Source organism: Ammospiza nelsoni, chromosome 28 (genome assembly GCF_027579445.1).
Source record: "Ammospiza nelsoni isolate bAmmNel1 chromosome 28, bAmmNel1.pri, whole genome shotgun sequence".
Lineage (NCBI taxonomy): Eukaryota > Metazoa > Chordata > Aves > Passeriformes > Passerellidae > Ammospiza > Ammospiza nelsoni.
Window position 1 is genome coordinate 11,044 of NC_080660.1, and position 72,089 is coordinate 83,132.

The window sequence follows — 72,089 nt, forward strand, 5'->3', positions numbered from 1 at the left end:
CTAACCCTAACCCTAACCCTAACCCTAACCCTAACCCTAACCCTAACCCTAACCCTAACCCTAACCCTAACCCTAACCCTAACCCTAACCCTAACCCTAACCCTAACCCTAACCCTAACCCTAACCCTAACCCTAACCCTAACCCTAACCCTAACCCTAACCCTAACCCTAACCCTAACCCTAACCCTAACCCTAACCCTAACCCTAACCCTAACCCTAACCCTAACCCTAACCCTAACCCTAACCCTAACCCTAACCCTAACCCTAACCCTAACCCTAACCCTAACCCTAACCCTAACCCTAACCCTAACCCTAACCCTAACCCTAACCCTAACCCTAACCCTAACCCTAACCCTAACCCTAACCCTAACCCTAACCCTAACCCTAACCCTAACCCTAACCCTAACCCTAACCCTAACCCTAACCCTAACCCTAACCCTAACCCTAACCCTAACCCTAACCCTAACCCTAACCCTAACCCTAACCCTAACCCTAACCCTAACCCTAACCCTAACCCTAACCCTAACCCTAACCCTAACCCTAACCCTAACCCTAACCCTAACCCTAACCCTAACCCTAACCCTAACCCTAACCCTAACCCTAACCCTAACCCTAACCCTAACCCTAACCCTAACCCTAACCCTAACCCTAACCCTAACCCTAACCCTAACCCTAACCCTAACCCTAACCCTAACCCTAACCCTAACCCTAACCCTAACCCTAACCCTAACCCTAACCCTAACCCTAACCCTAACCCTAACCCTAACCCTAACCCTAACCCTAACCCTAACCCTAACCCTAACCCTAACCCTAACCCTAACCCTAACCCTAACCCTAACCCTAACCCTAACCCTAACCCTAACCCTAACCCTAACCCTAACCCTAACCCTAACCCTAACCCTAACCCTAACCCTAACCCTAACCCTAACCCTAACCCTAACCCTAACCCTAACCCTAACCCTAACCCTAACCCTAACCCTAACCCTAACCCTAACCCTAACCCTAACCCTAACCCTAACCCTAACCCTAACCCTAACCCTAACCCTAACCCTAACCCTAACCCTAACCCTAACCCTAACCCTAACCCTAACCCTAACCCTAACCCTAACCCTAACCCTAACCCTAACCCTAACCCTAACCCTAACCCTAACCCTAACCCTAACCCTAACCCTAACCCTAACCCTAACCCTAACCCTAACCCTAACCCTAACCCTAACCCTAACCCTAACCCTAACCCTAACCCTAACCCTAACCCTAACCCTAACCCTAACCCTAACCCTAACCCTAACCCTAACCCTAACCCTAACCCTAACCCTAACCCTAACCCTAACCCTAACCCTAACCCTAACCCTAACCCTAACCCTAACCCTAACCCTAACCCTAACCCTAACCCTAACCCTAACCCTAACCCTAACCCTAACCCTAACCCTAACCCTAACCCTAACCCTAACCCTAACCCTAACCCTAACCCTAACCCTAACCCTAACCCTAACCCTAACCCTAACCCTAACCCTAACCCTAACCCTAACCCTAACCCTAACCCTAACCCTAACCCTAACCCTAACCCTAACCCTAACCCTAACCCTAACCCTAACCCTAACCCTAACCCTAACCCTAACCCTAACCCTAACCCTAACCCTAACCCTAACCCTAACCCTAACCCTAACCCTAACCCTAACCCGGTACCCTAACCCGGTACCCTAACCCGGTACCCTAACCCGGTACCCTAACCCTAACCCTAACCCGGTACCCTAACCCGGTACCCTAACCCGGTACCCTAACCCGGTACCCCAACCCTAACCCTAACCCTAACCTGGTACCCCAACCCTTACCCGGTACCCCAACCCTAGTACTCCTGAAGAAAATGAGTACTCTTGAAAAATGAGTACTCCAGAAAAACAAGTACTTTGGAAAAAATGAGTACTCTGGAAAAAAACATACTCCTTAAAATATGAGTACTCTGGAGAAAAAGGTACTCCTGAAAAAATGGTACTCTGTGGAAAGAAATACTCCTGACAAAATGATACTCTGGAAAAAATGGTACTCAGGTGAAAAAGGTACTCCTGAAAACCCTAGTACTTAGGGTTAGGGGCTAGGGTTAGGGATTGGGCCTAGGGTTAGGGTTAGGGCTCGGGGTTTGGGCTAGGGTTAGGGTAGGGGATTGGGGATGAGATGTTGGGGTGCTGATTAGGGTTAGGGCAGGGAAAAGGGGACGGGGGTGGCAACAGCTGGGGGAGGACTAATTAGGGTTAGGTCAGGGAACAGGGGATGGGGGTGGAAACAGCTGGGCGAGCACTAATTAGGGTTAGGTCAGGGAATGGGGGATGGGGATGGAGCTAATTATTAGTGGGTGGCGTCCGAATCCTGGTTAAATTAACCCTAATTGTTAAAATTAATCGCTAAAACTAACCCGATCCAAGATGGCGGCCCCCACGCGGTCACGTGATGGTTTTATAAGATGGCGGCGTCCATACTGTCACGTGGTTTCCGGCAACAACATGGCCGCGCGCAGAGGTAACTTCCGGCAACAACATGGCGGCGCGCAGAGGTTACTTCCGGCAACAACATGGCGGCGCGCAGAGGTTACTTCCGGCAACAACATGGCGGCGCGCAGAGGTTACTTCCGGCAACAACATGGCGGCGCGCAGAGGTTACTTCCGGCAACAACATGGCGGCGCGCAGAGGTTACTTCCGGCAACAACATGGCGGCGCGCAGAGGTTACTTCCGGCAACAACATGGCGGCGTTCGGGGCTGGCTTCCGGTAACAACAAGATGGCGGCGCCCAGGAGAGCACGTGGTACGGGAGCAATATGGCGGCGCCCATGGGAATGACGTCACTTCCGGTAAAAATGGCGGCGGCCGGGACAGATTTTTTTACGGGTTTTGGGGGGGTTTTTGGGGGTTGCCGAGGGTCCAGATTGTTGCGGGATGCTATTCCGGTTCGCGTGTGGCGGGCGGCGTGGCGGGGGGCGGCTTCTGGGACGTGGGGTGGGGGTCGGGGTTTCGATCGGGCAGTGGGATGGACGGCTATGCTCCGGGGGGGTCCTTCCGGGGCTGTGTCGCTCTCGTGACGTCACGTGGTAGCGTTGTGCATGCGGTGCGGTGCTGTGGACGGCAGGGGGCGCAGTAACGGGGTGGTGTAATTGCACTACGAGGAGTGGGACAGCAGGGGGCGCTGTTGCTTCAGCGATGGGGTGGACAACACGGGGTGGGTGCTTGGGTACTGGGGGATGGCAGCTAGGGGTGGGTGCTTGCCGATGGGGGTGGCAGCAGCTGGGTGAGTGCTTGGGGATGGTGTGCAGGGGTGGTGGGGGCGCAGCTAGGGGCGGGGGGACAATTGCCGGGTGGGTGCTTGGGGACGGGGGGGAGGTGGCAGCTGGGTGGGGGGGACTAAGTAGGGGGTGGGGCAGTGCCTCGGGGTGGGTGTTAGGGTACTGGGGGTAGGTGTGTCAGCCTTGATTGGTGACAGCTGGGGGTACTAATTAGGAGTGGGTGTGGTTCCTATATACTGTATATAAAAAGAAGAAAAACTATATGTCTGGTGCAGCAGTAGAAAATTTCAGGCTCCCGGGGAGTAAATGCTTTGTTTTATAATTTTGTTTTTTTGCTTTACTCCCAGGGAGCCTGAAAGTTTCTACTGCTGCTTTTTTTAAACTAAAGCTAGAAAGGAAAACAAAGTTAGAAATTAGAGAGAGGAGAAAGAGAGAAAAAAGAAAAAGAAGAGACAGAAAAAAAAAGAGATAAGAGAGACAGAAGAAAAAAGTCAGAGAGAACACAGAAAAGAAAGAGAAAAAAATAGACAGAGAAAAGGAAAAAGAGAAAAGAGAGAGAGAGAAAACAAAGGAGATGGAGATAGAGAAAAAGAAAGGAGAGAAGAGAGAGAAAAGAAAGAGAGAAAATAGAGAAGAGAGACACAGAAAAGAAGACAGAGAGAGACAGAAAGACAAAAAGACAGAGAGACAGAAGAAAAGACAGAAAAAAAGAACTCAGAGAAAAAAAAGAAGTCAGAGAGACAGGAGAAGAAAACAGAGAGAGAAACCAAGACAGACAGAAAAGAAAAGGAGGGTGGAAAAACTGAAGAATACGAGTTAAAAGGGGAAAAAAAGTGGTTAGGATAACAGGAAAGTAAGGAGCAAAAGGAAGAAACACAGAGGAAAGAAATTACAAAACCACACCAAAAAAAGACAGGAGCCGTGGGGGGAGGGGGGGGTTTAGGGAAGGGCAGGGTGTATCTTTATTAGGGGTGATTCAACTTTATTACATGAAACCAGCAAAAGACATACCAACAGTGTATACAAATGCAAGCACACATACAATCCATAGACACAACGATAAAATCTAATTCACATACAAAGCAATACAAAGCAATACAAAGCAATACAAAGCAATACAAAGCAATACAAAGCAATACAAAGCAATACAAAGCAATACAAAGCAATACAAAGCAATACAAAGCAATACAAAGCAATACAAAGCAATACAAAGCAATACAAAGCAATACAAAGCAATACAAAGCAATACAAAGCAATACAAAGCAATACAAAGCAATACAAAGCAATACAAAGCAATACAAAGCAATACAAAGCAATACAAAGCAATACAAAGCAATACAAAGCAATACAAAGCAATACAAAGCAATACAAAGCAATACAAAGCAATACAAAGCAATACAAAGCAATACAAAGCAATACAAAGCAATACAAAGCAATACAAAGCAATACAAAGCAATACAAAGCAATACAAAGCAATACAAAGCAATACAAAGCAATACAAAGCAATACAAAGCAATACAAAGCAATACAAAGCAATACAAAGCAATACAAAGCAATACAAAGCAATACAAAGCAATACAAAGCAATACAAAGCAATACAAAGCAATACAAAGCAATACAAAGCAATACAAAGCAATACAAAGCAATACAAAGCAATACAAAGCAATACAAAGCAATACAAAGCAATACAAAGCAATACAAAGCAATACAAAGCAATACAAAGCAATACAAAGCAATACAAAGCAATACAAAAAGACTGATAACCTTTTGCTATTTACATTACATGTTAATTTATGCTTACATGAAACCCAAAACAACAAAACCACAGAAAAAACAAACAAACACTCACCTACCACAGACACTCCCTTCAAACAGCACACAAACCCACCAGCCCTCGCACCAAAACTACTAAATTAAACCCCAAAAATCATAGGTCCTCGGGAACGTGGTTCCCGGGAGGCCCCAAAAAATCCTCCTGCCTGACAAAAACCCCGGTCCCTGGCCATTCCGTGCCCAAACTTTGGCGATGAACGTCGCCTCGCAGACCGACCGGGACCGAGGAAAAAAAAACCCAGCCGGGGGGAAAAAAAAAAAACCCCCCGGCTGGGGATTTTTTATTCTAAATTTAAAAATGAGGTGAAAAACCTGAAAAGCAAACAGCATACAAGGTTACAACCCTACAGCCCTTCAACACACGCAGAAACCCACACTGACTCTCACCTCAACCGCTCTGCTAACCCTCACCACACATCCACGCCGCTCCTCGAGAACGTGGTTCCCGGGAGCCCCCAAAAAAATCCTCCTGCCTGACCAAAACCCCGGTCCCTGGCCGTTCCGTGCCCAAACTTTGGCGATGAACGTCGCCTCGCGGACCGACCGGGACCGAGGAAAAAAAAACCCAGCCGGGGGGAAAAAAAAAAAACCCCCCGGCTGGGGATTTTTTATTCTAAATTTAAAAATGAGGTGAAAAACCTGAAAAGCAAACAGCATACAACGTTACAACCCTACAGCCCTTCTTACAACCCTACAGCCCTTCGACACACGCACAAAACCCACACTGACTCTCGCCTCAACCGCTCTGCTAACCCTCACCACACATCCACGCCGCTCCTCGGGAACGTGGTTCCCGGGAGCCCCCAAAAAAATCCTCCTGCCTGACCAAAACCCCGGTCCCTGGCCGTTCCGTGCCCAAACTTTGGCGACGAACGTCGCCTCGCGGACCGACCGGGACCGAGGAAAAAAAAACCCAGCCGGGGGGGAAAAAAAAAAACCCCCCGGCTGGGGATTTTTTATTCTAAATTTAAAAATGAGTTGAAAAACCTGAAAAGCAAACAGCATACAACGTTACAACCCTACAGCCCTTCGACACACGCACAAAACCCACACTGACTCTCACCTCAACCGCTCTGCTAACCCTCAGCACACATTCACGCCGCTCCTCGGGAACGTGGTTCCCGGGAGCCTCCAAAAAATCCTCCTGCCTGACGAAAACCCCGGTCCCTGGCCGTTCCGTGCCCAAACTTTGGCGATGAACGTCGCCTCGCGGACCGACCGGGACCGAGGAAAAAAAAACCCAGCCGGGGGGAAAAAAAAAAAAAACCCCCCCGGGGATTTTTTATTCTAAATTTAAAAATGAGTTGAAAAACCTGAAAAGCAAACAGCATACAACGTTACAACCCTACAGCCCTTCGACACACACACAAACCCACACGGACTCTCACCTCAACCGCTCTGCTAACCCTCAGCACACATTCACGCCGCTCCTCGGGAACGTGGTTCCCGGGAGCCTCCAAAAAATCCTCCTGCCTGACGAAAACCCCGGTCCCTGGCCGTTCCGTGCCCAAACTTTGGCGATGAACGTCGCCTCGCGGACCGACCGGGACCGAGGAAAAAAAAACCCAGCCGGGGGGAAAAAAAAAAAAACCCCCCGGCTGGGGATTTTTTATTCTAAATTTAAAAATGAGTTGAAAAACCTGAAAAGCAAAAGTCACACACACAAGGTTAAATCCACTCACCCTGTGCTCACACACAGAGAGACAAGCAGACACAGACAAACACAGCCATGTGCTCTCACACATGCTCACACACTCTTCCCACTTACACGCTCGCTGCAGCCCTTACCTGCGACGCTGAAGAACGTGCTTCGACACATTTTCTGGCTGCCCCTCCCTGACATCAAATGGTAGATTAGGGAAATCGGTAGCCTCAGGGACCTGTGAGACAACAAAAAGTGGTCAACAAGTGCCAATCTGACAGCCAGGAATTGTCCCCGCTCTGAACCAGTAAGTCTTCTACCCAAAATCCCACAAAACACAGATCAACAGGAAAATTTCTATAACTGTTCCACCTAACTGTGACTAGCTGCCAGGGCAGGGCAGCTCCGACCATAAGTGCTACAACATAGGTACACACCATATAAGCCAATGCATACAGTGCAAGTACAGACAATATAAGGCAATGCACTTACATACATTTTAAGCACATACAGTATAAGCCAACACAGGTACATGCAACGTAACTACATACAGTATAAGCCAACACAGGTACATGCAACGTAACTACATACAGTATAAGCCAACATAGGTACATACAGTATAAGTACATACAGTATAAGCCAACATAGGTACATACAGTATAAGTACATACAGTATAAGCCAACATAGGTACATACAGTATAAGCCAACATAGGTACATACAGTATAGGTACATTCAGTATAAGCCAACATAGGTACATACAGTATAGGTACATTCAGTATAAGCCAACATAGGTACATACAGTATAGGTACATACAGTATAAGCCAACATAGGTACATACAGTATAGGTACATACAGTATAAGCCAACATAGGTACATACAGTATAAGTACATACAGTATAAGGCAACACAGGTACATACAGTATAAGCCAACACAGGTACATGCAACATAACTACATACAGTATAAGCCAACACAAGTACATACAATATAAGCCAACACAAGTACATACAACATAAGCACATACAATATAAGCCAACACAGGTACACGCAATATAGGTAGATAGATACAATATAAAACAGGACTTAAGATAACTCTGCAAGATGAATTCCTGAGACCTATACCCTTTCTCAAGATGGAACCTATAGAACTACTGCAGTCACGTGAGGAGGGTATAAGACACCGCTCTACAAGTCCAAGAAAATGTCATGGAGAAAAAAGGCACTACCAAAGCTGGTAGTGACAAGGAAGACTGATGAGAACATCTGTAATCCTACCTGGCTCAAAGAGTAAAAATGTAAACAGGGCAGAATAAGGAAGATCCAGAAAGGAACATGAGTCGAATATAGGCAATATGGCACAGAACAGTGCCGACAAAGCGTCGAGATGTAAGAAAGGCCTTATGACGTGAAAGACAATGGACACAGACTACGTAACACAGACACGGACGACCTAACGGACGCAGATGACCTAACACAAAGACAAGTGGGAACTTTCCCCTTAGGGATCTGAGACTGCAAACGCAAGGTGAGCCACAGGCTGATGATGCCAAAGGAAAGGAAGCCCTATGATGATGGCACGTGATGATGAAATGTAGCTCGCAAAAAGAAGTTAGTGTCAAAGCGGTTAGGAAGACGCTCGAGACGCTCAGCAAGCCTAGAGAAGGAAGCGGATGGCTGGATGACCGTGGCGATAGCTCCGTACCCGAAGGCGAGCCCCTCGGGGGAAAGAGCCGTGACTATGCTGACTCGAGGAAGGCTGACGACGCAAAGTTCACAAGAACGTGGAGATGGGTCGGAACTGCCCTGCCCGGCAAAGGCTCTGGTGAGGCTGAGGACAAACCCTCTCTCTTTAATTCCAGAGAGCCCGGCCCGCTACAGACCTCTCCGCTAAGCTGACATGAAACTGCCCCCTGTGATAGTAAAGGCTTTTCCCATTCTCCCAACCCCTGGCCCCGACACTTAGCTTTTGGAAGATGAGCGGACAAAATGCATCCTCGGTCGGACGTGGACGTTGAGATGTTCTCAATGTGTGTGCTTCGGTGCTGCCGCTTCCAAGCTGTGGCTACGAGCCTCCTCAGGGTACCTAAGACGCAACAGAAAACGTGACTATTGCCCTCAAAACCGGTAATCCCCTGGACTCCTCCACACCCCTGCCCCAGCTCACCTCAAAACTTGATTTGACTCCGGAGGCTGCCCAGAAGATACCTGCAAAAAGAAAATGTACCCGCTTAGCATGCTGCTGCATAACGCTCCCCTATGAGTCAGCCTGCCTAAACACCGACTCACCTGCCCTCCTCTGTTCCTTGGTCATGCTTAGGGCAGCGACAGCACCTGCAAAGAAACAAAGCAAAAAAGCATGCTGAGATACTGTGAAAACACAACCTCCCTACTGGGACAAGTATGCCACACCGATACCTTAAGCTTGCACCCACCTGGCATGAGCATGCTCGGCCAGGATAGATCACAAGTGGACCACCTAAAATAACAAAAAAAAAAAAAAAAAAAGAGGACAGTTAGAGCTGCACCAGAACACCAGAAACTGAGACCTCAGCAATAAAACTGCTTGTGCACGCTACGCAATGCTCACCTTGCCCACTGGCCTGGACTGCAGCTCTCTGCCTTGACTTCCTAAAAGGAAAGGCAACAGAGCTGTGACAGCCATCATTTATGCTTCCTCTACCAAGGAAAACAGTGACTGACCTGCTTGGGGGAATCCCCTCACCCGGGATGGGGGGCTCTGCCCTGGATTTTATCCTTCTGCATCTGAAAGAGAGTTAGGACAAAAGTCAAAGGGCTGCAGGATAACTTATGGGCTCCAGTCATCTCGTGCCCATCTACAAATCCCATCTAGGGTCCAACTACACCCCACATTACCAATTACAAGCCCCCGAGATGCCTCCGATTGCGCCAGGCTATGGGGCGGGGCAGGGCAGAGCAGCTCCGGCACAAATCTGTGCAGACACCCGTGACACGGGACAGGACGTGACAAACAACGGGGACAAAACACACACAGAAACCTCTAGGCAAGGAAAATGGCTGCAAGGACTGAGAGGATGCAAAATGAGATGACCAAGGTGAGACTGATGGTGAGCTGATCAGGCTCAGAGATCCCTGGAAAAAGAAGATGCTAAACTCAATGATTCAGTCCAAGAACTGCAAAGATGAATGCCCAGGAGCCCTAGAGTCACAATGCTCCACCTGAGCTCACATTCTCACAAGTCCTAATCAGCCATAATGGAACCTTACAGGGTGCAGTTGTCCAGACAGCTGACAACAAGACCTGAAAAGACATCTGACGGGATGCCTGATGCCTGTCTGGGCTCCCGGGTCAAGAGTTCCGTGGCACGGGTGCCAGGGCAAAGAACGCTCAGATCACGGATGCTAGGAAAGGTTTCTGAGAGGCCCCTCAGAGGGCTAAGATAACAGACATGACATATCCACATAACACACAACACACAAAAGACAAGTGACACGAGACACACCGGGACTGCTCTGCCCTGCTGCCCGGCTCAGCACCGTAACCAAAACTGAGACTTTGCTTTTATGAAGCCTAAGGGGCCACATCTTGCCTACCCTCATCTCCAGAGCCAATTCAAACCCCCCACCCTGGGAGTCTGACCTAGCACCCCACTTTCATCCCCTCTGTGGTTCATAGCCCTCTACTTATCTCTCAGACATCTGGTGATGCTGGTCCGTATCGGGTGCGAAGGAAGGCCGCCTCACCGGCTGGGGAGTTCCTGCTGCCACCGGGCTGTTGTCTCTCAGACAGCTAGATTAAAGAAAACCAAACATCGGTGCCTGATCTTGGCACCGCATCGGCCAAAACCCACAAGCCTGCTACTCACCGTTCTCCTAACAATGGCCGATCTCCTGGAGTCACACACGTCAGCCATGCTCAGACACCGATGCCAGCATCACAGAGTACACCTGCATGAAGAGGACAGGAGATGATGTGGGATTGCTGAAAACTGAGTGGACCCTCGCTCCTCATCCCTACTTGCCCGACTCGCCGCAATTCCTCGGCGGTTCCCGACAGTTACCCGGAAGACAGGGCTGACGAGGGCAGCGAAACCGGTCCGTCTTCTGGTGGGGGATGGCAGCTTGATGTGCTCAGAGTGGCTTGACTAAGACACAAAAACCAGAATGGAGACTTAGACTTGCCCCAGGAACTGAGACCTCAGCAACAATGAAGGCTACTGGCCACTGCTCACCTTGCCTTCTTGAACTTGACTGCTGAGATCCAGCTATGCTTCCTAAAAATAAAGACAAAGAACAGACCTGTAACAGGGTCACACTTGCCACACACCCTGCACAGACAAATGGTGACTGACCTGATTTCGGGAACCCCCTCACACACGATAGGGTGCGCAGCCATGGATGCAATGCACCTGCACCTGAAAGAAAGTAAGAACATAGGTCAAACACCAGCAGTATAACTCAAAAGCTGCAAAAACCTTCTATCAACCTAGGAATATCATCTAGAGTCCAACTACACCCAACATTACAAATTCCAAGTCCCCAGGATTGGTCCTATTCCACCAGGCTAGGCAACAGGGCAGAGCAGCTCCGCTACCAATGTGTGCGGACACCCGTGACACAGGACAGACGGGACAGGACAAACAATGGGCACAACACACGGACAGAAATCTCTTGGCAAGGAAAATGGCTGCAAGGACTGAGAGACTGCAAAAGGAGATGACCGAGCTGACAGCAATGGTGAGCTGATGAGACTCAGAGAGCCCTGGAAGAAGAAGATGCAAACTGAATGACTTATTCCAAGAACAGCACAGATGGATGCCTAAGAATCCTACAGTCAGAATCCTCTACCTAACCTCATATAATCACAAGTCCTAATCCACCACAATGGATCCAGGTGGGGCACAGCTGTCCGCACAGCTCAGAACAAGACCTAAAAAGACATCAGATGGGATGCTTCCAAAGAGGGAAGAGAGTCTGATGCCTGTCTGAGCTCCCAGATCAGAAGTTCTATGGCCTGCGTGCCAGACCAGGGAATGCAGAGATCACAGATGCAAAGAATGATGCCAGGGTTTCTGACAGGACCCTCAAAGGGCTAAGGTACAAGACATGAGATACACAAACAACACACGAGGCACAACAGAAAAGTGACCCGAGACACACCGGGACTGCTCTGCCGTGCACACCTCAGCACCGTGATCAAAAGTGAGTTGGCTTTTATGGGGCCTAAGGGGCCACTTCATGAACACCCCCCACCTCCAAAGCGGACTCAAAAATCCCTCCCGGTCATTCCCAAACCGGCACCCTGCTTTCATCCCCTCTGCGGGTCACATCCCTCTACTTATCTGAGACATCGGGGTATGCTGGTCCCTGTCAGGTGCAATAAAAAGCCACCTCGTTGGCTGGGAAGGTCCTGCTGGCACCGGGCTGGTGTCTCTCAGACATGTATTAAAGAAAACAAAACGTCACTGCCTGACCGTGGCACCCCATTGCCCAAAACCCCACCAGTCTGCTACTCACCGTGCTCCTAGGAATGCCCGGCGGCTCAGGCTACGCACTTCGCGCACGCTCAGAGACCGAGGCCATAGTCACAGGGGACACCTGGATTAAGAGAGAATAACGTGATTTGGCACAGCTGAAACCTGAGCGAACCCTCGCTCCTCCTCCCTACTTCCACCGCTCACCAAAACATCTCGGCAGTTGCCGAAGGCCACGCAGATAGCGCCATTAAATAGAGGAGTTCAGGGCTTCATCACCGGGTCCCGTAACACATGCGCAGGACTCGCATCTGCAGGAAACCCAGTGCATCGGCCGGATGGCGACAGGGGCTTGGCATGCTCCGAGTAGATTGCCTAAAGCACACCAATGAGAACGGAAACTTAGAACTGCATCAACAATTGAGAGCTGAACAATAACAACTACTTCCCTCTACTGCTCACCTTGACTGCTGGTATCCAGATTGACTTCCTAAAAAGAAAAACAAAGAACAGAGCTGTAACAGAGTCATCGGAACACTTCCGCTGCAGAGACAAATGATGCCTCACCTGCTTGTGGGAATCCCCTCACCCTGGATGGGGCCCTCAGGCACTGATTTAATCCATCTGAATCTGAAAAAAGTTAGGACAAGAGTCAAACTGCTGCAGGATAACTGATGAGCTCCAGACATCCTGTGTCCATCTACAAATCCCATCTAGGATCAAACTACACCCCACATTACACATCCCAAGCCCTCAGGACTTGTCCTATCGCACCAGGCTATGCAACAGGGCAGAGCAGCTCCGGCCCAAATGTGTGCTGACACCCGTGACACGGCACAGACAGGACGTGACAAACAAAGGGTACAACCCACAGACAAAAATCTCTTGGCAAGGAAAATGGCTGCAAGGACTGAGAAAATGCAAAAGGAGATGACTGACTTGAAACTGAAGGTCAGCTGCTGATACTCAGAGAACCCTGGAAGAAGAAGCAGCTAACTCAATGATTTATTGCAAGAACAGCAAAGAGGGATGCCTAGAAATCTTATGGTCAGAATCCTCTACCTAACCTCATATTATTACAAGTCCTAATCCACCACAATGGATCCAGGTGGGGCATAGCTGTCCATACAGCTCAGAACAAGACCTAAAAAGAGACCACATGGAATGCTTCCAAAGAGAGAAGAGAGTCTGATGCCTGTCTGAGCTCCCCAGTCAGAAGTTCTATGGCCTGCGTGCCAGCCCAAGGAATGCACAGATCACAGACGCTACCAATGATGCCAAGGCTTCCGACAGGCCTGCCTAAAGTAAAAGACATGGCATACAAAAACAACACATAATGCACAACAGACAAGTGACCCGAGACACACCGAGACTGCTCTGCCCTGCGCACTTCAGCACTGTGACCAAATGTGAGACTTGGCTTTCATGGGGCCAAAGAAGCCGTTTAATGAACGCCCCACACCTCCAAACTGGACTCAAAAACCCCTCCCGGTAATTCCCAAACCAGCACCCCACTGTCATCCCCTCCCCAGGTCGCAGCCCTCTACTTATCTCTCAGACATCAGGGGATGCTGGTCCCTGTCAGGTGCAAAGAAAGGCCACCTCGTCAGCGGGGAAGGTCCTGCTGGCACCGCGCTGGTGTCTCTCAGACACCTATAATTAAGAGAACCAAACATCAGTGCCTGATCTTAGCACCGCATGGGCGAAGAACTATGTGGGCCAGATACCTGCCAGGCAGCTACTTGCCCTCTCCTGAGTGTGCCTGGCTCCTTCAGGCTCCAGCTTCATCCCAATTCCCAGGCGGTGGCCTTCATTAGTGGTGGCACCTGGCTTAGAGAAAGGCAAAGTTAAACGGCATTGCTGTGAGTGCAGTGGAGGACCTTGTATGCTGTAAGACATGGGAACGCCTATGTTAGGCTTCTCAGAAGCCTTGTGTGGGGGGGGCCCTCAAATAAACACCCTTTCTCACCCTGCTGCCTGCAAACCCGCTCCCAAGAAATCCTAAACTGGATACCTGCTCTCTCTCCCTCTCCCAGTCACAATCCTCAACTCACCTGAGGCCTCAATCTCAAACATCATCCTTGACACTGGGCAGATCCCTCTTGTGACACGATGAATCTCCTGAAAAATCATTATACCTAAGAGCTGAGCACTACCAACTACTTCTCTCCGCTGCTCACCTTGGCTGCTGGTATCCAGATTGACTTCCTAAAAAGAAAGACAAAACACAGAGCTGTAACAGAGTCACCATACACACTTCTGCTGCAGAGACAAATGGGGCCTTACCTCCTTGGGGGAATCCCCTCACCTGGGATGGGGCCCTCTGGCACAGATTTAAGCCATCTGAACCTGAAAAAAAAAAATTAGGACCAGAGTCAAAAAGTTGCATGATAACTGAAGAGCTCCAGAGATCCTATGCCCATCTACAGATTCCATCTAGAGTCCAGGTACACCCCACATTACACATACCAAGTCTCCAAGACTTCTACTATCGTACCAGGCCATGCGGCAGGGCAGAGCGGCCCCATCCCAAAAGTGTGCAGACACCCGTGACACAGGACAGACGAGACGTGACAAACAAAGGACACAAGACACAGACAGAAATCTCTTAGCAAGGAAAACAGCTGCAAGGACTGAGAGAATGCAAAACAAGATGATGGAGCTGAAACCGATGGTGAGCTGATGAGGCTCAGAGAACCCTGGAGGAAGAGGATGCTAAACTGAATTCTTTCTTCCAAGAACTGCAAAGATGGATGCCTAGGAATCCTACAATCAGAAGCCTCTACCTAACTTCGTATTATTACAAAGTCCTAATCCACCATAATGGATCCTGGTGGGGCATAGCTGTCCATACAGCTGAGAACAAGACCTGAAAAGACAACTGACTGGATGCTTCCAAACAGAGAACTTTTGACTGGGGAGCTCAGACAGGCATCAGAATTGCATCTATGGCCTGGGTGCCAGGCCAAGGAATGCAGAGATGACAGATGCTACCAATGATGCCAGGGTTTCTGACAGGACCCTCAAAGGGCTAAGGAAAAAGACATGAGATACACAAGCAACACATAATGCACAATAGACAAGTGACACGATACACACCGGGACTGCTCTGCCCTCCTGCACACCTCAGCACTGTGATCAAAAGTGAGACTTGGCTTTTACGGGGCCTAAGGGGCCACTTCATGGACACCCCCAGCTCCAAGGGGACTCCAAAACCCCTCCCGGTAATTCCCAAACCAGCACTCTGCTTTCATCCCCCCTGTGGGTCATGGCCCTCTACTTATCTCTCAGACATCAGGGGATGCTGGTCTCAGGTGCAAAGAAAGGCCACCTCGTCAGCTGGGAAGGTCCTGCTGTGACCGCGCTGGTGTCTCTCAGACAGCTGTATTATAGAGAAAACTAAACATCAGTGCCTGATCTTGGCACCACATCACCCAAAACCCCACCAGTGTGCTACTCACAGTGCTCCTAAGAAGGCCCGGCACCTCCTACTCCTAACCCTGACCCTCGGCCAGGGATGCAAGGCATCTGCACCTGAAAGAAAGTTAGAACATATGTCAAACACCTCCAGGACAACTCGCAAGCTGCAAACACCTTATGCCAACCTAGGAATAGCATCTACAGCCCAAGTACACCCCACATTACAAATTCCAACTTCCCAGGCTTGTCCTACTGCAGCATGCCACGCGGCAGGGCAGAACAGCTCCGGCACAAATATGTGCAGACACCTGTGACACAGAACGTGACAAACAGGGGGACGTGAAACACGACACATCATGCTTGTGGTGAGGGGATTGAGGGGGGAAGGCAAAAGGGACCCCAAAGACACACTAGGGAACGCGGCACACCGGACAACGTGACACAGACCGGAGCTGTTCTGCACTGCCCGCCTAAAAGCTGCCATCAAAAGTAAAGCCTCTCCCTTTAGCTATCCTAAGAGGCCCTTGCAGAAGATTGCTTTTCCATCTGGTAATTTTTAAATCTGGCCTAAGAACTCCCAACCTGCTACTCTCTCATCATCCCATCTCCAAGCTATAGCCCCCAACTTATCTTTTGTTTGATTGGTGATGGGGATCCACATTGCACCTGAAATGAGTCTGCCTTGGACGGGCCTCGTGGTGGCCTGTTAGCTTCTGGGTCAGCTACAATGAAAAAAACCAAAACCAAAGTATGAGTCCAGAGTTATGTGGGCCAAATCCCACCAAGGCAGCTACTTGCCCTCTCCTGAGTGTGCCTGGCTCCTTCAGGCTCCAGCTTCACCCTGATTACAAGGCTGTGGCCTTTATTAGGAGTGGCACCTGGGTTAGAGAAAGGCAAAATTGAATAGCATTCCTATGAGCGCAGTAGATAACCTTGTGTGCTGTAGGACATGGGAATACCTCTGCTAGGCTTCTGAGAAGCCTTAGGGGGGGTCCTCAAATAAACATCCTTTTCCACCCTGCTACCTTCAAACTCCCCCCACCCACAATAATTCCTAACTGTATACCTGCTCACCCTCCCTCTCCTAATCACAACCCTCAACTCACCTGAAGCCTCTGTCTCAAACATCATCCTTGACACTGGGCAGATCCCTCTTGTGACATGACGAATCTGCTGAAAAAAGCATGGTACTTGACACAACCAGGAATCTCTGGAAGCTGCACTCCTTCTAAAAAAAAATACAAAACAAAACCATACCTAAACCAGAAATTACAAATGCACTTTACCACCCCTAAACACAAAACCCAAAATCGTGAACCTAAATGCGCCTTCTATTCCACGCTGTTTACTTCACAGAATCTTCAAAGCTTCAGTTCTTTAGATGCCCAGAAACACCCGCTGAAAAGAAGCTGAGATAAGCTGAAAGAGCCTCTTCACTGAAATGAGAGGAGAGCTCTTACCCCAGCACATCCCAGAGAGGGAATGAAGCCCCTCAGCCAAGGCTGGGGTTAATATACCCCTGATTGTGCCCGCCTCTCGTTCCCATGGCGCCTGGGAAAAGGGAGGGGGCGACTCCCACCGGGTATAAAAGCCCTCAGAGCAGCTGCCGCTGTTTCGCCCCTCAGACTTGAATTGAAGGGGAGTGAAGGGCTTGTTATAGAAAAAAACTCTTCAGAAAAATAACAGCGCTTTCTTTTTTACAACAACTACTTGGAGCACAAGTGAGGAAAACTGGTAAGAAATAAAACTTTCTGTTTAGGCAGCATAACTAGATAAATTGGGTAATTGGCTGTTAACTTACGTAACTATTCCTTAGTAACTACGTAACTAGTGGCTACCAAGTAGTACTTCCCATGTGATTAAACTGGGTGGAGAAGAATACTAATGATATGAATAGTCTAAGTCTCCTTGGGACCTCCAATTTTGGCCATCTACCTTATAAGTAAAAATAAGAAAGATAAAAGCCTCCCAGGCAGTGTTAGGGTTAAGTGCATGCCAGGCTCATCCTTCTCTGAGATACTTGGTCCTACAGCACAGAAAGAAGTGCCCTGAAATGTAGTTTGAAACCCTTAAAATGCTGAAAAAGGCAGAGCTTCCTTCAAGTGACCTCCTTAAAAAGAGGAAATGGGGCAGTTATCTCTACTGAAGGTAATGCAATAACAAATACCTAGTTTCTGCTATTTAATTTGCTCTCCTTAAGTATTGGGAAAAGAGGGCTTTCCACACTTTAAAATCTCTCCAGTGATGAAAAGAGAAGGATTTTTCCCTCAGTTCAAACCCTTAGGATGGAGGGATAGCTGGGCTTCTCCCTCAATTTGGGCCTCAGGACAACAAAAAGGGGGTGGCTACCCTTACTTCAAACCCATAAGAAACATTGTCAAGATTTTCCCCTTTTTTTTAAACTGCCAAATAATAGAGAATGGGGACTCACTGTCAATTAACGCCCCTAACAGCATAGAAAAGGCAGGGATTCTTTCAACTGAGACCATTACAATTGCAGGGGAATCCAAGTCCCTACCAGTTTGAACACAAAAAGTAATGGAAAAGGAAGCTTTTCCCCTTTTCCCAAAACCCTTTTTCTCCTAATAACCCTTCTCCTTTCTGGGAGTGCTCTGGAGGGTCTGGGGCTTTGGAGAGGGACTGACACAGTAAAAGGGGACAGTTGCAAGCCCTCTCGTGGAACCCCACATGCTGCCTGGTCTGCTCAGATGCTGCCCCTTGGCAAAAGGGCTCTTCCCTTGGCGTTTTCCCAAAGTGATGCTCTGTGCCCGGGTGGGTCCGGCTGCTCCCTAGTCCGTGCTGGATGCTCTGACCATAGTTCATGGAGGGACACTTGGGATACCCCTGTTAGCCCCTCTGGCCGAGCAGCTCCCTGTGCACCTGTGCCCGGGTAACCCTCTGAAAGCAGCTGGTCACACGGGGCGCTGCTAGACCTTGGACTGGGGGTGGAGGTGAAGAAAGGTCCTGTGAGGAGCTCCTTCCCCTACACAGCCCTTCTTCTGCCCCTTAAACCATGGGGTGCCAGACTTTCCTTTCGAAGGAAATTAACAGCCTTTCCTCTCTGTGTGCCCATGGCTGAAACTGCGATTCGGCCTCCAAAACTGCAGAGAACAATTTCTCACAGCCCGCAGCTGCCGACACCAAGAATTCTCGCTGCCCTTGCAGTGCCACGTGCCTCTGACGTGGACACGCAGCAGGTGTGCGTTTGGTTTTACAGGGAAGACGCCGGCACAGGATTTCTCCAGGAGCAAAGATGCCCCCACCGAGAACTCGGGCTGCCCTGGCAGTGGCAAGCACCTCCTAGTGCAAACTGGCATCAGGAAACTCAGGGGGTGAGTTTTTCTGTGCAGAAATTCTCCCGGACCAAACCTGAGAGCATCTAACCCTAACCACAACAACTTAACTGGGTCTAAAACTTACAACCTTTGGACTGGCAGGGTGGGACCCGACCCACTGTGCCACCGCTGGCCCCTTTCTAAAGCATTCCACTGCAGTCCTAAAACTCTGCCTTTTCAGAGGGTGTTTCCTCTGACCCTGACCATAATCTTGAAAATATGCTAAAGAATCATAGAATGGGTTGGAAAAAGCCCCAACAATACCCTGAAAAGTCCCTTCCAAAATCTTCTAAATACCTTTAAAAGTCCTAGACAAAAAAACTCAAAAAGACGTGCTCGTCTCCGAATTCCACCTCTTGCTGTCTAGCCCACAGACGTCACCCCTACCTTTTTGCAGTGGGTCTGTTGGTCTCTGAGGGTTCTGTCATTGACCTGGTGTGTGAAGGCTGCTGTCTGGTCTCGCTGTTAGGGTTGCTGTGTTGTGCTGCTGCTCTTGGGGGAAAAGGCTGTTTTTAGGGGGGCTGGTTAGGCTGAGGTTAGGGCTGTCTCGGTCTGACCGCCTGGACCGTGGCCGCTCCGCCGGCCGTGCCGGGGGAGGGAGGGGGGGGGGTCCTGCCGTGCGCACCGTGGTCACCGCACGGAGCGGGGTCCCGTCTGTTCTCACTCTGCTCGGCTCCCTCCGCTGCAGCCGGCGTCAGTCCCGGCTTTGTCTCTGCCGGATCAGCCGCCGTGAGCCACGCGGGAGCCATGCACGCTCCAGCTCGGTCTGCACCGGAACGGCCCCTCCGCCGATCCCGGCTGCAGATCCCGCCTCTGGAGGACCGAAACCTGAGCTGTGCCCAGCTCCCCCGTCCCGCCCTGAGCTCCGTTCCCTTGGTAACCACAGCTCCGGCTGCTCAGGGGAACTTTCTAAAGGAATCACCTTCTCGAAACACTACAAGTTCAGTTAAAAGAAAGCCCTCTCCTGCTTCTTCCTAAAAGTACGGGAAGAAACCTATAGAGGATAAAAATCAAAAAAGAATGGGATAAAGGAATTGGTCTATTTCCATTAAAAGAAGCTCCCATAGGAGGGGGCGGACCAGGTAAGCAACACTCAGCCCCCCATGTTCCTTGCTGCGATTTCTGGAGCCATTTGGGACCCTAAAACCAGACTGACTTTACGGTGGTGGCAGCTTGGGTCAGCGAGGCATCCTGCGCAATGCAGAATTTTAGCAGGCTGATGGCCACGAAGGGCCCCCGGGGCCCTGAACGTGAACACCAGCCCTTTTCTAAGGTAAGCCTGACTCAGCAGCCCAGGTTCCTGATGGGAGATAGCAGGAGACACGTGCCGAGGCAAAAGCAGCTGGAGTTTTCACTGGTGCCAGCTTGGGTCTGGGAGGCACATTTGGCAATGCAGAAATATCAGCAGGCAGCCAGCCACTCCAGGCGAGGCCTCCTGAACACCAATGCCAGCCCTTTCCCAGAAGAAGAAAACTCAGCACCCCAGGTTCCTGATGGGAGATTGCTGGACACATTTGGGGACCCTCAAACCAGCCTGACTCTGCCGTGCTGGCAGCTTGGGTCTGGGAGGCATCCTGCGCAATGCAGAATTTCAGCAGGCAGATGGCCGGCCCCTCTTGGCCAGAGGCTCCTGAACACTAGTGCTGACGCTTTCCCCAGGTAAGCAAAACTCAGCCCCCCAGATTCCTTGTTGCAGATTGCTTGAGTCGGCTGAGGTGGCGGCTTGGGTCTGGGAGGCATCCTCTAACCCAGTAAGAACCAAAAAAAACCCCAACCCTTTCTTCTAAAAAATATTCAAATATATATATCCTTATGTTTTCATATTTACATTCACAATATGCATTATAAATATAAATGTATATTGCTTACTTATACATTTATCTTTATCAATGTCAATTTATAAATAAATTTTTATTCTATATCTACTCCAAGCACTTATTTATCTATTTTATACCTATTTTTACATATTGATTATATATTCCCCTGTCAAGATTTTTACTTCTGTAACACTTATGTTTTATTTTAAATAACATCTGCCTCTACTTAAATAAAAGCCAAAAAAATTCCTTTCCTTTGGAATATATTTACATAGCTTTATATTTTTATTCCTATTTATAATTTATAGTGCCCTATAATGTTATTTATATTCTATATTACAAATCTGCATTTTACTTACTTATGTTTATATTTAAATTTATATTCATAGTTTAGCAATTTCTCTTTATATAATTATTATATATTTCTAACTTACGATTCACATTTTTATAAGACTTATAGTATTTAAAATAAAACTCCTGCCTCTATAAAAACAGAGGACATCCCTTGAGTTAAACAATAGTTAAAATTCTATTCACATCTACCTTTAAAATTTTTATTTATTATATTTATAGATATATATTAGAGAGAATACCTTTTATTATAATAATAGATGTATTATTTTTATATTATGTATTTCTTTTACTTATATTTATTCATATTAGATATTTATAGATATTGGTATATAAATTATATATTTGTATATCTGGATTTCTACTTTTATATTATTTCTATTTATATTATGTATTTAAAAAAACAGCCTACAACCTAAAAAAACCGAAAAAAATCTCCAATTTATTTTAACCTTTTTATATTTACATTCTATGTTTATATATCTTTCTTAATATATATAAATTATACTCCACTCTATATATAATGTTACAATTATATACCATATATTATACTTTTATGTATGTATCTGTTATCTATGTCTACCACTCTAATTTCATATTTATTTTTAAATTTATATTTATTTCTATTTTCATGTGTATGTTAGACCATGTAAGTTCATTAACCCGACACATCAGAACCACAACAATACCGTACCTTTGTCAGCACCTGTACGCAGCCCGCGCTCATCCCATTGCAGCACATCAAAACAAAACCTATTTCTATTACTAAAGGAACAAACATCCCACAACATTGAACCCTAATAAAAACTCAAATAAACCTAACTGTAAATAAATTTTAAATCCCACTATAAGCAGCCCAAAGCCTCCACACATTCTCATCATAAACTTCCTCCTAAACCAATATCTCAAACACCCACAAACTCAAATACACCTTGAAAATGACACAACTACTAATAAAAACAAACACCCATTAAAAATTAAATCGAACCAACTCACTAGACTCAAAACTGTACAACTGACCCAAAACAGTACTAAGAAAAAAAAGCTCTACGTTTATGCACAAATAATAACCGATAATCTGGAAAAGTTATTTGAAAAAATTTTACAAATTAACTAAAAGCATAAAAATAAAAAAAAATCTAAACTATTAAAATACTACAAAATATCACTAACTAAATTTAAAAAATATTGCCTATAAAAACCCACCATATAAATGCCCCTCTCCCCAACAATAAAACTAAAAACACCTAACGAACCAGAAAGAAATCGGAACTTAGGAACACTAAAACCATAGCGTTCAAGAAGTCACACCACATCCCTTATCATACACCAACTACAAACAACATAAAACAATACAGTGAATTCTTAAAAACCACCTTAAAACCACTACATTGAAAAACATTTCAAAAATGAAAAACTGCATTTAACAAAAGCCATCTAATAAATTCACACCCAAAACTCCAGCAGCCCAGCTGGCCCTACCAAAGCTGTATGTTTATACATAAATTAAACAAAACCAAAATGCCAGTAATACCTATCAGAAGTCTATGAAAGAAACCTCTTGAAATTAATCCTAGCTCAAATACAAACCAACCCATCCAGAAAGTCAGCTTCACCCAAAAAACAACTTACACAGAGTTAATAATACCAAGAAATAAAACAACACACCATATACCACCAATGAATATAATAGTGTAGGAAAAAAAATACTCCACTTTTTTTTTTTTTTTTTTTTTTTTATTTAAACTAACTTATTTTATTAGCTAGAACAGAAGCTTTTGCCAAGACTGTAACAACAACTTCTTTTTCTTCTTCTCCTTCTGAAATATCCCTTCTCACTCCCAAATTCCTCACAACTTCTGAGTTTAAATCCAAGCCAAAAGCAAAATTCGTGCACTTGTGCGTTCGATGCTCCTGCCAGATTCTCTGTTTCCCTCCACATCTTCTTACACTTTCAGTCTTCAGGCTGTCCTGCCGTGATGAGTTTGTCGGAAGAATGGGTAAAGAGAGGATTTCCCTGCCTCCCCCCCAGAGCTGGTTTCCTCAGCCATTTCACTCAATCCCAAACCGGCAATGATGCACGCTCACCTGAAGCAGGGGAATAAATCTCTAAATGTCACTAAATACATAAAATGTACACAAAAATACATAAATGTCACTAAATACATAAAAGCGCATCCCCATTGTTCCAACACTCGGCAGCCCATGCGGCCAAGGTCAGAACTCTCTGCCCCCCGAGGACACGGCAACCAGCAGGGCCCTTTGTCCCTCTCTCCAGCACGGACCTATGAAGCCAGAGAGGAGTTTACAGAGACCGGGAGGCAGCGGGACGGGGCGGGCGCCCGGCCCGACCTTCCAAAGCTGGCGGCAGCGAAGGCGGGGAGCGCCACGGCCCCGCTCCGCCGCCTGCCCGCCGCCCCGGGGCCGCCCCGCCGGGCTTGTCCGGCCCGCGGTCGCTCCCAGCGCCTGGAGCGGGGCGGGCGCGGGCTCGGGAGCTGCCGCCCTGTTCCGACGCCGCTCGCCCGCCCCCGCCCGCTGCCCCGGCCCGCGGAGCGCTGCGACCGCACCTCCGCCGCCCGCCGAAACCGGCCCCGCCCGGCCGCCCCCGCCGCGACCGTTCTCCTCGGCCATCGCATCCCTTTGCATGACCGAATGTCCTTCACCCGCCCCCCCCATTTACAGACCCTGGGCCGACCGCCGCTGGCTCCAGCGCCCTTCCCTCGCTCGGCAGCCGCGTCCTTGCCCCGCCCCCGGCACTCAGCGGCGAGGGGCAGGGCGCTGGCTCGGGGGGGTGCGATCCCGCTCTGTGGCCACAGGGGGAGGAGATTTATGGGGGCGTGCGATTTCCCCGCCCATTTCGCCGCCATCTTGAGAAGGTCAAAGAACGCCCGCGACATTTGCGACGCGCCCCTCCCAAAATGGCGGCCGAGGAGGACCCTCGGAAGAAATAGGGTTTTACCCAGATGCCTCTCAGCAACCCGCCTAAATATGTTCGCCCACGGCGCCGCTGACCACATAGGCCGTGTCTTATACACTTAAAATGCCACATAAAAATCCATCGGGGCCGCCGTGGCGTCGGTGTTTCATGCAGGCAGCCGATTCGACCGACGCTGGCCCTCGACTTCCCCGCCCTTCTCGCTGCCATGTTAAGAAGGTCAACCAAAAGTCCGCGACATCCGCGACGCGCCACTCCCAAGGTGGCGGCCTCGCGGCTGCCGGTAGCGACAGAGCTGCAGTACCGCGCTCTGCCCACAAGGCGGCAGCACTGCCGCCCGCCCCAGCCGGGGGCGCAGCGCGCCTCGGGGCTGCGGGCAGGCAAGGTGGCAAAAAAGAACAGGGGCGACCCCCGCCAAAAACTGCTCTGAAATAAATGCCAAAAACCTGCCTCTTACCCCACCAGAATCAAACAAGGCCCCTTGCTTTAAAGCCATGTTTAAATAAATTTTTTATTTCAATTTTTCGTATTTATATTCACATGCATAGCTATAGTGGACATTGATGTAGCATGTAATTTATATAACATTATTCTATTTCTATTATTTATATTTACTTATATTTTGTGCTTTTATAAATATCTTTCCACATTGATTGTATATTTCTATGTCTAAAATTACATTTCTATCATGCTTTCACTATTTAAAATACAAATCCCATCCTAACTAAATAAATACAAAAAAGCTCTATTCTTTTAAACTACATTGAAATATTTTTATATTTATAGCGCTCATGACTACACTCACATTTATATTTGTAGTTTATACTTAAGTATTATATTAATCATTATGTACAACATGTATCCTATTCAAATAAGAGATAAATTATTTTCCTAATTATGTACCATATCTACTGGTACAACTTATTTTTCCTTACATTTTTAATTTTTATATTAACCTTCAGCTATTTATGATCTATTTCTATTCTTAGATTTCTACCTTTATATTATTTGTATTTATAATGTTTATACTAAAACACCTGCTTTTGCCAAATAAAAAAAAAATCCCCTTTATTTTAAACTACTTAAAAAAACCTAGAGTATATCAATCTGGTATAACATATAACAAATGATAGATATGATAGATGTAAAATTGATATAAATATTGTAGTGTATTATAGGAAATAAATAAAAATCAATATGATCCATAACACAAGTAATACTGTATAAATGTTATATTTATGTTATTTTATATTTCAAATAATTTAACATTTCTTTATATATTTGCATATACTTGACAAACATTTCTATATTTATACTTGGGTTGCGATTTTTTTCTGGGTGTTTTCTGGGTCTTTTCTTGCCCTTCTTCGAATTTTTTTCTGGGTTATTTCTTGTCCATCTTGGGGGTTTTTTCTGGGTTTTTTCTTGCCCATCTTCAGACTTTTTTCTGGTTTTTTTCTTGCCCATCTCAGAGTTTTTTTTTTGGGGGTTTTTTCTGGGTTTTTATCTGGCCCATCTTGGGTGATTTTCTGGGGTTTTTCTACGTTTTTTTCTTGCCCATCTGGGATTATTTTCTGGGGTTTTTTTCTCGTTGCTTTCTTGCCCATCCTGGGCTTTTTCTGGGTTTTTTTCTTGTCCATCATGTGGTTTTTTTCTGGTTTTTTCCTGCTCATCTTCGTCTGGTTTTCTGGGTTTTAAGCCAAAATCGGTACATATCATGTCAGTTCATGCAATACAACCCGGCTGGGGATTTTTTATTCTAAATTTAACAAGGAGTCGCAAAACCTGGAAAGCAAAAGTCACACACACAAGGTTAAATCCAGTCAGCATGCACTCACACACGCAGAAACGAGCAGACACAGACAGACACAGCCACGTGCTCTCACACACGCTCACACAATCTTTCCACTTAAATGCTCACTGCGGCCCTTACTCGAGATGCTGAAGAACGTGCTGTGACACATCTTCTGGCTGCCGCTCCTTGAGGTAAAATGGCAGATCCTGGGGAAATCAGCAGCCTCGGGGACCTGTGAGACGACAGGAAGGGTCAACGAGTGGCTATCTGACAGCTAGGACTTGTCTCCTCTCTGGACTGATAAATTTTCTACCCAAAATCCAATAGAAGACAGATGTATAGGTACATAGAACATAAGCCACCATAGGCAGATACAATACAAGCCAGGACTTGCAAAAATTCTCTGGAAGATGAATTCTTGCGCCCTATTCCCTTTCAGAAGAAGGAACCTACACAACTACTGCAGTCATCTGAGGAGGTGCATCTGAAAAAAAAGTTAGGACAACAGTCAGACGGTTCAATGATAACTGAAGAGCTCCAGATATCCTGTGTCCATCTACAAATCCCATCTAGAGTCCAACTACACCCCACACTGCACATTACAAATCCCCGGGCCCTCTCCTATTGCACCAGGCTATGCGGCAGGGCAGAGCAGCTCGGGCACAAATGTGTGCTGACGGCCGTGACACAGGATGGACAGGACAGGACAGACAACGGGGACACAACACAGACAGAAAATTCTAGGCAAGGAAAATGGCTGCAAGGACTGAGAGAATGCAAAAGGAGATGACCGAGTTCAAACTGATGGTGAGCTGATGAGGCTCAGAGAACCCCGAAGGAAGAAGATGATAACTGAATGATTTCTTCTAAGAACTGCAAAGATGGATGCCTAGGAATCCTACGGTCAGAATCCTCTACCTAACCTCATATTACGCCAAGTCCTAATCCACCAAAATGGATCCAGGTGGGGCATAGCTGTCCATACAGCCCAGACCAAGACCTGACAAGACATCAGATGCGATGCTTCCAAAGACAGAAGAGAGTCTGACGCCTGTCTGAGCTCCCCAGTCAAAAGTTCTGTGGCCTGGGTGCCAGGCCAGGGAATGCAGAGATCACAGATGCTAACAATGATGCCAAGATTAATGACAGGCACCCCTAAGGTAAAAGACATGGGATACACAAACAACACACAATTCACAACAGACAAGTGACACGAGACACACCGGGACTACTCTGCCCTGCTGCACACCTCAGCACTGTGATCAAAAGTGAGACTTGGCTTCTATGGGGCCTAAGGGGCCACTTCATTAACACCCCCCCACCTCCAAACTGGACTCAAAACCCCCTCCCTGTAATCCCCAAACCAGCACCGTGCTTTCAGCCCCTCTGTGGGTCACGGCCCTCTACTTATCTCTCATACAGCTGGGGATGCTGGTCCCTGTCAGGTGCAAAGAAAGGCCACCTCATCAGATGGGAAGGTCCTGCTGGCACCGGGCTGGTGTCTCTCAGACAGCTAGATTAAAGAGAACCAAACATCAGTGCCTGATCTTGGCACCGCATCGGCCAAAACCCCACCGCTCTGCTACTCACCGCGCTCCTAAGAAGGCCCGGCACCTCCTGACCCTGACCCTCTGCCACACGTGGAATGCGTCTGCACCTGAAAGAAAGTTAGAACACATGTCAAACATCACCAGGATAACTCACAAGCTGCAAACACCATATGTCAATCTAGGAACAACATCTAGAGCCCAAGTACAGCCCACATTACAAATTTCAACTCCCCAAGGCTCGTCCTATTGCAGCAGGCCATGCGGCAGGGCAGAACAGCTCCGGCAAAAAATGTGTGCACACACCCGTGACACAGAAAGTGACAAACAGGGGGGACATGAAACACGACACACCATGCTTGTGGTGAGGGCCTCGAGGGGAAAAGGCAAAAGGGACCCCAAAGACACACCAGGGAGCACGGCACACCGGACAACAGGACACAGATCGGACCTGTTCTGCACTGCCCGCCTGAAAGCTGCCATCAAAAGTAGAGCCTCTCCCTTTAGCTGTCCTAAGAGGCCTTTGGAGAAGATTGCTTTCCCCTCTGCTCATTTTTGAATCTGTCCCAAGAACTCCCAATCTGCTACTCCGCCATCTCCAGACCGTGGCCCCCGACTTATCTTTTGGATGATCGGTGAGGGGAATCCACGCTGCACCTGAAATGAGTCTGCCTTGGAGGGCTCTGTGACGGCCTGTGAGCCTCTCGGTCAGCTGCAATAAAGAAAACCAAAACCAAAGTATGAGTCCAGAGTTATGTGGGCCAAATCCCTGCAAGTCAGCTACTTGCCCTCTCCTGAGTGTGCCTGGCTCCTTCAGGCTCCAGCTTCATCCTGATTCCAAGGCTGTGGCCTTTATAAGGAGTGGCACCTGGGTTACAGAAAGACAAAGTTAAATGGCATTCCTCTGAGTGCAGTGGATCACCTTGTATGCTGTAAGCCATGGGAATGCCTCTGCTAGGCTTCTGAACAGCCTTGTGTGGGGGTGCCCTCAAATAAACACCCTTTCTCACCCTGCTGCTTGCAAACCCGCTCCCAAGAAATCCTAAACTGGATACCTGATCACCCTCCCTCTCCCAGTCACCATCCTCAACTCACCTGAAGCCTCAATCTCAAACATCATCCTTGACACTGGGCAGATCCCTCTTGTGACACGACGAATCTGCTGAAAAATTGTTGTGCTTGAGAGCTGAGCAATAACAGCCAATTCTCTCCACTGCTCACCTTGACTGCTGGCATCCAGATTGACTTCCTGAAAAGAAAGACAAAGAACAGAGCTGTAACACACTCACCATACACACTTCTGCTGCAGAGACAAATGGGGCCTCACCTGCTCGGGGCAATCCCCTCACCCGGGATGGGGCCCTCTGGCACACATTTAATCCATCTGAATCTGAAAAAAAAGTTAGGACAAGAGTCACACTCTTGTAGGATAACTGATGAGCTCCAGATGCCCTGTGCCCATCCACAGATCCCATTCTAGTGTCCAACTACACCCCACATTACACATTCCAAGTCTCCAAGACTTCTCCTATCGCACCAGGCTGTGCAGCACGGCAGAGCAGCCCCATCCCCAAATGTGTGCAGACACCCGTGACACAGGACAGACAGGACAGACAACAACAGGGGACACAACAGGAAAAGAAATCTCTTGGCAAGGAAAATGGCTGCAAGGACTGAGAGAATGCAAAAGGAGATGAGTGAGCTGAGACCGATGGTGAGCTGATGAGGCTCAGAAAACCCTGGGGGACGAAGATGATAACTGAATGATTAATTCCAAGAACAGCAAAGATGGATGCCTAGGAATCCTACGGTCAAAATCCTCTACCTAACCTCATATTATTACAAGTCCTAATCCACCACAATGGATCCAGGTGGGGCATAGCTGTCCATACAGCTCAGAACAAGACCTGACAAGGCACCTGACTGGATGCTTCCAAAGAGGTAACTTTTGACTGGGGAGCTCAGACAGGTATCAGAAACTCATATATGGCCTGGGTGCCGGGCCAGGGAATGCAGAGATCAGAGATGCTAACAATGATGCCAGGGGTACTGACAGGGCCCTCCAAAGGTAAAAGACATTGGATACACAAACAACACATAATGCACAACAGACAAGTGACACGAGACACACCGGGACTGCTCTGCCCTGCACACCTCAACACTGTGATCAAAAGTGAGACTTTGCTTTTATGAGGCCTAAGGGGCCACCTCATGAACATCCCCCACCTCCAAAGCTGAATCAAAAACTCCACCTAGTATTTCCCGAAACAGCACCATGACTTCATCCCCACTGTGGGTCGTAGCCCTCTACTTATCTCTCATACAGCTGGGGATGCGGGTCTCGGGTACAAAGAAAGGCCACCTCATCAGATGGGAAGGTCCTGCTGGCACCGGGCTGGTGTCTCTCAGACAGCTAGATTAAAGAGAACCAAACATCAGTACCTGATCTTGGCACCGCATCGGCCAAAACCCCACCGCTCAGCTACTCACCGCGCTCCTAAGAAGGCCTGGCACCTCCTAACCCTGACCCTCTGCCACACGTGGAATGCATCTGCACCTGAAAGAAAGTTAGAACATATGTCAAACACCACCAGGGTTACTCACAAGCTGCAAACACCTTATGTCAATCTAGGAATAGCATCTAGAGCCCAAGTACAGCCAACATTACAAATTCCCCCTCCCTATGGTTCGTCTTATTGCAGCAGGCCATGCGGCAGGGAAGAACAGCTCTGGCACAAATCTGTGCACACACCCGTGACACAGAAAGTGACAAACAGGGGGACATGAAACACGACACATCATGCTTGTGGTGAGGGTCTCGAGGGGAGAAGGCAAAAGGGACCCCAAAGACACACTAGGGAACACAGCACACCGGACAACAGGATACAGACCGGAGCTGTTCTGCACTGCCCGCCTGAAAGCTGCCATCAAAAGTAGAGCCTCTCCCTTTAGCTGTCCTAAGAGGCCTTTGGAGAAGATTGCTTTCCCCACTGCCAATTTTTAAATCTGGCCAAAGAACTGCCAACCTGATACTCTCTCATCGTCTCATCTCCAGACCGCGGCCCCCGACTTATCTTTTAGATGATCGGTGAGGGGAATCCACGCTGCACCTGAAATGAGTCTGCCTCGGAGGGCTCTGTGACGGCCTGTGAGCCTCTTGGTCAGCTGCAATAAAGAAAACCAAAACCAAAGTATGAGTCCAGAGTTATGTGGGCCAAATCCCTGCAAGTCAGCTACTTGCCCTCTCCTGAGTGTGCCTGGCTCCTTCAGGCTCCAGCTTCATCCTGATTCCAAGGCTGTGGCCTTTATTAGGAGTGGCACCTGGGTTAGAGAAAGGCAAAGTTAAATGGCATTCCTCTGAGTGCAGTGGATCACCTTGTGTGCTCTAAGACATGGCAATGCCTCTGCTAGGCTTCTCAGCCTTGTGTGGGGTGCCCTCAAATAAACACCCTTTCTCACCCTGCTGCTTGCAAACCCCCTCCTAAGAACTCCTAAACTGGATACCTGATCACCCTCCCTCTCCCAGTCACCATCCTCAACTCACCTGAAGCCTCAATCTCAAACATCATCCTTGACACTGGGCAGATCCCTCTTGTGACACGATGAATCTGCTGAAAAATTGTTGTGCTTGAGAGCTGAGCAATAACAGCCAGTTCTGTCCACTGCTCACCTTGACTGCTGGCATCCAGATTGACATCCTGAAAAGAAAGACAAAGAACAGAGCTGTAACACACTCACCATACACACTTCTGCTGCAGAGACAAATGGGGCCTCACCGGCTCGGGGCAATCCCCTCGCCCGGGATGGGGCCCTCTGGCACACATTTAATCCATCTGAATCTGAAAAATAGTTAGGACAAGAGTCACACTGTGGCAGGATAACTGATGAGCTCCAGATGTCCTGTGTCCATCTACAAATCCCATCTAGAGTCCAACTACACCCCACATTACAAACTCCAAGTCTCCAAGACTTCTCCTATCGCACCAGGCTGTGCAGCACGGCAGAGCAGCCCCATCCCAAAAGTGTGCAGACACCCGTGACACAGGACAGGACGTGACAAACAATAGGCACAAGACACAGACAGAAATCTCTTGGCAAGGAAAACGGCTGCAAGGACTGAGAGAATGCAAAAGGAGATGAGTGAGCTGAGACCGATGGTGAGCTGATGAGGCTCAGAGAACTCTGAAGGAAGAAGATGATAACTGAATGATTAATTCCAAGAACAGCAAAGACGGATGCCTAGGAATCCTACAGTCAAAATCCTCTACCTAACCTCGTAATATTACAAGTCCTAATCCACCATAATGGATCCAGGTGGGGCACAGCTGTCCATACAGCTCAGAACAAGACCTGAAAAGACGTCTGACTGGATGCTTCCAAAGAGAGAAGAGAGTCTGATGCCTGTCTGAGCTCACGAGTCAAAAGCTCTGTGGCCCGGGTGCCAGACCAGGGAATGCAGAGATTACAGACGCTAACAATGATGCCAGGGGTACTGACAGGGCCCTCAAAGGCCTAAGGTAGAAGACAGGAGATACACAAAACAACACACAATGCACAACAGACAAGTGACACGATGCACACGGGGACTGCTATGCCCTGCACACCTCAGCACTGTGATCAAAAGTGAGACTTGGCTTTCATGGGGCCTCACGAGCCGTTTAATGAACACCCCCCGCTCCAAACTGGACTCAAAAACCCCTCCCAGGAATTCCCAAACAAGCACCATGCCTTCATCCCCACTGTGGGTCGCAGCCCTCTACTTATCTCTCAGACATCTGGGGATGCCAGTCTGTGTCAGGTGCAAAGAAAGGCCACCTCGTCAGCTGGGAAGGTCCTGCTGGCACCGGGCTGGTGTCTCTCAGACAGCTAGATTAAAGAGAACCAAACATCAGGGCCTGATCTTGGCACCGCATCGGCCAAAACCCCACCACTCTGCTACTCACCGCGCTCCTAAGAAGGCCCGGCACCTCCTAACCCTGACCCTCTGCCACACGTGGAATGCATCTGCACCTGAAAGAAAGTTAGAACATATGTCAAACACCACCAGGGTAACTCACAAGCTGCAAACATCTTATGTCAATCTAGGAACAGCATCTAGAGCCCAAGTACAGCCCACATTACAAATTTCAACTCCCCAAGGCTCGTCCTACTGCAGGAGGCCATGCGGCAGGGCAGAACAGCTCCGGCAAAAAATGTGTGCACACACCCGTGACACAGAACGTGACAAACAGGGGGGACATGAAACACGACACACCATGCTTGTGGTGAGGGCCTCGAGGGGAAAAGGCAAAAGGGACCCCAAAGACACACTAGGGAACACAGCACACCGGAAAACACGACAGACCGGAGCTGTTCTGCACTGCCCGCCTGAAAGCTGCCATCAAAAGTAGAGCCTCTCCCTTTAGCTGTCCTAAAAGGCCTTTGGAGAAGATTGCTTTCCTCTCTGCTCATTTTTGAATCTGTCCCAAAAACTCCCAACCTGCTACTCCACCATCTCCAGGCTGTGGCCCCCGACTTATCTTTTGGATGATCGGTGAATGGAATCCACGCTGCACCTGAAATGAGTCTGCCTTGGAGGGCTCTGTGATGGCCTGTGAGCCTCTCGGTCAGCTGCAATAAAGAAAACCAAAACCAAAGAGTGAGTCCAGAGTTATGTGGGCCAAATCCCTGCAAGTCAGCTACTTGCCCTCTCCTGAGTGTGCCTGGCTCCTTCAGGCTCCAGCTTCATCCTGATTCCAAGGCTGTGGCCTTCATTAGCAGTGGCACCTGGGTTACAGAAAGACAAAGTTAAATGGCATTCCTCTGAGTGCAGTGGATCACCTTGTATGCTGTAAGCCATGGGAATGCCTCTGCTAGGCTTCTGAGACACCTTGGGAGGGGCTCTCAAATAAACAAATAAAGACCCTTTCTCACCCTGCTGCCTGCAAACCCCCTCTCAAGAACTCCTAACTGGATGCCTGCTCACCCTCCCTCTCCCAGTCACCATCCTCAACTCACCTGAAGCCTCAATCTCAAACATCATCCTTGACACTGGGCAGATCCCTCTTGTGACACGATGAATCTGCTGAAAAATTGTTGTGCTTGAGAGCTGAGCAATAACAACCAATTCTCTCCACTGCTCACGTTGACTGCTGGCATCCAGATTTACTTCCTAAAAGAAAGACAAAGAACAGCAGTGTAACAGAGTCAGTTGAGAGGTGTAACAGAGTCTGCTGCAGAGGCAAATGGGGCCTCACCTACTCAGGAGAATCCCCACACCTGGCATGGGGCCCTCTGGCACACATTTAATCCATCTGAACCTGAAAAAAAAGTTAGGACAAGAGTCACACTGTGGCAGGATAACTGATGAGCTCCAGATATGATGTGCCCATCTACAAATCCCATCTAGAGTCCAACTACACCCCACATTACAAACTCCAAGTCCCTGGGACTTCTCCTATCGCACCAGGCTGTGCAGCACGGCTGAGCAGCTCGGGCACAAATGTGTGCTGAGAGCCATGACACAGGATAGGACAGACAACGGGGACACAACAGGAACAGAAATCTCTTGGCAAGGAAAACGGCTGCAAGGACTGAGAGAATGCAAAAGGAGATGAGTGAGCTGAGACCGATGGTGAGCCGATGAGGCTCAGAGAACCCTGGAGGAAGAAGATGATTACTGAATGATTTATTCCAAGAACAGCAAAGACTGATGCCTAGGAATCCTACAGTCAAAATCCTCTACCTAACCTCGTAATATTACAAGTCCTAATCCACCATAATGGATCCAGGTGGGGCACAGCTGTCCATACAGCTCAGAACAAGACCTGAAAAGACGTCTGACTGGATGCTTCCAAAGAGAGAAGAGAGTCTGATGCTTGTCTGAGCTCCCTAGTCAAAAGCTCTGTGGCCTGGGCGCCAGGCCAAGGAGTGCAGAGATCACAGAGGCTAACAATGATGCCAGGGTTTCTCACAGGCCCCCCTAAGTGAAAGATATGGCATACGCAAACAACACATAATGCACAATAGAGAAGTGACACGAGACACACCGGGACTGCTCTGCCCTGCTGCACACCTCAGCACTGCAATCAAAAGTGAGACTTGGCTTTTATGGGGCCTAAGGGGCCACTTCATGAACACACCACACCCCCCCCCTCCAAAATTGGACTCAAAACCCCCTCCCAGGAATTCCCAAACCAGCACCGTGCTTTCATCCCCTCTGTGGGTCACAGCCCTCTACTTATCTCTCAGACATCTGGGGATGCTGGTCCCTGTCAGGTGCAAAGAAAGGCCACCTCGTCAGCTGGGAAGGTCCTGCTGGCACCAGGCTGGTGTCTCTCAGACAGCTGTATTAAAGAGAACCAAACATCAGTCCCTGATCTTGGCACCGCATCGGCCAAAACCCCACCACTCAGCTACTCACCGCACTCCTAAGAAGGCCCGACACCTCCTAACTCTGACCCCCGGCCACACATGGAATGCGTCTGCACCTGAAAGAAAGTTACAACATATGCCAAACACCACCAGGATAACTCAAAAGGTGCAAACACCTTATGTCAATCTAAGAATAGCATCTAGAGCCCAAGTACAGCCAGCATTACAAATTCCAACGCCCCACGGTTTCTCCTACTGCAGCAGGCCATGCGGCAGGGCAGAACAGCTCCGGCAAAAAATGTGTGCACACACCCGTGACACAGAAAGTGGCAAACAGGGGGGACATGAAACACGACACATCATGCTTGTGGTGAGGGTCTCGAGGGGAGAAGGCAAAAGGGACCCCAAAGACACACTAGGGAACACAGAACACTGGACAACACAACACAGACCGGAGCTGTTCTGCACTGCCCGCCTGAAAGCTGCCATCAAAAGTAGAGCCTCTCCCTTTAGCTGTCCTAAGAGGCCCTTGGAGAAGATTGCTTTTCCGGCTGCCAATTTTCAAATCTGCCCCAAGAACTCCCAACCCACTATTCTCTCATCTCCAGGCCAAGGCCCTCGACTTATCTTTTGGATGATCGGTGATGGGAATCCACGTTGCACCTGAAATGAGTCTGCCTCGGAGGGCCTCGTGATGGCCTGTGAGCCTCTCGGTGAGCTACAATAAAGAAAACCAAAACCAAAGTATGAGTCCAGAGTTATGTGGGCCAAATCCCACCAAGTCAGCTACTTGCCCTCTCCTGAGTGTGCCTGGCTCCTTCAGGCTCCAGCTTCATCATGATTCCAAGGCCTTCATTAGGAGTGGCACCTGGGTTAGAGAAAGGCAAAGTTAAATGGCATTCCCCTGAGTGCAGTGGATGACCTTGTGTGCTGTAAGACATGGGAATGCCTCTGCTAGGCTTCTGAGAAGCCTTGTGTGGGGGAGGCCTCAAATAAACAAATAAAGACCCTTTCTCACCCTGCTGCCTGCAAACTCCCTCCCAAGAACTCCTAACTGCTCACCCTCCCTCTCCCAGTCACAATCCTCAACTCACCTGAAGCCTCAATCTCAAACATCATCTTGGACCTTGGGCGGATCCCTCTTGTGACATGATCAATCTGCTGAATAAAATGTTGTGCTTGACACAGCTTGGAATTTCAGGGAGTTGCACTCCTCAATTAAAAAAAAAAACAAAACAAAAAAAACCCCAACAAAACCAATCCCAAAAACAAACAAAGAAAAAAAACCAAACAAACAAAACCCACACAAACAATAAATCCCAAAACACCTAACTCCCCACAGAAACAAAAAAACCACAGAAAACATCAAAAAATCCAAAACCCCCACAAAAACCAACTAAAAACCCCAAAATGAAAACCAAAAAAAACCAAAAATTCCACCAAAAGAAATCCAACCAAAAAAACAACCAGAGCAAAACTAAAAATTACAAAAGCACCTTACCACTCCTAAACACAAAACCCAAAATCACAAACCTAAATACTCCCTGTATTCCATGCTGTTTTCTTCACAGAATCTTCCAAGCCTCTGTGCTTTAGATGCCCAGAAACACCTGCTGAAAAGATGCTGAGACGGGCTGAAAAAGCCTCTTCACTGAAATGAGGAGAGCTCTTAACCCAGCACATCCCAGAGAGGGAATGAAGCCCCTCAGCCACGGCTGGGGTTAATATACCCCTGATTGTGCCCGCCTCTCGTTCCCATGGCACCCAGGAAAAGGGAGGGGGCGAATCCCACCAAGCCCTCAGAGCAGCTGCAGCTGTTTGGCTCCTCTGACTCACATTCAAGGGCAGTAAAGGGCTTGTTATAGAAGAAAACTTTTCAGAAAAGTAACAGTGCTTTCTTTTTTTGCAACAACTACTTGGAGCAGAAGAACAGAAAACTGGCAAGATATAAAACTTTGTGGTAAGGTTACATAGCTAGATCAATTGGGTAATTGGGTAATTTGCTGTTACCTTACATAATTATTCTGTGTTTAACAAAAGCCATCTAATAAATTCACACCCAAAACTCCAGCAGCCCAGCTGGCCCTACCAAATCTCTATGTTTATGCATACAGTAAACAAAACCAAAATCCCAGTAATACCTATCAGAAGTCTGTGAAAGAAACCTCTTGAAATTGATCCTACCTCAAATACAAAACAACCCATGCAAAGTTAGCTTGACTCAAAAATCAATTTACACAGAGCTAATAACACCAAGAAATAAAACAGCACACCATATACCACCAAAGAATATAATAGTGAAGAAAAAAGAAACCACTTTTTTTTTTTTTTTAAAGCTTTTGCCAGGACTCCAACAACAACTTCTTCTCCTTCTGAAATGTCCCTTCTCCTTCCCAAATTCCTTACAACTTCTGAGTTTACATCCAAGCAAAAAGCAAAATTCGTGCACTTGTGCGTTCGATGCTCCTGCCAGATTCTCTGTTTCCCTCCACATCTTCTTACACTTTCAGTCTTCACTCTGTCCTGCCGTGATGAGTTTGACGGACGAATTGGTAAACGTTAAGAGAGGATTTCCCTGCCTCCCTCCCCAGAGCTGGTTTCCTTAGTGCATTTCACTCAATCCCAGGCCGGCAACGATGCACGCTCACCTCAAGCGTGCAAGGCTCACAGCTGCTCGGCTAAATGCGGCTGTAATCGGCTAAACTCGGCCATTGTCATCTGCATTCGGCTGGACTCGACCCTTCGGCACGGATCGCCTCGCTTCGGCCGAACTCGGAGCCGCTCTCTGCGCTCGGCGCGGCTCGGCTCGCTTCGGCCGAACTCGGAGCCTCTCTGTGCGCCCGGCGCGGCTCGGCTCGCTTCGGCCGAACTCGGAGCCGCTCTCTGCGCCCGGCGCGGCTCGGCTCGCTTCGGCCGAACTCGGAGCCGCTCTGTGCGCCCGGCGCGGCTCGGCTCGCTTCGGCCGAACTCGGAGCCGCTCTCTGCGCTCGGCGCGGCTCGGCTCGCTTCGGCCGAACTCGGAGCCTCTCTGTGCGCCCGGCGCGGCTCGGCTCGCTTCGGCCGAACTCGGAGCCGCTCTCTGCGCCCGGCGCGGCTCGGCTCGCTTCGGCCGAACTCGGAGCCGATCAGTGCGCCCGGCGCGGCTCGGCTCGCTTCGGCCGAACTCGGAGCCTCTCTGTGCGCCCGGCGCGGCTCGGCTCGCTTCGGCCGAACTCGGAGCCTCTCTGTGCGCCCGGCGCGGCTCGGCTCTCTTCGGCCGAACTCGGAGCCTCTCTGTGCGCCCGGCGCGGCTCGGCTCGCTTCGGCCCAACTCGGAGCCGCTCTCTGCGCTCGGCGCGGCTCGGCTCGCTTCGGTCGAACTCGGAGCCACTCTCTGCGCGGCCCGGCTCGCCTCGGCCGAACTCGGAGCCGATCAGTGCGCTCGGCGCGCCTCGGCTCTCTTCGGCCGAACTCGGAGCCGCTCTCTGCCCTCGGCGCGGCTCGGCTCGCTTCGGCCCAACTCGGAGCCGCTCTCTCCGCGTTCGGCTGAGCTCGCCTCGGCTCGGCTCCCTGACGGCGGGCAAGCGGCGCCGCCTCACGTTAAACTCGCCCGGCTCGGGGCTCTCCTGCTGCCGCGTCCCGCGGGCGGCCCGGCCATCGCACGGACACGATCGGGAGCGCGGCGTGGCACAGGAGCTCATTGGGCAGTGACCGCACTCGCGCTAATTAGCGCGCACGAGAGCAGCGGGCTCGGTTCGGCTGAGCTCGGCTCCGTTCAGGCAGCCTCGCAAGCCTGGCCTCGGTTCGCTCGAGGCCGTCAGGTTCCGCCGGTCTCGCCTTGGTTCGGCCGAAGGAGGCGTCGTTCGCTCGTGTTTTTACAAATATCTTTCTATATTGACTGTATATTTCTATATTTAATTTTATACTTCTATAATACTTCCATTATTCCAAATAAAAACCCCGTCTCTAACCAAATAAATAAAAAAACCCTTCTTTTAAAGGATACTGAAATATTTTTTATTTATACTTTGTATAATTATACATTCATATTTTAATTTATCGTTTCTTTGGATGTATTACATTAATAATGATATATTATATATATAAAATTTTCAAATAGATTTAAATTATTATTTAAATTATGTATAATATCTACTGCTACAACTAATTTTTTCTGATATTTTAAATTTTTATATTTATCTGTATGTATTTATTATATATTTCTAAACTTAGATTTCTACCTTTATATTATTTGCATTTATAATTTTTACAATCAAAACACTGCCTATTGACCAATAAAGAAAACCCGCTTTACTTAAGTATTTTAAAAATATTTTCATGTTTATAATTTTCATATTTATATTTATAATTTGTTCAATATTACATGAGAACACACCTGCTCCTGCACCGCAGTGGGGCCCCCTCTCCTGGGGACCTTGGGGTGCCCCAACGGCATCAGAGCCCCGAGTCTTCACCCCCTTCTCCTCTATTTAGAAACTACACTGGAACTTTTTTCTGGAAATAAAGACATTACCTAAATCCTCTCCCCGTGTCCTAGACAGATGGATATTCAGTTATTAGTTGGCTGGGCAGCAGTTTCTTAAATAGAATGATAAACAAGATGTGAACATTTCAGCTACAAGCAAATAGGCAAATCTGAACAAGGTACTGGTGGGCGACCACTGAAGTTATTTTGAAGGAATTTTTTAAACAATAAAATATTGATACCACAAAAATAAAGCAAAAAGCTAACTACTGGCTAAGAAAAAATTAACTTTTGACAGCAACAACATTCCAACCACACAGGCTTTTTCCCGATGTCATACCTTATAACTACCTCTCTTGGGAATTCTCATCATGTATCCCAAAAGGAATAAATACCTCAGAGCGTCCTAAAGCAAAAAGTAGCACACGTGAGCTCCTCACACTCCCGGGAGGCCTGCACAGCGTGCACTGAGTCTGCAACAAATTCTGCTCAGTGAGAGTCTGCAAACAAAGGTTCAATTGATGAATTGAACTGATTGTAAAGGGAGGTTTTCTAAGCACAGAAGCACAACAAAGAACAAGCAAAAACAATTCTTAAAAAAAACCTGCAAGTTTTATTTAGCATATATGCGACTGATTTCCACCCTGTGGCTTCTCACTTTGATTCGCGTCTGTAGGTTCAGGAAGATGACAATGCACACTCTGCCCTCCCTGAGCCCCCCACAGCAGCTGAGCGCTGCTCCGTGCGCTCAGATCGTCAGGAGCTGGATTGCCCGCATGGACTGGAACTGCTCTGCTGCAGATTCAGGAGAGAGAGGCTGGCTGAGGCGTCGTCCCAATTCCATTTCTGTGTGACGAGAAGCGGTTTGTTCCCAACGGGTGCAACAATCCCCAGCTCGCTTCCGTGGTGAGTACCGATGGCACACAAATGGCAGCCTGAGGAAATCGTGTTCTGGGCTCTAAGTGGTCGGGACAGGGTCTGATTTTTTGTTTTGCATCTGTATGATGATTAGTACGACAGGGCCCTGATCGATGACATGGCAGCACAGAATTAAAAACTCCTCAATAGGATTACATCGACTTCTAGGAAAAGACAAAAGCCTAGGACCCTTCTGAAATCTATTTTTAATGCGAAGCACACGGATTGTCACTATGCTGTGCCTTCCAGCTTTTCAAAGCAGCTTACCTCTGAAGACCAGAAAACATTTATTTCTACAGAAACAATGGGCAACCCCCAGGCTAATCTCAGCGCTACTGTTTAATAGGGGATCTGCCAGCGTGCCAGTCCAGCTTCAAGTGTGCTTTATTTCAGTCTAACATCCCCTCAAAATTCTTCTCACATCTCCCAACCCTGACATCTTATTTTTCCCTAAAGCTTCTCATCATTAGCAATTTCCAAGTAACATGGTATTTTTACAACATTCAAAAATGTCATGCTGGACTGTGCTAGAGAGTAATTTGCAAATATAAGCTTAGCAAAGTTTGAATTGACTTGTCCAGAGAAAAAACCTACAAGTGAACACCTACACCTGCCTACAAAGAGCTAACAAGCCCCTGGCAGCTGCCAGCATCAAAGCACAGCGGATGTTTCTAATACAGGGTAAGGATAACAATATCACCTTTTGTTCTCTCCAGCTTGTTTTCCCTGCAGTCATATTTTGCTTCTTATGATTTTTTTAGTCTCTGCATCTTCTTGGACAGCACCGAGCCCGACGACAAGGATACGAGAGTCTTTCCCTGCCGTAGGGAGAGAACCAGGAAAACAGTTAAAATAAGAACAGGGTAGTTTGAAATTCATACTTCCAATGAGAAGCAGCGCCTAACAAACAGAACAAAAGTAAACAAAGCATGGTACCTCCCTGGGGACAGAAGACTTACAAACTCTCCAGGATTTACAATTCTAGCGACCAACCCCTTCAGGACGGCAGCCAAGTGTCCCATGAGGTGGTGCTGCACCAAAGAACCATCTGAGAGGTTCCAAAGAGTGAAACGCACAATATTTTGCAAAGCCGTAAAATCTTGCAAAATAACAAAAATACAATAGATGTAAACTACAGGGTAAGAGTACAAGTGTTCACTTTAAGAGCTGGAACCATCCAGGTGAGCACCTGATAACTGGATCCTCACCAGAGTTTGAACCCTTCAGGACACAGAAGGGTTTTCCCCAGAAATTTCACAGACTGAGTTTTGATAGAAGTATACTTGCCAGACCCTCAGAAACATCACCCATTCTCCAGGTGTCTGGAGAGAACTGCAAATGGCTCTCACGTAGTTTGAGCTAGCTCTGTAAGGTCTCAGGGTGAATTTCACCAGATGCAACCAAACTGGGCAACTCCCAGTGGGACAGAAGGAACCCAAAGCTTGGGTTCGCAGAGCTGCAGCAAATACTGAGGAAACAAACATAACAGCGTAAAAAATAATAAACCATCCTTTTTTTTTCTCTTGCTTTTGTTTTTTTCTTATTCAGATCAGCATAGCAATTAAAGAGAAGGTGAAAAACTCACCATTACTGAACATTTCATCATCTGTAGGCTGAGCATCCTTAGCACAGAGGACTCCAAAGTTAAAATTCACCGATCCCTGGGAAATAAAACCAAATATTGTATGAGAAACAATCAAACAGCAGACGTAAAAATTTGTTTCCTCTAAGGACTTTCGGGTACGTATGTACCTTTGCATACATCCAACACATTGGAACATACACTTTATACCATCTCCTAATAAGTAAAAATTTACCTTTAAACTTTGATAGTACAGCATAAAATTATGAACTTAAATTGGTGATCTGTTATTATTAAGTTGGTGCCTAAAGTTATTTCTGCTGTCAGGTTCAAAAAAACATTAATTTTTTTTACTGGAATGAGCAATTGATTTCAAAGTCATCACAAGCCCACCAAAACACAAAGCAGTATTCACTGGATGGGTCTGTGAGCTAGAAGTAGTTAGGCTTGTACTTCCCTCTTGCTATTCCAGAACCAATAAATCCTGTCAACAAAACCAGGATCTATAGCCCACTGCTGTGAAAGATTCTACGAGGATGATGGTTTGATTTGTGTTTAGAAGTTTTGATTTGAAATGGCCAGTTCAATGGATAAAGACAGTTTAGGTAGTATTACATTGCTATTATTATTATTTCTATTATTATTTTTACTATTACTACTGCTATTGTTATCATCTGCTACTGGAAGAAACAAACCAGTAGTACCTATACTTAATTACTTTTATTTCCAGGAAATAATAAAGAAAAAGAACCAAACCAAAAAAAGTCACTTCCTACCTTTTATATCAAGGGATGAAAAATTTCTCTTGGGCTCTTCTCCAATTTATCAAGACTCATAGCACTGAAAGGCAAACAAAACAGTGCTTTATAGAAGGGCAAGTGCACATTTCAAGGCTGAACCACCAACTGATTGCAGTGACAGCAGTTACAACATGAATCGTTCCCAGAGCCTCTGTTAAATGGAATGTTCTGTGGAACTGCCGTTTCTTTCCCAAAACACTAACTTCCAACACTTCCTAATAATATTTTGTATTTTAAAACAAAAGAAGTTAGTGAGACTCTGTGCGGAGGTCAGGTTTAAATTTATTTCCTTCTAAAGCACAGAGCTCTGTTCCATCACCCTTCACTTCGGCTCTACACTGAATCGTGGTGAGCATTTGAGGAGTGCTCCATAATCAATTCTATTTCTCTCTTTTTCTAGCTCTCTCTATTCCTAAATCATTCCAGACAAGTCAAATGAAAAATGAAAAAAACAAGTTCAGCATCAAAGTCACACTTTTTCCCGTTGTCTGGTCAAGAACAGGCTCTAAATCCACTTACTGCTGCCTTCAACGATTCAGACTTGCAAAAGCATTCTTACATATTTTACAGGTTTATCATAAAACCCACAGAACGCAAGCTCTGAATTACAGGAAAAGGTACACAGGCAAATATCTAAAGGGATCACTTATTAGTAAATACATACCTTGGTAGAGATCGCACTGAGAACCTTTCTGAGGGACTCTAAGGGACGCATGTTTTCTGAGCACCCTATAAACAAGAAAAGCTAGGATATAGTACAGGACATCCCCACTTTTTCTACATATTCAAATAGTATTTTTAATAAAAACAATTCAGTTAAAAAAGAAGGAAGAAAACCAAGCTAATTTTACTCAGCTGTATTTACTGCCGATTTAGAGAACAATCCCGGGCAGCGTCGGCCGTTGCGGCACACGTCGCGCCGGCAGCAGGGCCTGCCGGGAGTTGGAGTCTCGGGCTGGTAGCCACTCATGTGCCGCGATAGCCGTTGCGTCACACGCCGCGCCGGCAGCAGGGCCTGCCGGGAGTTGTAGTCTCGGGCTGACAGCCACGGCTCCGTCCCCCGCCACCGGGAGCTGCAGTCCCTCCCGGGCATCAAACGGGTCCTTCGCCCCAGGGCGGGGAAGGACCTGAGGCAGGACCGCTCCTCCCGGATGCCCTCTCTTTTCCCCTCCAACTCTTTTTCTTTTTTTAACGCTGTTTTTCACCCCTTTCCCTTCCCTTCCCTTCTGCTCTCCTGCTTTCTTTCCTTTCCTTTCCTTTTTTTCCCCTTCCCTTTCCCTTTCTTTTTCTTGTATTTGTAATCTTGGTTTTCCTTCCTAGCTTTAGAATCAAAAAGCAGCAGTAGTAACTTTCTGGCTACCTGGGAGTAAAAAAAACCCCAAAACTATAATGATTGAAAGAAAACTATTTATTCCCTGGGAGCCTGAAATTTTCTACTGCTGCACATGACACAGAGCTTTTTATTCCTTCTTATATACAGTTGATATTTTATACTCGCTTTATACACCGCCCCCTGCCGTCTGCACCGGCGCTCTGCAGGCAGAGTGCTGCGGCGTCGTTCGGTTCTGTTTAAATAAACTCGGCTAAATTAGGCTTGGTTCGGCTTAGGTCTAAAATCGTTTCGGTTCGGCTTTTCGTCTAAATTCGGCTTTTCCGGCTCTTCGGCTGAACTCGGCCCGGTTGGGCTAAAGTCGGTCATATTCGGCTCTTTGTCTAAATGCGGCCAATGTCGGCTACAGTCGGCTATCGGTTACACTCGGCTATCATCGGCTCTTCGTCTCAAGTCGGCTGTGTTCGGCTACACTCGGCTCTTCGTCTCAAGTCGGCTGTGTTCGGCCACACTCGGCTCTTCGGTGAAACTCGGCTGTTTTCGGCCACACTCGGCTCTTCGGGGAAACTCGGCTGTTTTCGGCTACACTCGGCTCTTCGGGGAAACTCGGCTGTTTTCGCCCACACTCGGCTCTTCGGCTCTTCGGAACTATTCGGCCCGGCTCGGCTCCCTCAGGGCGGGAAAGCGGCTGTCAGAGGACCCCGGCACAGCGAGGCGTTTCCCCACATGCCTGTCACAAACCCGCCGAAATACGCCCGCCCGCGGCGCCGCTGAGACCACAGCATGTGTCGGGTACACTTGAAACGTCACAGAAAATACCACCGGGGCCGCGCCGGGGTCGGTATTCCATGCAGGCAGTCCAGTGACACCCACCCCGGTCCTCCACTTCCCCGCCCTTTTCGCCGCCCTGTTGAGAAGGTCAACCAAAAGTCCGCGACATCCGCGACGCGCCACTCCCAAGGTGGCGGCCTCTCGGCGCAGGGCTGCAGTACCGCGCTCTGCCCACAAGGCGGCAGCACTGCCGCCCGCCCCAGCCGGGGGCGCAGCGCGCCTCGGGGCTGCGGGCAGCGAAGACGGCAAAAAAGAACAGGGGCGACCCCCGCCGAAAACTGCTCTGAAATAAATGCCAAAAACCTGCCTCTTACCCCACCAGAATAAAACAAGGCCCCTTGCTTTAAAGCCATGTTTAAATAAATTTTTTATTTCCATTTTTCGTATTTATATTCACATGCATAGCTATAGTGGACATTGATGTAGCATGTAATTTATATAACATCATTCTATTTCTATTATTTATATTTACTTATATTTTGTGCTTTTATAAATATCTTTCCACATTGATTGCATATTTCTATGTCTAAAATTACATTTCTATCATGCTTTCACTATTTAAAATACAAATCCCATCCTAACTAAATAAATACAAAAAAGCTCTATTCTTTTAAACTACATTGAAATATTTTTATATTTATAGCGCTCATGACTATATTCACATTTATATTTGCAGTTTATACTTAAGTATTATATTAATCATTATGTATAACATGTATCCTATTCAAATAAGAGATAAATTATTTTCCTAATTATGTACCATATCTACTGCTACAACTTATTTTTCCTTACATTTTTAATTTTTATATTAACCTTCAGCTATTTATGATCTATTTCTATTCTTAGATTTCTACCTTTATATTATTTGTATTTATAATGTTTATACTAAAACACCTGCTTTTGCCAAATAAAAAAAAAAATCCCCTTTATTTTAAACTACTTAAAAAAACCTAGAGTATATCAATCTGGTATAACATATAACAAATGATAGATATGATAGATGTAAAATTGATATAAATATTGTAGTGTATTATAGGAAATAAATAAAAATCAATATGATCCATAACACAAGTAATACTGTATAAATGTTATATTTATGTTATTTTATATTTCAAATAATTTAACATTTCTTTATATATTTGCATATACTTGACAAACATTTCTATATTTATACTTGGGTTGCGATTTTTTTCTGGGTGTTTTCTGGGTCTTTTCTTGCCCTTCTTCGAATTTTTTTCTGGGTTATTTCTTGTCCATCTTGGGGGTTTTTTCTGGGTTTTTTCTTGCCCATCTTCAGACTTTTTTCTGGTTTTCTTCTTGCCCATCTCAGAGTTTTTTTTTTGGGTTTTTTTCTGGGTTTTTTTCTTGCCCATCTTGGGTGATTTTCTGGGGTTTTTCTACGTTTTTTTCTTGCCCATCTGGGATTATTTTCTGGGGTTTTTTTCTCGTTGCTTTCTTGCCCATCCTGGGCTTTTTCTGGGTTTTTTTCTTGTCCATCATGTGGTTTTTTTCTGGTTTTTTCCTGCTCATCTTCGTCTGGTTTTCTGGGTTTTAAGCCAAAATCGGTACATATCATGTCAGTTCATGCAATACAACCCGGCTGGGGATTTTTTATTCTAAATTTAACAAGGAGTCACAAAACCTGGAAAGCAAAAGTCACACACACAAGGTTAAATCCAGTCAGCATGCACTCACACACGCAGAAACGAGCAGACACAGACAGACACAGCCACGTGCTCTCACACACGCTCACACAATCTTTCCACTTAAATGCTCACTGCGGCCCTTACTCGAGATGCTGAAGAACGTGCTGTGACACATCTTCTGGCTGCCGCTCCTTGAGGTAAAATGGCAGATCCTGGGGAAATCAGCAGCCTCGGGGACCTGTGAGACGACAGGAAGGGTCAACGAGTGGCTATCTGACAGCTAGGACTTGTCTCCTCTCTGGACTGATAAATTTTCTACCCAAAATCCAATAGAAGACAGATGTATAGGTACATAGAACATAAGCCACCATAGGCAGATACAATACAAGCCAGGACTTGCAAAAATTCTCTGGAAGATGAATTCTTGCGCCCTATTCCCTTTCAGAAGAAGGAACCTACACAACTACTGCAGTCATCTGAGGAGGTGCATCTGAAAAAAAAGTTAGGACAACAGTCAGACGGTTCAATGATAACTGAAGAGCTCCAGATATCCTGTGTCCATCTACAAATCCCATCTAGAGTCCAACTACACCCCACACTGCACATTACAAATCCCCGGGCCCTCTCCTATTGCACCAGGCTATGCGGCAGGGCAGAGCAGCTCGGGCACAAATGTGTGCTGACGGCCGTGACACAGGATGGACAGGACAGGACAGACAACGGGGACACAACACAGACAGAAAATTCTAGGCAAGGAAAATGGCTGCAAGGACTGAGAGAATGCAAAAGGAGATGACCGAGTTCAAACTGATGGTGAGCTGATGAGGCTCAGAGAACCCCGAAGGAAGAAGATGATAACTGAATGATTTCTTCTAAGAACTGCAAAGATGGATGCCTAGGAATCCTACGGTCAGAATCCTCTACCTAACCTCATATTACGCCAAGTCCTAATCCACCAAAATGGATCCAGGTGGGGGCATAGCTGTCCATACAGCCCAGACCAAGACCTGACAAGACATCAGATGCGATGCTTCCAAAGACAGAAGAGAGTCTGACGCCGGTCTGAGCTCCCCAGTCAAAAGTTCTGTGGCCTGGGTGCCAGGACAGGGAATGCAGAGATCACAGATGCTAACAATGATGCCAAGATTAATGACAGGCACCCCTAAGGTAAAGGACATGGGATACACAAACAACACACAATGCACAACAGACAAGTGACACGAGACACACCGGGACTGCTCTGCCCTGCTGCACACTTCAGCACTGTGATCAAAAGTGAGACTTGGCTTCTATGGGGCCTAAGCGGCCACTTCATTAACACCCCCCCACCTCCAAACTGGACTCAAAACCCCCTCCCTGTAATCCCCAAACCAGCACCATGCTTTCAGCCCCTCTGTGGGTCATGGCCCTCTACTTATCTCTCATACATCTGGGGATGCTGGTCCCTGTCAGGTGCAAAGAAAGGCCACCTCATCAGATGGGAAGGTCCTGCTGGCACCGGGCTGGTGTCTCTCAGACAGCTAGATTAAAGAGAACCAAACATCAGGGCCTGATCTTGGCACCGCATCGGCCAAAACCCCACCACTCTGCTACTCACCGCGCTCCTAAGAAGGCCCAGCACCTCCTAACCCTGACCCTCTGCCACACGTGGAATGCATCTGCACCTGAAAGAAAGTTAGAACACATGTCAAACATCACCAGGATAACTCACAAGCTGCAAACACCATATGTCAATCTAGGAACAACATCTAGAGCCCAAGTACAGCCCACATTACAAATTTCAACTCCCCAAGGCTTGTCCTATTGCAGCAGGCCATGCGGCAGGGCAGAACAGCTCCGGCAAAAAATGTGTGCACACACCCGTGACACAGAAAGTGACAAACAGGGGGGACATGAAACATGACACATCATGCTTGTGGTGAGGGCCTCGAGGGGAAAAGGCAAAAGGGACCCCAAAGACACACCAGGGAGCACGGCACACCGGACAACACGACACAGACCGGAGCTGTTCTGCATTGCCCGCCTGAAAGCTGCCATCAAAAGTAGAGCCTCTCCCTTTAGCTGTCCTAAGAGGCCTTTGGAGAAGATTGCTTTCCCCACTGCCAATTTTTAAATCTGGCCAAAGAACTGCCAACCTGATACTCTCCCATCGTCTCATCTCCAGACCGCGGCCCCCGACTTATCTTTTAGATGATCGGTGAGGGGAATCCACGCTGCACCTGAAATGAGTCTGCCTTGGAGGGCTCTGTGATGGCCTGTGAGCCTCTCGGTCAGCTGCAATCAAGAAAACCAAAACCAAAGTATGAGTCCAGAGTTATGTGGGCCAAATCCCACCAAGGCAGCTACTTGCCCTCTCCTGAGTGTGCCTGGCTCCTTCAGGCTCCAGCTTCATCCTGATTCCAAGGCTGTGGCCTTCATTAGGAGTGGCACCTGGGTTACAGAAAGACAAAGTTAAATGGCATTCCTCTGAGTGCAGTGGATCACCTTGTGTGCTCTAAGACATGGCAATGCCTCTGCTAGGCTTCTGAACAGCTTTGTGTGGGGGTGCCCTCAAATAAACACCCTTTCTCACCCTGCTGCTTGCAAACCCCCTCCTAAGAACTCCTAAACTGGATACCTGATCACCCTCCCTCTCCCAGTCACCATCCTCAACTCACCTGAAGCCTCAATCTCAAACATCATCCTTGACACTGGGCAAATCCCTCTTGTGACACGACGAATCTGCTGAAAAATTGTTGTGCTTGAGAGCTGAGCAATAACAGCCAATTCTCTCCACTGCTCACCTTGACTGCTGGCATCCAGATTGACTTCCTGAAAAGAAAGACAAAGAACAGAGCTGTAACACACTCAACCATACACACTTCTGCTGCAGAGACAAATGGGGCCTCACCTGCTCGGGGCAATCCCCTCACCCGGGATGGGGCCCTCTGGCACACATTTAATCCATCTGAATCTGAAAAAAAAGTTAGGACAAGAGTCACACTCTTGTAGGATAACTGATGAGCTCCAGATGCCCTGTGCCCATCCACAGATCCCATCTAGTGTCCAACTACACCCCACATTACACATTCCAAGTCTCCAAGACTTCTCCTATCGCACCAGGCTGTGCAGCACGGCAGAGCAGCCCCATCCCAAATGTGTGCAGACACCCGTGACACAGGACAGACAGGACAGACAACAACAGGGGACACAACAGGAAAAGAAATCTCTTGGCAAGGAAAATGGCTGCAAGGACTGAGAGAATGCAAAAGGAGATGAGTGAGCTGAGACCGATGGTGAGCTGATGAGGCTCAGAAAACCCTGGGGGACGAAGATGATAACTGAATGATTAATTCCAAGAACAGCAAAGATGGATGCCTAGGAATCCTACTGTCAGAATGCTGTACCTAACCTCATATTATTACAAGTCCTAATCCACCACAATGGATCCAGGTGGGGCATAGCTGTCCATACAGCTCAGAACTAGACCTGACAAGAAATCTGACTGGATGCTTCCAAAGAGGTAACTTTTGACTGGGGAGCTCAGACAGGTATCAGAAACTCATATATGGCCTGGGTGCCAGGCCAGGGAATGCAGAGATCAGAGATGCTAACAATGATGCCAGGGGTACTGACAGGGCCCTCCAAAGGTAAAAGACATTGGATACACAAACAACACATAATGCACAACAGACAAGTGACACGAGACACACCGGGACTGCTCTGCCCTGCACACCTCAACACTGTGATCAAAAGTGAGACTTTGCTTTTATGAGGCCTAAGGGGCCACCTCATGAACATCCCCCACCTCCAAAGCTGAATCAAAAACTCCACCCAGTATTTCCCGAAACAGCACCATGACTTCATCCCCACTGTGGGTCGTAGCCCTCTACTTATCTCTCATACAGCTGGGGATGCGGGTCTCGGGTGCAAAGAAAGCTCACCTTGTCAAACGGGAAGGTCCTGCTGGCACCGGGCTGGTGTCTCTGAGACAGCTAGAGTAAAGAGAACCAAACATCAGTACCTGATCTTGGCACCGCATTGGCCAAAACCCCACCGCTCTGCTACTCACCGCGCTCCTAAGAAGGCCCGGCACCTCCTAACCCTGACCCTCTGCCACACGTGGAATGCATCTGCACCTGAAAGAAAGTTAGAACATATGTCAAACACCACCAGGGTTACTCACAAGCTGCAAACACCTTATGTCAATCTAGGAATAGCATCTAGAGCCCAAGTACAGCCAACATTACAAATTCCCCCTCCCTATGGTTCGTCTTATTGCAGCAGGCCATGCGGCAGGGAAGAACAGCTCTGGCACAAATCTGTGCACACACCCGTGACACAGAAAGTGACAAACAGGGGGACATGAAACACGACACATCATGCTTGTGGTGAGGGGATTGAGGGGAGAAGGCAAAAGGGACCCCAAAGACACACTAGGGAACACAGCACACCGGACAACAGGATACAGACCGGAGCTGTTCTGCACTGCCCGCCTGAAAGCTGCCATCAAAAGTAGAGCCTCTCCCTTTAGCTGTCCTAAGAGGCCTTTGGAGAAGATTGCTTTCCCCACTGCCAATTTTTAAATCTGGCCAAAGAACTGCCAACCTGATACTCTCCCATCGTCTCATCTCCAGACCGCGGCCCCCGACTTATCTTTTAGATGATCGGTGAGGGGAATCCACGCTGCACCTGAAATGAGTCTGCCTCGGAGGGCTCTGTGACGGCCTGTGAGCCTCTCGGTCAGCTGCAATAAAGAAAACCAAAACCAAAGTATGAGTCCAGAGTTATGTGGGCCAAATCCCTGCAAGTCAGCTACTTGCCCTCTCCTGAGTGTGCCTGGCTCCTTCAGGCTCCAGCTTCATCCTGATTCCAAGGCTGTGGCCTTTATTAGGAGTGGCACCTGGGTTAGAGAAAGGCAAAGTTAAATGGCATTCCTCTGAGTGCAGTGGATCACCTTGTGTGCTCTAAGACATGGCAATGCCTCTGCTAGGCTTCTCAGCCTTGTGTGGGGTGCCCTCAAATAAACACCCTTTCTCACCCTGCTGCTTGCAAACCCCCTCCTAAGAACTCCTAAACTGGATACCTGATCACCCTCCCTCTCCCAGTCACCATCCTCAACTCACCTGAAGCCTCAATCTCAAACATCATCCTTGACACTGGGCAGATCCCTCTTGTGACACGATGAATCTGCTGAAAAATTGTTGTGCTTGAGAGCTGAGCAATAACAGCCAGTTCTGTCCACTGCTCACCTTGACTGCTGGCATCCAGATTGACATCCTGAAAAGAAAGACAAAGAACAGAGCTGTAACACACTCACCATACACACTTCTGCTGCAGAGACAAATGGGGCCTCACCGGCTCGGGGCAATCCCCTCGCCCGGGATGGGGCCCTCTGGCACACATTTAATCCATCTGAATCTGAAAAATAGTTAGGACAAGAGTCACACTGTGGCAGGATAACTGATGAGCTCCAGATGTCCTGTGTCCATCTACAAATCCCATCTAGAGTCCAACTACACCCCACATTACAAACTCCAAGTCTCCAAGACTTCTCCTATCGCACCAGGCTGTGCAGCACGGCAGAGCAGCCCCATCCCAAAAGTGTGCAGACACCCGTGACACAGGACAGGACGTGACAAACAATAGGCACAAGACACAGACAGAAATCTCTTGGCAAGGAAAACGGCTGCAAGGACTGAGAGAATGCAAAAGGAGATGAGTGAGCTGAGACCGATGGTGAGCTGATGAGGCTCAGAGAACTCTGAAGGAAGAAGATGATAACTGAATGATTAATTCCAAGAACAGCAAAGACGGATGCCTAGGAATCCTACAGTCAAAATCCTCTACCTAACCTCGTAATATTACAAGTCCTAATCCACCATAATGGATCCAGGTGGGGCACAGCTGTCCATACAGCTCAGAACAAGACCTGAAAAGACGTCTGACTGGATGCTTCCAAAGAGAGAAGAGAGTCTGATGCCTGTCTGAGCTCACGAGTCAAAAGCTCTGTGGCCCGGGTGCCAGACCAGGGAATGCAGAGATTACAGACGCTAACAATGATGCCAGGGGTACTGACAGGGCCCTCAAAGGCCTAAGGTAGAAGACAGGAGATACACAAAACAACACACAATGCACAACAGACAAGTGACACGATGCACACGGGGACTGCTATGCCCTGCACACCTCAGCACTGTGATCAAAAGTGAGACTTGGCTTTCATGGGGCCTCACGAGCCGTTTAATGAACACCCCCCGCTCCAAACTGGACTCAAAAACCCCTCCCAGGAATTCCCAAACAAGCACCATGCCTTCATCCCCACTGTGGGTCGCAGCCCTCTACTTATCTCTCAGACATCTGGGGATGCCAGTCTGTGTCAGGTGCAAAGAAAGGCCACCTCGTCAGCTGGGAAGGTCCTGCTGGCACCGGGCTGGTGTCTCTCAGACAGCTAGATTAAAGAGAACCAAACATCAGGGCCTGATCTTGGCACCGCATCGGCCAAAACCCCACCACTCTGCTACTCACCGCGCTCCTAAGAAGGCCCGGCACCTCCTAACCCTGACCCTCTGCCACACGTGGAATGCATCTGCACCTGAAAGAAAGTTAGAACATATGTCAAACACCACCAGGGTAACTCACAAGCTGCAAACATCTTATGTCAATCTAGGAACAACATCTAGAGCCCAAGTACAGCCCACATTACAAATTCCCCCTCCCTATGGTTCGTCCTACTGCAGGAGGCCATGCGGCAGGGCAGAACAGCTCCGGCAAAAAATGTGTGCACACACCCGTGACACAGAACGTGACAAACAGGGGGGACATGAAACACGACACACCATGCTTGTGGTGAGGGCCTCGAGGGGAAAAGGCAAAAGGGACCCCAAAGACACACTAGGGAACACAGCACACCGGAAAACACGACAGACCGGAGCTGTTCTGCACTGCCCGCCTGAAAGCTGCCATCAAAAGTAGAGCCTCTCCCTTTAGCTGTCCTAAAAGGCCTTTGGAGAAGATTGCTTTCCTCTCTGCTCATTTTTGAATCTGTCCCAAAAACTCCCAACCTGCTACTCCACCATCTCCAGGCTGTGGCCCCCGACTTATCTTTTGGATGATCGGTGAATGGAATCCACGCTGCACCTGAAATGAGTCTGCCTTGGAGGGCTCTGTGATGGCCTGTGAGCCTCTCGGTCAGCTGCAATAAAGAAAACCAAAATCAAAGAGTGAGTCCAGAGTTATGTGGGCCAAATCCCTGCAAGTCAGCTACTTGCCCTCTCCTGAGTGTGCCTGGCTCCTTCAGGCTCCAGCTTCATCCTGATTCCAAGGCTGTGGCCTTCATTAGGAGTGGCACCTGGGTTACAGAAAGACAAAGTTAAATGGCATTCCTCTGAGTGCAGTGGATCACCTTGTATGCTGTAAGCCATGGGAATGCCTCTGCTAGGCTTCTGAGACACCTTGGGAGGGGCTCTCAAATAAACAAATAAAGACCCTTTCTCACCCTGCTGCCTGCAAACCCCCTCTCAAGAACTCCTAACTGGATGCCTGCTCACCCTCCCTCTCCCAGTCACCATCCTCAACTCACCTGAAGCCTCAATCTCAAACATCATCCTTGACACTGGGCAGATCCCTCTTGTGACACGATGAATCTGCTGAAAAATTGTTGTGCTTGAGAGCTGAGCAATAACAACCAATTCTCTCCACTGCTCACGTTGACTGCTGGCATCCAGATTTACTTCCTAAAAGAAAGACAAAGAACAGCAGTGTAACAGAGTCAGTTGAGAGGTGTAACAGAGTCTGCTGCAGAGGCAAATGGGGCCTCACCTACTCAGGAGAATCCCCACACCTGGCATGGGGCCCTCTGGCACACATTTAATCCATCTGAACCTGAAAAAAAAGTTAGGACAAGAGTCACACTGTGGCAGGATAACTGATGAGCTCCAGATATGATGTGCCCATCTACAAATCCCATCTAGAGTCCAACTACACCCCACATTACAAACTCCAAGTCCCTGGGACTTCTCCTATCGCACCAGGCTGTGCAGCACGGCTGAGCAGCTCGGGCACAAATGTGTGCTGAGAGCCATGACACAGGATAGGACAGACAACGGGGACACAACAGGAACAGAAATCTCTTGGCAAGGAAAACGGCTGCAAGGACTGAGAGAATGCAAAAGGAGATGAGTGAGCTGAGACCGATGGTGAGCCGATGAGGCTCAGAGAACCCTGGAGGAAGAAGATGATTACTGAATGATTTATTCCAAGAACAGCAAAGACTGATGCCTAGGAATCCTACAGTCAAAATCCTCTACCTAACCTCGTAATATTACAAGTCCTAATCCACCATAATGGATCCAGGTGGGGCACAGCTGTCCATACAGCTCAGAACAAGACCTGAAAAGACGTCTGACTGGATGCTTCCAAAGAGAGAAGAGAGTCTGATGCTTGTCTGAGCTCCCTAGTCAAAAGCTCTGTGGCCTGGGCGCCAGGCCAAGGAGTGCAGAGATCACAGAGGCTAACAATGATGCCAGGGTTTCTCACAGGCCCCCCTAAGTGAAAGATATGGCATACGCAAACAACACATAATGCACAATAGAGAAGTGACACGAGACACACCGGGACTGCTCTGCCCTGCTGCACACCTCAGCACTGCAATCAAAAGTGAGACTTGGCTTTTATGGGGCCTAAGGGGCCACTTCATGAACACACCACACCCCCCCCCTCCAAAATTGGACTCAAAACCCCCTCCCAGGAATTCCCAAACCAGCACCGTGCTTTCATCCCCTCTGTGGGTCACAGCCCTCTACTTATCTCTCAGACATCTGGGGATGCTGGTCCCTGTCAGGTGCAAAGAAAGGCCACCTCGTCAGCTGGGAAGGTCCTGCTGGCACCAGGCTGGTGTCTCTCAGACAGCTGTATTAAAGAGAACCAAACATCAGTCCCTGATCTTGGCACCGCATCGGCCAAAACCCCACCACTCAGCTACTCACCGCACTCCTAAGAAGGCCCGACACCTCCTAACTCTGACCCCCGGCCACACATGGAATGCGTCTGCACCTGAAAGAAAGTTACAACATATGCCAAACACCACCAGGATAACTCAAAAGGTGCAAACACCTTATGTCAATCTAAGAATAGCATCTAGAGCCCAAGTACAGCCAGCATTACAAATTCCAACGCCCCACGGTTTCTCCTACTGCAGCAGGCCATGCGGCAGGGCAGAACAGCTCCGGCAAAAAATGTGTGCACACACCCGTGACACAGAAAGTGGCAAACAGGGGGGACATGAAACACGACACATCATGCTTGTGGTGAGGGTCTCGAGGGGAGAAGGCAAAAGGGACCCCAAAGACACACTAGGGAACACAGAACACTGGACAACACAACACAGACCGGAGCTGTTCTGCACTGCCCGCCTGAAAGCTGCCATCAAAAGTAGAGCCTCTCCCTTTAGCTGTCCTAAGAGGCCCTTGGAGAAGATTGCTTTTCCGGCTGCCAATTTTCAAATCTGCCCCAAGAACTCCCAACCCACTATTCTCTCATCTCCAGGCCAAGGCCCTCGACTTATCTTTTGGATGATCGGTGATGGGAATCCACGTTGCACCTGAAATGAGTCTGCCTCGGAGGGCCTCGTGATGGCCTGTGAGCCTCTCGGTGAGCTACAATAAAGAAAACCAAAACCAAAGTATGAGTCCAGAGTTATGTGGGCCAAATCCCACCAAGTCAGCTACTTGCCCTCTCCTGAGTGTGCCTGGCTCCTTCAGGCTCCAGCTTCATCATGATTCCAAGGCCTTCATTAGGAGTGGCACCTGGGTTAGAGAAAGGCAAAGTTAAATGGCATTCCCCTGAGTGCAGTGGATGACCTTGTGTGCTGTAAGACATGGGAATGCCTCTGCTAGGCTTCTGAGAAGCCTTGTGTGGGGGAGGCCTCAAATAAACAAATAAAGACCCTTTCTCACCCTGCTGCCTGCAAACTCCCTCCCAAGAACTCCTAACTGCTCACCCTCCCTCTCCCAGTCACAATCCTCAACTCACCTGAAGCCTCAATCTCAAACATCATCTTGGACCTTGGGCGGATCCCTCTTGTGACATGATCAATCTGCTGAATAAAATGTTGTGCTTGACACAGCTTGGAATTTCAGGGAGTTGCACTCCTCAATTAAAAAAAAAAACAAAACAAAAAAAACCCCAACAAAACCAATCCCAAAAACAAACAAAGAAAAAAAACCAAACAAACAAAACCCACACAAACAATAAATCCCAAAACACCTAACTCCCCACCGAAACAAAAAAACCACAGAAAACATCAAAAAATCCAAAACCCCCACAAAAACCAACTAAAAACCCCAAAATGAAAACCAAAAAAAACCAAAAATTCCACCAAAAGAAATCCAACCAAAAAAACAACCAGAGCAAAACTAAAAATTACAAAAGCACCTTACCACTCCTAAACACAAAACCCAAAATCACAAACCTAAATACTCCCTGTATTCCATGCTGTTTTCTTCACAGAATCTTCCAAGCCTCTGTGCTTTAGATGCCCAGAAACACCTGCTGAAAAGATGCTGAGACGGGCTGAAAAAGCCTCTTCACTGAAATGAGGAGAGCTCTTAACCCAGCACATCCCAGAGAGGGAATGAAGCCCCTCAGCCACGGCTGGGGTTAATATACCCCTGATTGTGCCCGCCTCTCGTTCCCATGGCACCCAGGAAAAGGGAGGGGGCGAATCCCACCAAGCCCTCAGAGCAGCTGCAGCTGTTTGGCTCCTCTGACTCACATTCAAGGGCAGTAAAGGGCTTGTTATAGAAGAAAACTTTTCAGAAAAGTAACAGTGCTTTCTTTTTTTGCAACAACTACTTGGAGCAGAAGAACAGAAAACTGGCAAGATATAAAACTTTGTGGTAAGGTTACATAGCTAGATCAATTGGGTAATTGGGTAATTTGCTGTTACCTTACATAATTATTCTGTGTTTAACAAAAGCCATCTAATAAATTCACACCCAAAACTCCAGCAGCCCAGCTGGCCCTACCAAATCTCTATGTTTATGCATACAGTAAACAAAACCAAAATCCCAGTAATACCTATCAGAAGTCTGTGAAAGAAACCTCTTGAAATTGATCCTACCTCAAATACAAAACAACCCATGCAAAGTTAGCTTGACTCAAAAATCAATTTACACAGAGCTAATAACACCAAGAAATAAAACAGCACACCATATACCACCAAAGAATATAATAGTGAAGAAAAAAGAAACCACTTTTTTTTTTTTTTTTAAAGCTTTTGCCAGGACTCCAACAACAACTTCTTCTCCTTCTGAAATGTCCCTTCTCCTTCCCAAATTCCTTACAACTTCTGAGTTTACATCCAAGCAAAAAGCAAAATTCGTGCACTTGTGCGTTCGATGCTCCTGCCAGATTCTCTGTTTCCCTCCACATCTTCTTACACTTTCAGTCTTCACTCTGTCCTGCCGTGATGAGTTTGACGGACGAATTGGTAAACGTTAAGAGAGGATTTCCCTGCCTCCCTCCCCAGAGCTGGTTTCCTTAGTGCATTTCACTCAATCCCAGGCCGGCAACGATGCACGCTCACCTCAAGCGTGCAAGGCTCACAGCTGCTCGGCTAAATGCGGCTGTAATCGGCTAAACTCGGCCATTGTCATCTGCATTCGGCTGGACTCGACCCTTCGGCACGGATCGCCTCGCTTCGGCCGAACTCGGAGCCGCTCTCTGCGCTCGGCGCGGCTCGGCTCGCTTCGGCCGAACTCGGAGCCTCTCTGTGCGCCCGGCGCGGCTCGGCTCGCTTCGGCCGAACTCGGAGCCGCTCTCTGCGCCCGGCGCGGCTCGGCTCGCTTCGGCCGAACTCGGAGCCGCTCTGTGCGCCCGGCGCGGCTCGGCTCGCTTCGGCCGAACTCGGAGCCGCTCTCTGCGCTCGGCGCGCCTCGGCTCGCTTCGGCCGAACTCGGAGCCTCTCTGTGCGCCCGGCGCGGCTCGGCTCGCTTCGGCCGAACTCGGAGCCGCTCTCTGCGCCCGGCGCGGCTCGGCTCGCTTCGGCCGAACTCGGAGCCGATCAGTGCGCCCGGCGCGGCTCGGCTCGCTTCGGCCGAACTCGGAGCCTCTCTGTGCGCCCGGCGCGGCTCGGCTCGCTTCGGCCGAACTCGGAGCCTCTCTGTGCGCCCGGCGCGGCTCGGCTCTCTTCGGCCGAACTCGGAGCCTCTCTGTGCGCCCGGCGCGGCTCGGCTCGCTTCGGCCCAACTCGGAGCCGCTCTCTGCGCTCGGCGCGGCTCGGCTCGCTTCGGTCGAACTCGGAGCCACTCTCTGCGCGGCCCGGCTCGCCTCGGCCGAACTCGGAGCCGATCAGTGCGCTCGGCGCGCCTCGGCTCTCTTCGGCCGAACTCGGAGCCGCTCTCTGCCCTCGGCGCGGCTCGGCTCGCTTCGGCCCAACTCGGAGCCGCTCTCTCCGCGTTCGGCTGAGCTCGCCTCGGCTCGGCTCCCTGACGGCGGGCAAGCGGCGCCGCCTCACGTTAAACTCGCCCGGCTCGGGGCTCTCCTGCTGCCGCGTCCCGCGGGCGGCCCGGCCATCGCACGGACACGATCGGGAGCGCGGCGTGGCACAGGAGCTCATTGGGCAGTGACCGCACTCGCGCTAATTAGCGCGCACGAGAGCAGCGGGCTCGGTTCGGCTGAGCTCGGCTCCGTTCAGGCAGCCTCGCAAGCCTGGCCTCGGTTCGCTCGAGGCCGTCAGGTTCCGCCGGTCTCGCCTTGGTTCGGCCGAAGGAGGCGTCGTTCGCTCGTGTTTTTACAAATATCTTTCTATATTGACTGTATATTTCTATATTTAATTTTATACTTCTATAATACTTCCATTATTCCAAATAAAAACCCCGTCTCTAACCAAATAAATAAAAAAACCCTTCTTTTAAAGGATACTGAAATATTTTTTATTTATACTTTGTATAATTATACATTCATATTTTAATTTATCGTTTCTTTGGATGTATTACATTAATAATGATATATTATATATATAAAATTTTCAAATAGATTTAAATTATTATTTAAATTATGTATAATATCTACTGCTACAACTAATTTTTTCTGATATTTTAAATTTTTATATTTATCTGTATGTATTTATTATATATTTCTAAACTTAGATTTCTACCTTTATATTATTTGCATTTATAATTTTTACAATCAAAACACTGCCTATTGACCAATAAAGAAAACCCGCTTTACTTAAGTATTTTAAAAATATTTTCATGTTTATAATTTTCATATTTATATTTATAATTTGTTCAATATTACATGAGAACACACCTGCTCCTGCACCGCAGTGGGGCCCCCTCTCCTGGGGACCTTGGGGTGCCCCAACGGCATCAGAGCCCCGAGTCTTCACCCCCTTCTCCTCTATTTAGAAACTACACTGGAACTTTTTTCTGGAAATAAAGACATTACCTAAATCCTCTCCCCGTGTCCTAGACAGATGGATATTCAGTTATTAGTTGGCTGGGCAGCAGTTTCTTAAATAGAATGATAAACAAGATGTGAACATTTCAGCTACAAGCAAATAGGCAAATCTGAACAAGGTACTGGTGGGCGACCACTGAAGTTATTTTGAAGGAATTTTTTAAACAATAAAATATTGATACCACAAAAATAAAGCAAAAAGCTAACTACTGGCTAAGAAAAAATTAACTTTTGACAGCAACAACATTCCAACCACACAGGCTTTTTCCCGATGTCATACCTTATAACTACCTCTCTTGGGAATTCTCATCATGTATCCCAAAAGGAATAAATACCTCAGAGCGTCCTAAAGCAAAAAGTAGCACACGTGAGCTCCTCACACTCCCGGGAGGCCTGCACAGCGTGCACTGAGTCTGCAACAAATTCTGCTCAGTGAGAGTCTGCAAACAAAGGTTCAATTGATGAATTGAACTGATTGTAAAGGGAGGTTTTCTAAGCACAGAAGCACAACAAAGAACAAGCAAAAACAATTCTTAAAAAAAACCTGCAAGTTTTATTTAGCATATATGCGACTGATTTCCACCCTGTGGCTTCTCACTTTGATTCGCGTCTGTAGGTTCAGGAAGATGACAATGCACACTCTGCCCTCCCTGAGCCCCCCACAGCAGCTGAGCGCTGCTCCGTGCGCTCAGATCGTCAGGAGCTGGATTGCCCGCATGGACTGGAACTGCTCTGCTGCAGATTCAGGAGAGAGAGGCTGGCTGAGGCGTCGTCCCAATTCCATTTCTGTGTGACGAGAAGCGGTTTGTTCCCAACGGGTGCAACAATCCCCAGCTCGCTTCCGTGGTGAGTACCGATGGCACACAAATGGCAGCCTGAGGAAATCGTGTTCTGGGCTCTAAGTGGTCGGGACAGGGTCTGATTTTTTGTTTTGCATCTGTATGATGATTAGTACGACAGGGCCCTGATCGATGACATGGCAGCACAGAATTAAAAACTCCTCAATAGGATTACATCGACTTCTAGGAAAAGACAAAAGCCTAGGACCCTTCTGAAATCTATTTTTAATGCGAAGCACACGGATTGTCACTATGCTGTGCCTTCCAGCTTTTCAAAGCAGCTTACCTCTGAAGACCAGAAAACATTTATTTCTACAGAAACAATGGGCAACCCCCAGGCTAATCTCAGCGCTACTGTTTAATAGGGGATCTGCCAGCGTGCCAGTCCAGCTTCAAGTGTGCTTTATTTCAGTCTAACATCCCCTCAAAATTCTTCTCACATCTCCCAACCCTGACATCTTATTTTTCCCTAAAGCTTCTCATCATTAGCAATTTCCAAGTAACATGGTATTTTTACAACATTCAAAAATGTCATGCTGGACTGTGCTAGAGAGTAATTTGCAAATATAAGCTTAGCAAAGTTTGAATTGACTTGTCCAGAGAAAAAACCTACAAGTGAACACCTACACCTGCCTACAAAGAGCTAACAAGCCCCTGGCAGCTGCCAGCATCAAAGCACAGCGGATGTTTCTAATACAGGGTAAGGATAACAATATCACCTTTTGTTCTCTCCAGCTTGTTTTCCCTGCAGTCATATTTTGCTTCTTATGATTTTTTTAGTCTCTGCATCTTCTTGGACAGCACCGAGCCCGACGACAAGGATACGAGAGTCTTTCCCTGCCGTAGGGAGAGAACCAGGAAAACAGTTAAAATAAGAACAGGGTAGTTTGAAATTCATACTTCCAATGAGAAGCAGCGCCTAACAAACAGAACAAAAGTAAACAAAGCATGGTACCTCCCTGGGGACAGAAGACTTACAAACTCTCCAGGATTTACAATTCTAGCGACCAACCCCTTCAGGACGGCAGCCAAGTGTCCCATGAGGTGGTGCTGCACCAAAGAACCATCTGAGAGGTTCCAAAGAGTGAAACGCACAATATTTTGCAAAGCCGTAAAATCTTGCAAAATAACAAAAATACAATAGATGTAAACTACAGGGTAAGAGTACAAGTGTTCACTTTAAGAGCTGGAACCATCCAGGTGAGCACCTGATAACTGGATCCTCACCAGAGTTTGAACCCTTCAGGACACAGAAGGGTTTTCCCCAGAAATTTCACAGACTGAGTTTTGATAGAAGTATACTTGCCAGACCCTCAGAAACATCACCCATTCTCCAGGTGTCTGGAGAGAACTGCAAATGGCTCTCACGTAGTTTGAGCTAGCTCTGTAAGGTCTCAGGGTGAATTTCACCAGATGCAACCAAACTGGGCAACTCCCAGTGGGACAGAAGGAACCCAAAGCTTGGGTTCGCAGAGCTGCAGCAAATACTGAGGAAACAAACATAACAGCGTAAAAAATAATAAACCATCCTTTTTTTTTCTCTTGCTTTTGTTTTTTTCTTATTCAGATCAGCATAGCAATTAAAGAGAAGGTGAAAAACTCACCATTACTGAACATTTCATCATCTGTAGGCTGAGCATCCTTAGCACAGAGGACTCCAAAGTTAAAATTCACCGATCCCTGGGAAATAAAACCAAATATTGTATGAGAAACAATCAAACAGCAGACGTAAAAATTTGTTTCCTCTAAGGACTTTCGGGTACGTATGTACCTTTGCATACATCCAACACATTGGAACATACACTTTATACCATCTCCTAATAAGTAAAAATTTACCTTTAAACTTTGATAGTACAGCATAAAATTATGAACTTAAATTGGTGATCTGTTATTATTAAGTTGGTGCCTAAAGTTATTTCTGCTGTCAGGTTCAAAAAAACATTAATTTTTTTTACTGGAATGAGCAATTGATTTCAAAGTCATCACAAGCCCACCAAAACACAAAGCAGTATTCACTGGATGGGTCTGTGAGCTAGAAGTAGTTAGGCTTGTACTTCCCTCTTGCTATTCCAGAACCAATAAATCCTGTCAACAAAACCAGGATCTATAGCCCACTGCTGTGAAAGATTCTACGAGGATGATGGTTTGATTTGTGTTTAGAAGTTTTGATTTGAAATGGCCAGTTCAATGGATAAAGACAGTTTAGGTAGTATTACATTGCTATTATTATTATTTCTATTATTATTTTTACTATTACTACTGCTATTGTTATCATCTGCTACTGGAAGAAACAAACCAGTAGTACCTATACTTAATTACTTTTATTTCCAGGAAATAATAAAGAAAAAGAACCAAACCAAAAAAAGTCACTTCCTACCTTTTATATCAAGGGATGAAAAATTTCTCTTGGGCTCTTCTCCAATTTATCAAGACTCATAGCACTGAAAGGCAAACAAAACAGTGCTTTATAGAAGGGCAAGTGCACATTTCAAGGCTGAACCACCAACTGATTGCAGTGACAGCAGTTACAACATGAATCGTTCCCAGAGCCTCTGTTAAATGGAATGTTCTGTGGAACTGCCGTTTCTTTCCCAAAACACTAACTTCCAACACTTCCTAATAATATTTTGTATTTTAAAACAAAAGAAGTTAGTGAGACTCTGTGCGGAGGTCAGGTTTAAATTTATTTCCTTCTAAAGCACAGAGCTCTGTTCCATCACCCTTCACTTCGGCTCTACACTGAATCGTGGTGAGCATTTGAGGAGTGCTCCATAATCAATTCTATTTCTCTCTTTTTCTAGCTCTCTCTATTCCTAAATCATTCCAGACAAGTCAAATGAAAAATGAAAAAAACAAGTTCAGCATCAAAGTCACACTTTTTCCCGTTGTCTGGTCAAGAACAGGCTCTAAATCCACTTACTGCTGCCTTCAACGATTCAGACTTGCAAAAGCATTCTTACATATTTTACAGGTTTATCATAAAACCCACAGAACGCAAGCTCTGAATTACAGGAAAAGGTACACAGGCAAATATCTAAAGGGATCACTTATTAGTAAATACATACCTTGGTAGAGATCGCACTGAGAACCTTTCTGAGGGACTCTAAGGGACGCATGTTTTCTGAGCACCCTATAAACAAGAAAAGCTAGGATATAGTACAGGACATCCCCACTTTTTCTACATATTCAAATAGTATTTTTAATAAAAACAATTCAGTTAAAAAAGAAGGAAGAAAACCAAGCTAATTTTACTCAGCTGTATTTACTGCCGATTTAGAGAACAATCCCGGGCAGCGTCGGCCGTTGCGGCACACGTCGCGCCGGCAGCAGGGCCTGCCGGGAGTTGGAGTCTCGGGCTGGTAGCCACTCATGTGCCGCGATAGCCGTTGCGTCACACGCCGCGCCGGCAGCAGGGCCTGCCGGGAGTTGTAGTCTCGGGCTGACAGCCACGGCTCCGTCCCCCGCCACCGGGAGCTGCAGTCCCTCCCGGGCATCAAACGGGTCCTTCGCCCCAGGGCGGGGAAGGACCTGAGGCAGGACCGCTCCTCCCGAATGCCCTCTCTTTTCCCCTCCAACTCTTTTTCTTTTTTTAACGCTGTTTTTCACCCCTTTCCCTTCCCTTCCCTTCTGCTCTCCTGCTTTCTTTCCTTTCCTTTCCTTTTTTTCCCCTTCCCTTTCCCTTTCTTTTTCTTGTATTTGTAATCTTGGTTTTCCTTCCTAGCTTTAGAATCAAAAAGCAGCAGTAGTAACTTTCTGGCTACCTGGGAGTAAAAAAAACCCCAAAACTATAATGATTGAAAGAAAACTATTTATTCCCTGGGAGCCTGAAATTTTCTACTGCTGCACATGACACAGAGCTTTTTATTCCTTCTTATATACAGTTGATATTTTATACTCGCTTTATACACCGCCCCCTGCCGTCTGCACCGGCGCTCTGCAGGCAGAGTGCTGCGGCGTCGTTCGGTTCTGTTTAAATAAACTCGGCTAAATTAGGCTTGGTTCGGCTTAGGTCTAAAATCGTTTCGGTTCGGCTTTTCGTCTAAATTCGGCTTTTCCGGCTCTTCGGCTGAACTCGGCCCGGTTGGGCTAAAGTCGGTCATATTCGGCTCTTTGTCTAAATGCGGCCAATGTCGGCTACAGTCGGCTATCGGTTACACTCGGCTATCATCGGCTCTTCGTCTCAAGTCGGCTGTGTTCGGCTACACTCGGCTCTTCGTCTCAAGTCGGCTGTGTTCGGCCACACTCGGCTCTTCGGTGAAACTCGGCTGTTTTCGGCCACACTCGGCTCTTCGGGGAAACTCGGCTGTTTTCGGCTACACTCGGCTCTTCGGGGAAACTCGGCTGTTTTCGCCCACACTCGGCTCTTCGGCTCTTCGGAACAATTCGGCCCGGCTCGGCTCCCTCAGGGCGGGAAAGCGGCTGTCAGAGGACCCCGGCACAGCGAGGCGTTTCCCCACATGCCTGTCACAAACCCGCCGAAATACGCCCGCCCGCGGCGCCGCTGAGACCACAGCATGTGTCGGGTACACTTGAAACGTCACAGAAAATACCACCGGGGCCGCGCCGGGGTCGGTATTCCATGCAGGCAGTCCAGTGACACCCACCCCGGTCCTCCACTTCCCCGCCCTTTTCGCCGCCCTGTTGAGAAGGTCAACCAAAAGTCCGCGACATCCGCGACGCGCCACTCCCAAGGTGGCGGCCTCTCGGCGCAGGGCTGCAGTACCGCGCTCTGCCCACAAGGCGGCAGCACTGCCGCCCGCCCCAGCCGGGGGCGCAGCGCGCCTCGGGGCTGCGGGCAGCGAAGACGGCAAAAAAGAACAGGGGCGACCCCCGCCGAAAACTGCTCTGAAATAAATGCCAAAAACCTGCCTCTTACCCCACCAGAATAAAACAAGGCCCCTTGCTTTAAAGCCATGTTTAAATAAATTTTTTATTTCCATTTTTCGTATTTATATTCACATGCATAGCTATAGTGGACATTGATGTAGCATGTAATTTATATAACATCATTCTATTTCTATTATTTATATTTACTTATATTTTGTGCTTTTATAAATATCTTTCCACATTGATTGCATATTTCTATGTCTAAAATTACATTTCTATCATGCTTTCACTATTTAAAATACAAATCCCATCCTAACTAAATAAATACAAAAAAGCTCTATTCTTTTAAACTACATTGAAATATTTTTATATTTATAGCGCTCATGACTATATTCACATTTATATTTGCAGTTTATACTTAAGTATTATATTAATCATTATGTATAACATGTATCCTATTCAAATAAGAGATAAATTATTTTCCTAATTATGTACCATATCTACTGCTACAACTTATTTTTCCTTACATTTTTAATTTTTATATTAACCTTCAGCTATTTATGATCTATTTCTATTCTTAGATTTCTACCTTTATATTATTTGTATTTATAATGTTTATACTAAAACACCTGCTTTTGCCAAATAAAAAAAAAAATCCCCTTTATTTTAAACTACTTAAAAAAACCTAGAGTATATCAATCTGGTATAACATATAACAAATGATAGATATGATAGATGTAAAATTGATATAAATATTGTAGTGTATTATAGGAAATAAATAAAAATCAATATGATCCATAACACAAGTAATACTGTATAAATGTTATATTTATGTTATTTTATATTTCAAATAATTTAACATTTCTTTATATATTTGCATATACTTGACAAACATTTCTATATTTATACTTGGGTTGCGATTTTTTTCTGGGTGTTTTCTGGGTCTTTTCTTGCCCTTCTTCGAATTTTTTTCTGGGTTATTTCTTGTCCATCTTGGGGGTTTTTTCTGGGTTTTTTCTTGCCCATCTTCAGACTTTTTTCTGGTTTTCTTCTTGCCCATCTCAGAGTTTTTTTTTTGGGTTTTTTTCTGGGTTTTTTTCTTGCCCATCTTGGGTGATTTTCTGGGGTTTTTCTACGTTTTTTTCTTGCCCATCTGGGATTATTTTCTGGGGTTTTTTTCTCGTTGCTTTCTTGCCCATCCTGGGCTTTTTCTGGGTTTTTTTCTTGTCCATCATGTGGTTTTTTTCTGGTTTTTTCCTGCTCATCTTCGTCTGGTTTTCTGGGTTTTAAGCCAAAATCGGTACATATCATGTCAGTTCATGCAATACAACCCGGCTGGGGATTTTTTATTCTAAATTTAACAAGGAGTCACAAAACCTGGAAAGCAAAAGTCACACACACAAGGTTAAATCCAGTCAGCATGCACTCACACACGCAGAAACGAGCAGACACAGACAGACACAGCCACGTGCTCTCACACACGCTCACACAATCTTTCCACTTAAATGCTCACTGCGGCCCTTACTCGAGATGCTGAAGAACGTGCTGTGACACATCTTCTGGCTGCCGCTCCTTGAGGTAAAATGGCAGATCCTGGGGAAATCAGCAGCCTCGGGGACCTGTGAGACGACAGGAAGGGTCAACGAGTGGCTATCTGACAGCTAGGACTTGTCTCCTCTCTGGACTGATAAATTTTCTACCCAAAATCCAATAGAAGACAGATGTATAGGTACATAGAACATAAGCCACCATAGGCAGATACAATACAAGCCAGGACTTGCAAAAATTCTCTGGAAGATGAATTCTTGCGCCCTATTCCCTTTCAGAAGAAGGAACCTACACAACTACTGCAGTCATCTGAGGAGGTGCATCTGAAAAAAAAGTTAGGACAACAGTCAGACGGTTCAATGATAACTGAAGAGCTCCAGATATCCTGTGTCCATCTACAAATCCCATCTAGAGTCCAACTACACCCCACACTGCACATTACAAATCCCCGGGCCCTCTCCTATTGCACCAGGCTATGCGGCAGGGCAGAGCAGCTCGGGCACAAATGTGTGCTGACAGCCGTGACACAGGATGGACAGGACAGGACAGACAACGGGGACACAACACAGACAGAAAATTCTAGGCAAGGAAAATGGCTGCAAGGACTGAGAGAATGCAAAAGGAGATGACCGAGTTCAAACTGATGGTGAGCTGATGAGGCTCAGAGAACCCCGAAGGAAGAAGATGATAACTGAATGATTTCTTCTAAGAACTGCAAAGATGGATGCCTAGGAATCCTACGGTCAGAATCCTCTACCTAACCTCATATTACGCCAAGTCCTAATCCACCAAAATGGATCCAGGTGGGGGCATAGCTGTCCATACAGCCCAGACCAAGACCTGACAAGACATCAGATGCGATGCTTCCAAAGACAGAAGAGAGTCTGACGCCGGTCTGAGCTCCCCAGTCAAAAGTTCTGTGGCCTGGGTGCCAGGACAGGGAATGCAGAGATCACAGATGCTAACAATGATGCCAAGATTAATGACAGGCACCCCTAAGGTAAAGGACATGGGATACACAAACAACACACAATGCACAACAGACAAGTGACACGAGACACACCGGGACTGCTCTGCCCTGCTGCACACTTCAGCACTGTGATCAAAAGTGAGACTTGGCTTCTATGGGGCCTAAGCGGCCACTTCATTAACACCCCCCCACCTCCAAACTGGACTCAAAACCCCCTCCCTGTAATCCCCAAACCAGCACCATGCTTTCAGCCCCTCTGTGGGTCATGGCCCTCTACTTATCTCTCATACATCTGGGGATGCTGGTCCCTGTCAGGTGCAAAGAAAGGCCACCTCATCAGATGGGAAGGTCCTGCTGGCACCGGGCTGGTGTCTCTCAGACAGCTAGATTAAAGAGAACCAAACATCAGGGCCTGATCTTGGCACCGCATCGGCCAAAACCCCACCACTCTGCTACTCACCGCGCTCCTAAGAAGGCCCAGCACCTCCTAACCCTGACCCTCTGCCACACGTGGAATGCATCTGCACCTGAAAGAAAGTTAGAACACATGTCAAACATCACCAGGATAACTCACAAGCTGCAAACACCATATGTCAATCTAGGAACAACATCTAGAGCCCAAGTACAGCCCACATTACAAATTTCAACTCCCCAAGGCTTGTCCTATTGCAGCAGGCCATGCGGCAGGGCAGAACAGCTCCGGCAAAAAATGTGTGCACACACCCGTGACACAGAAAGTGACAAACAGGGGGGACATGAAACATGACACATCATGCTTGTGGTGAGGGCCTCGAGGGGAAAAGGCAAAAGGGACCCCAAAGACACACCAGGGAGCACGGCACACCGGACAACACGACACAGACCGGAGCTGTTCTGCATTGCCCGCCTGAAAGCTGCCATCAAAAGTAGAGCCTCTCCCTTTAGCTGTCCTAAGAGGCCTTTGGAGAAGATTGCTTTCCCCACTGCCAATTTTTAAATCTGGCCAAAGAACTGCCAACCTGATACTCTCCCATCGTCTCATCTCCAGACCGCGGCCCCCGACTTATCTTTTAGATGATCGGTGAGGGGAATCCACGCTGCACCTGAAATGAGTCTGCCTTGGAGGGCTCTGTGATGGCCTGTGAGCCTCTCGGTCAGCTGCAATCAAGAAAACCAAAACCAAAGTATGAGTCCAGAGTTATGTGGGCCAAATCCCACCAAGGCAGCTACTTGCCCTCTCCTGAGTGTGCCTGGCTCCTTCAGGCTCCAGCTTCATCCTGATTCCAAGGCTGTGGCCTTCATTAGGAGTGGCACCTGGGTTACAGAAAGACAAAGTTAAATGGCATTCCTCTGAGTGCAGTGGATCACCTTGTGTGCTCTAAGACATGGCAATGCCTCTGCTAGGCTTCTGAACAGCTTTGTGTGGGGGTGCCCTCAAATAAACACCCTTTCTCACCCTGCTGCTTGCAAACCCCCTCCTAAGAACTCCTAAACTGGATACCTGATCACCCTCCCTCTCCCAGTCACCATCCTCAACTCACCTGAAGCCTCAATCTCAAACATCATCCTTGACACTGGGCAAATCCCTCTTGTGACACGATGAATCTGCTGAAAAATTGTTGTGCTTGAGAGCTGAGCAATAACAGCCAATTCTCTCCACTGCTCACCTTGACTGCTGGCATCCAGATTGACTTCCTGAAAAGAAAGACAAAGAACAGAGCTGTAACACACTCAACCATACACACTTCTGCTGCAGAGACAAATGGGGCCTCACCTGCTCGGGGCAATCCCCTCACCCGGGATGGGGCCCTCTGGCACACATTTAATCCATCTGAATCTGAAAAAAAAGTTAGGACAAGAGTCACACTCTTGTAGGATAACTGATGAGCTCCAGATGCCCTGTGCCCATCCACAGATCCCATCTAGTGTCCAACTACACCCCACATTACACATTCCAAGTCTCCAAGACTTCTCCTATCGCACCAGGCTGTGCAGCACGGCAGAGCAGCCCCATCCCAAATGTGTGCAGACACCCGTGACACAGGACAGACAGGACAGACAACAACAGGGGACACAACAGGAAAAGAAATCTCTTGGCAAGGAAAATGGCTGCAAGGACTGAGAGAATGCAAAAGGAGATGAGTGAGCTGAGACCGATGGTGAGCTGATGAGGCTCAGAAAACCCTGGGGGACGAAGATGATAACTGAATGATTAATTCCAAGAACAGCAAAGATGGATGCCTAGGAATCCTACTGTCAGAATGCTGTACCTAACCTCATATTATTACAAGTCCTAATCCACCACAATGGATCCAGGTGGGGCATAGCTGTCCATACAGCTCAGAACTAGACCTGACAAGAAATCTGACTGGATGCTTCCAAAGAGGTAACTTTTGACTGGGGAGCTCAGACAGGTATCAGAAACTCATATATGGCCTGGGTGCCAGGCCAGGGAATGCAGAGATCAGAGATGCTAACAATGATGCCAGGGGTACTGACAGGGCCCTCCAAAGGTAAAAGACATTGGATACACAAACAACACATAATGCACAACAGACAAGTGACACGAGACACACCGGGACTGCTCTGCCCTGCACACCTCAACACTGTGATCAAAAGTGAGACTTTGCTTTTATGAGGCCTAAGGGGCCACCTCATGAACATCCCCCACCTCCAAAGCTGAATCAAAAACTCCACCCAGTATTTCCCGAAACAGCACCATGACTTCATCCCCACTGTGGGTCGTAGCCCTCTACTTATCTCTCATACAGCTGGGGATGCGGGTCTCGGGTGCAAAGAAAGCTCACCTTGTCAAACGGGAAGGTCCTGCTGGCACCGGGCTGGTGTCTCTGAGACAGCTAGAGTAAAGAGAACCAAACATCAGTACCTGATCTTGGCACCGCATTGGCCAAAACCCCACCGCTCTGCTACTCACCGCGCTCCTAAGAAGGCCCGGCACCTCCTAACCCTGACCCTCTGCCACACGTGGAATGCATCTGCACCTGAAAGAAAGTTAGAACATATGTCAAACACCACCAGGGTTACTCACAAGCTGCAAACACCTTATGTCAATCTAGGAATAGCATCTAGAGCCCAAGTACAGCCAACATTACAAATTCCCCCTCCCTATGGTTCGTCTTATTGCAGCAGGCCATGCGGCAGGGAAGAACAGCTCTGGCACAAATCTGTGCACACACCCGTGACACAGAATGTGACAAACAGGGGGACATGAAACACGACACATCATGCTTGTGGTGAGGGGATTGAGGGGAGAAGGCAAAAGGGACCCCAAAGACACACTAGGGAACACAGCACACCGGACAACAGGATACAGACCGGAGCTGTTCTGCACTGCCCGCCTGAAAGCTGCCATCAAAAGTAGAGCCTCTCCCTTTAGCTGTCCTAAGAGGCCTTTGGAGAAGATTGCTTTCCCCACTGCCAATTTTTAAATCTGGCCAAAGAACTGCCAACCTGATACTCTCCCATCGTCTCATCTCCAGACCGCGGCCCCCGACTTATCTTTTAGATGATCGGTGAGGGGAATCCACGCTGCACCTGAAATGAGTCTGCCTTGGAGGGCTCTGTGATGGCCTGTGAGCCTCTCGGTCAGCTGCAATCAAGAAAACCAAAACCAAAGTATGAGTCCAGAGTTATGTGGGCCAAATCCCACCAAGGCAGCTACTTGCCCTCTCCTGAGTGTGCCTGGCTCCTTCAGGCTCCAGCTTCATCCTGATTCCAAGGCTGTGGCCTTCATTAGGAGTGGCACCTGGGTTACAGAAAGACAAAGTTAAATGGCATTCCTCTGAGTGCAGTGGATCACCTTGTGTGCTCTAAGACATGGCAATGCCTCTGCTAGGCTTCTCAGCCTTGTGTGGGGTGCCCTCAAATAAACACCCTTTCTCACCCTGCTGCTTGCAAACCCCCTCCTAAGAACTCCTAAACTGGATACCTGATCACCCTCCCTCTCCCAGTCACCATCCTCAACTCACCTGAAGCCTCAATCTCAAACATCATCCTTGACACTGGGCAGATCCCTCTTGTGACACGATGAATCTGCTGAAAAATTGTTGTGCTTGAGAGCTGAGCAATAACAGCCAGTTCTGTCCACTGCTCACCTTGACTGCTGGCATCCAGATTGACATCCTGAAAAGAAAGACA

At 47.7% G+C, this 72,089-nt stretch overlaps 4 long non-coding RNA genes across 10 annotated transcripts; all 4 read right to left on the reverse strand.

Annotated features, from left to right (window-relative positions):
- Positions 1-22,841: 22,841 nt before the first annotated feature.
- On the reverse strand, positions 22,842-23,932 carry LOC132085087 (uncharacterized). Its single transcript, XR_009420142.1, has 2 exons — positions 23,811-23,932; positions 22,842-23,214 (listed from the first exon to the last, which is right to left on the reverse strand). It is a non-coding gene; the product is annotated as an uncharacterized LOC132085087 (long non-coding RNA).
- A 1,346-nt stretch (positions 23,933-25,278) lies between these two features.
- Positions 25,279-26,506, reverse strand: LOC132084922 (uncharacterized). The gene is made up of 2 exons (XR_009420116.1): positions 25,995-26,506; positions 25,279-25,846 (listed from the first exon to the last, which is right to left on the reverse strand). It is a non-coding gene; the product is annotated as an uncharacterized LOC132084922 (long non-coding RNA).
- Positions 26,507-39,811: 13,305 nt separating this feature from the next.
- LOC132085109 (uncharacterized) lies at positions 39,812-43,876 on the reverse strand. 4 transcript variants are annotated; one of them, XR_009420160.1, is made up of 5 exons: positions 43,186-43,876; positions 42,498-42,561; positions 41,725-41,800; positions 40,840-41,607; positions 39,812-40,156 (listed from the first exon to the last, which is right to left on the reverse strand). It is a non-coding gene; the product is annotated as an uncharacterized LOC132085109 (long non-coding RNA). The 4 variants fall into 4 exon arrangements; XR_009420158.1 differs by having other exon boundaries at positions 39,812-40,067; positions 43,186-43,875; XR_009420157.1 differs by having other exon boundaries at positions 40,069-40,245; positions 43,186-43,875.
- A 16,422-nt stretch (positions 43,877-60,298) lies between these two features.
- Positions 60,299-64,226, reverse strand: LOC132085100 (uncharacterized). Of its 4 annotated transcripts, none has more exons than XR_009420148.1 (5): positions 63,673-64,226; positions 62,985-63,048; positions 62,212-62,287; positions 61,327-62,094; positions 60,299-60,554 (listed from the first exon to the last, which is right to left on the reverse strand). It is a non-coding gene; the product is annotated as an uncharacterized LOC132085100 (long non-coding RNA). The 4 variants fall into 4 exon arrangements; XR_009420150.1 differs by having other exon boundaries at positions 60,299-60,643; XR_009420147.1 differs by lacking the exon at positions 60,299-60,554 and adding an exon at positions 60,556-60,732.
- Between the last annotated feature and the right edge of the window lie 7,863 nt (positions 64,227-72,089).